General features: G+C 40.5%; 2 protein-coding genes across 2 annotated transcripts in view; both read left to right on the top strand.

Moving 5' to 3' along the window:
- The first annotated feature begins 918 nt into the window (after positions 1-918).
- LOC147442537 (protoporphyrinogen oxidase, chloroplastic-like) lies at positions 919-17,870 on the top strand. Its single transcript, XM_086528695.1, has 9 exons — positions 919-1,558; positions 12,202-12,387; positions 12,504-12,588; positions 12,801-12,948; positions 15,185-15,265; positions 15,936-16,107; positions 16,256-16,415; positions 17,083-17,186; positions 17,285-17,870. Exons 1-9 carry the CDS (start codon positions 1,103-1,105, stop codon positions 17,585-17,587), a joined length of 1,695 nt encoding a protein of 564 aa, XP_086384821.1. The 5' UTR covers positions 919-1,102; the 3' UTR covers positions 17,588-17,870.
- A 52,651-nt stretch (positions 17,871-70,521) lies between these two features.
- The window catches only part of LOC147442538 (uncharacterized), a 2,397-nt gene continuing 829 nt past the window's right edge, over positions 70,522-72,089 (top strand). The window contains exons 1-2 of the mRNA XM_086528696.1: positions 70,522-71,538; positions 71,682-72,089. The exon at positions 71,682-72,089 is cut by the window's right edge and continues 829 nt beyond it. Coding sequence (XP_086384822.1) covers positions 70,627-71,538; positions 71,682-72,089 — 1,320 coding nt within the window. The 5' untranslated portion in view covers positions 70,522-70,626. The remainder of the gene's footprint in view (positions 71,539-71,681) is intronic.

Raw genomic sequence — 72,089 nt, forward strand, 5'->3', positions numbered from 1 at the left:
TTGCCCAAAATATCCACAGATCCCTCCACTTCCTCCACATTATGAGGAGTACAACTGCGAGGCATGAGCAACTTTTGAACTCCTGTAGCCCTTATGTGAAAATTTAGTTACTGTGTTCTAGCCAACTTGCCCTTGAGCACTTCGTGATTGAAAGGTGTACTGCAACCTAAAAAACATCTTGTTTTTCCCCTACTATGACTCCCTTGTTGGCTTCCGTGTGTTGTGTCCTGCCCTGGCCATTTGCTTGCCTCGCCACTTGCCACCTTCCTCTCTGCTCATTGTCTTGTCCCCACCACTTGTGGTGTTCTCTATCTTTTGCTAATTTTTAATCAAGGGGCCCACTTAAGTTATGACGAGAGAATTTCTCTAGATTTTCTTCAATGATTTATTTTCAAGAATTGAAGGCACATATTGGGAGGATAGGAAAGTAGCGAGATACAAATTGTTGTGCTGGTTGAAGATGAATTGGGATCACATTATAGTAATTTACCTCTATAGTCTAGTAGACAATACATCCACAATCTAGTCTCCCTTCCCCAATCTACTTGTCTCGATAGCCACCTCTCTATTTTCTTCCATATGTTATTCATTCTTGACAATGTTTGACTATCTTCATTTCCCATGTGGGAGCTATATCCCTCTTTGGAGTTGGGAATGCTCCTACTATTATGAAAATTCTCTTCCTTGTCTTCTCCCCCCCCCCCCCCCCTCTCTCACTCACACACACACACACCCACCAATGTGTGCGTGTGTATGCATGCTAGAAATAATATTTTTCAGATTGTGATGGTTTTGGTTGAAATATTTCACCACACATGCTAGAAATAATATTTTTGAGATTGTGATGGTTTTGGTTGAAATATTTCACCACCAGCGTTAGCTGCTTTTGACATTATCAACTACCTTGCTAGGTGATAGGCCAGCAATGGGACAGTTCTATCCTTCACCGAATGCGAACTCATGGAGTCTTGAAGCACGTTCTCAAGGAAGCTCCAGTCACCAAAGGCCCGTAGGTCTACACAGGCTTCTATCGTCTGCAACTACTGCAACCCATTTGCCGTTGGTCCTCTCGTCCTTTTGACAATTCGAGCAGACGTCTGTCATGGAGGCGGGCGCTTTATCATCTCTTCTTGCTCGCCAGCACCAAACCTTTCAAGCTTCAAACAACTTTGCAGCTGTTAAATCTCCATGGTGGAGCTACAGAGTCCCCTACAATCAACATAGGAATGCTTGTCCTGCTGTGGGCTCACATAAACATAGCAGGAAAGCTCATTGTCTACATGTTTATAATAAGCAGGCTGTTGCTCCACCCCCTTCAACCGCCGAAGAGACACAGAAGAAAGAGAACTATGACTGTGTGATTGTGGGTGCTGGTATCTCTGGCTTGTGCACTGCTCAAGCGCTTGCGACGAAACATTCTGCAGATTTGAACAAGGTTTTGGTGACCGAAGCGAGGGATAGAGTTGGCGGTAACATCACCACTGTACAAAGGGGAGACTATCTTTGGGAGGAAGGACCCAACAGCTTCCAGCCTAGTGATCCTATGTTGACAATGGTGGTATGTGGCTCTCTCTATCTGCATCTTACGCTACCTTGATATAAATTTTTTTAAAGTATATACAACACTGACAGTATTGAGACAGGACATTGCTTCAGTTCCTGTCATATATGCATTGAGGGGGGAAGGAGGGAAAGAGAAAATCTGCACTGGCACCTATTCGTGTATTCCAGTCGAGCCACAAACACTTAAGGTCCAAAAAGTAAAGGCAGAGACAACATTAGAAAAGAACTTGCTGAGGATTTGGTGAGGTTGTGTATAGTCTTTGTCTGACCTGTTTTGCATAAGCATCATCATTTTGTCATCAATATATCATGACCTACGTTTTCATTTTATTAGAAAACAAACAACATTAATATCTTACGGAGCCATACTCGTGGTCGTGGTAGAAACTATGCCAGAGAAATGTAGAAGCATGAGAGGCACGGCCAGATGGCACCCTTGGTTCTTGGTGGGGATTAGGATGTCATATATTGGACGGTTTCAAGAACTATGCGAGGACATTGTGTGGTTTTCCCCGTAGCTCTTCAAGTCCAAGACTTCTCAAAGAGTGAACCTTTCAAACTGAGCTAGTTTGAAGGTGTGCACACTTGACCAAAGCCTTAGTAATGACATATCGGGATCTTTCAAAATCAAACAACACAACCATTCTTTGACCATTTACATGACTATAGCAATTGTGCTGGTAAAAATTTTCAGAAATGACGGTCTAGAACAAGTGGAAAAGGAAAAATCCCTTTCAGATTTGTAGGAAAATAGTGAAAAAAGAATGAAAATAATCTCAAATCTTCGAAATTGTCTCTTGGGAAAATCATAATTAGGATTGTGTATGGTTGCGAACTCGAAATTTTTGAAAACCATGTTGTATACGAAGCGTGTTCTTCTTTGATTAATTGGTCACCCAAAATTCCTTGAGACACTTTTTCACGAGGAGAGAGTTTATGTTTGCTAGAGTTACCCTTACTCTTTTTCTTTTCCTTCTCATTCTTTAAAAGAAGAATTTGGAGACGTCTTGGACTTATTGTTACCATTCCCATAAGAGTTCTTTTTCTTGTCTTTAGAAGAATTGAGAGAGAATCAGTTACCTCCAGCTTACCCCGATCATGTTTCATCTCTTGACATTGTGCCAATTGGATAGCTTTGGTCAGCAATTAGCCTCGGACATCAGCAGCTTGTACGATTCACTCTCTGGCTTGCAATCTTTCTTTCTTCTGGAGCTTCTCTTTGGAAGGCTCTGCCCCTTGCTGACTTCTTACGTCTTTGCTTCAACATTGACTGCTCCTTTTCGGTTGATCCCCATCCACCGCTTACTCTTCTATGCCCTTGTCATCGTCATCGGATACTCTGCGTTTGCTAATATACAACCCTTTCCATCTCTGTTCCATCCCTTCGGACTTGCATCCATTGCATCTCCTTTCAAACAAACAATTGGTATCTGTGTGGGCACCATTTTCTATCTTTTTACGTATGAGTTTGACTTTATGGAGTGTCTTGTCGTTGCTAAACTTGCCCAATATTTTTGCACAAGTTATGCAATGTAAGACGCTTTGTAGATGATCTTTTTGTTCCTGACGTTCCTTCTTTTCAAGATTTTATATACTTGGATTTGAGTTTTGTAGGTGGAGGAATTTATCGTAAGGAGTTTTGTGAACTTAATTGTATCACAAATAGTGATGGTTGTGCCTTTTCAGACCTTAACATATCTCAAACTCCCTTGGGATTGGTAATAGATATGTGTGATAGATGCCTTGAACCGGACTATGCCAATCTAAATATCATCCGTATGCCTCACATTTCTTCGAGCATTTCTCTTTTAGCTAAATATGGTGTCATTTGCTCTCAGCTATTTAGATTTTCTCGCCTTTGTGCTAATAAATCTACTTTTGTTCTTCAGTCATGCCATCTTGTTTCTTTATTTGTTGAGAAAGGATACTTATCCAAAAGAATCATGAAAGTTTTCGTTCATTTTTGCATCGTAGTAAGTTTATTTTCACCATTTCTTCCTTTGGAATGTTCAAGATAATCAGTAGTAAATTCAATAAAAGTGGGGAGCTTAAAAGCCCACTTATTGTTTGACTTAGTAACATAGTATTTTGCTGTTTAGATCTTTAGTGCTTCTAGTATTTTTGTTCTTGCTTGACAAATGCTAGCCTTATCATGGCTGGGTACTCAGTATGCCATGCCCATCACCTCTGTAGTGTGATAGAAACTTAGTTCGTTGGTTTTATAGACTCTAGAGTACGTTCAAAGCATGGATGACCTCTATATAAACTTGCACCTACTCTTGGGCACTGACCGTGAGTATATAGCTGTTGTCCAAGCTATGCATGATAAAGGTGATAATCAATTTCTTCTTGTTTGGACAAGCAGCGAAGTTGAGGTTGCATATTGTCAAGTTTTGAGCTTCTTACTTCTTTGGTTGTTTTCAACCTCTTCTTCGTAGGTTTTGTAGTAGTATTCATTTCGAGTGTTTAGCTTACATTAGGATTTAAGAATTTGTTCCTTTAGAAGTTGTTGTGTGGAGTGTGATTCCTAGGATCAAGTCTTTGAGATGTCTTATCCTTGTTAGTTTAAAATTGAGTACTTATTTCAAGTTTTAATCAAGTAAGTTGCTTCAAATTATTTTTCGTGTGCCTTTTCTTAAACATTTTAAAGTGAAAAATAGTTTGTTTTTTCTAGTTTTGTTAAGTAGAAGTAAAGTGATTTTCTTTTTTTTTTCCTTGTTTTATATATATATATATATATATATATATATATATATATATATATATATATATATAGATAGATAGATAGATAGATAGATAGATAGATAGAGAGAGAGAGAGAGAGAGAGAGAGAGAGAGAGAGAGAGAGAGAGAGAGAGAGAGAGAGAGAGAGCCCACAGAAGCAAAATCTGCTATCATCAGTGAGACTAGATAGCTCACAACTCTACATAGCTAGAATGAGCATCCCATCTCCCCGTCTTAGTTAAAGTCATTTAGGCTCCTTCGCGAGACTTCATAAGTTGGTGGGTACTAGGAATTCAAACCAAATGGGCAAACTGGACACTTTAGCGTGTGTGTGAGCAGTGGATGCATGTTCACCACTTTGATGGAAGCTTGCCTTCTCCTTTGTCTTATGTAGCAGGATTGCACCTCTCTCCCCTTTTGAATACAAAATCGTGATGCCTAGCTCAAGGGCTATTCATTTGTATGTACAATTGTGGGGAATCTATGCTCAATGCCAAGGCAAGAGCCTCTTGCACAGATTAGGACGTACATGTTGATTTAGAGAGATTTCTCGCGATAAACTTGTTTAAATCAAAGGGCAAGTACCTCTTCACATGTTGGGACTCAAGGGCTACCTACAATTGCGTTCGGCATGCTAAATGAAGAATTACAGCTTGCTGTAATTTTTTGCAGGCTTAGGGTTTGACCCTTTTGATGCCTAAGGGTATTAGGAGCTTCAGGGAAGCTAGGGAACTGTCAAACAGATGTTCTGGTACATTATACAGGCTAAAAACAGAGAATTCAGTGTGCTGTATTTTCGCGCCAGGTTTGTAAAAGTGCTCTAATGTGTGTGAAAAGTCACCTAATACATTGGAATTTTGTTTGTGAAATCTTCTATTGTCATTATGTTGCCGAAATTGGGCTTGAGTAGGGAATTTTCAACCGAGTACAAGTGGGACAGCTCGTAGAAGTTTATAGGTTTTCTCCGAGTTTATTTGGAATAAAGAAATACCGAAAGGGGTGCCAACCTTTGGGGCCAACAAGGTGTCACTATCTACCTGGGAGCACCCTAGCTACCAAGTTGTTAACTGTTGTGAAGTGGTGAATTCCAGTTACGGGTTTATTTGTGAAGTTACTTTGTATCATAAGGTACAGGTGAAGTTAAACACGTACAGGTCGGGTGAAAGCCAAAGTTTGCCGCCCTTTAGTAAGGCTATAGGCTGGTTTCATGGTTCTGTTGTTGAGACAACACCGCTTTTTCCTCAAGAAGTGAGCCTTGGTGTGTTTTGGGCGAAGACACAAAGCACAGGTACTGGAATTCCACTATGGCTGATAGGAAGAATGACACTAAAGAAGAGGGTTCCTCTTTACGGGACAGACATGCTATTCCTACAGCGTTTGAGGTTGGTGAAAGTTCGCGGCCACCATTGTTTGTGCCTTTTATTGATGTGAATGCGCCACAAGCTCAAGGGATAATGATTGGGCAACTAGATGAGGATGTGTTGAGAACACAATTGGTAGCTCCTGTGAATGTGTTTACCCGATTGGTGCAGAATCCCAAGTTAATGGAGTTTCTGCAAGCTCCAACATTGTGACAACAGACAAGGCAACATTCTCCTCCAATAGAGCTTGTTGAGGCTCAAGGGAAGGTCCCAAATGCGATCCAGCAGGACAAGGAGCATTTGTATGTTGCGGAGTCGGGTGAGGCTCCAAGGCAAACCTTTTCTGTCCATGAACAGGTGGCTAGGACGCAATTCCTCAAGCTATACCAATTCAGCCAGCCACCTTTGAGCGTCCAAATGTTGGTCTAAATGGAGAGGGAACTACCTTCTAGGCTATGGATCAGGTATTTCCACCACCCACAGTACATCCTGGGTATTTTGGAAGTGGACTTGTGTACCAAAGCTTGGCCGCTTATGCCCCTGAAAATCATCTGTATATGCCAGGAATAGTGTTTGGGGTTATGCAAGGCATGATGCCAAACCTCATGTATGGTAATAGCTTACAACTAGGGTTTTAGAGTACTCATGGCCAGTTGGGGATGCCATAGGACAATTCTGGTATGGCTGGCTTTTCCAATCAGCAAGCAAATATGGCATCAAGAAGCCAAAGTTCTAATGGCCAAGGAGCACAAATGATTCGAACTACTGTACCTATGTTGCAGACACTTTCTTATGATAATTTTAGAGTGCTTGACAAGCCGAAACCATACAAAGAAGGTGGTGCAGGTGTGAAGCTTGAACTTTCAGTGGTTTTGAAGACAAGACGAAGGCTCTTACTTTCCTTCAACTGTTTGATATCACTTATGCAGGGGAGAATTTCACCGAGGCTTTGAATGTCTGCAAAGCTGCCACTTTCCTTGAAAGGAAATGGGTGTTCATGGTGGACGACTTTATTGATGCAAGGACAAGCATCCACCACGTGGGTTTACTTCAAACAGATGTTTGCATCTGCATGGCTGTCAAGTGAGTTTGAAGATGATAAATTGGCACCAACTCAATGTGGCTAGTTGCAAAAACTTAGAGGAGTACTATCGAAAGTTTTGTAAACCGCTGCTTTCAGTATTTTCCTACAGATTTGTGCCATTGACAGAGCAGATAGAGAAGTATTGTTGTGGGTTGCCTAAAGGGCTCAAGAATTATTGTACAAAAAACAGAGTGGCCACCCTTACTCCGCTAATGGAGGTTGCCAACACTGGTCATGCCTTGTCGAAGGGAGAAGATAGTGGATTCCAAGGCAACATAAAAAGGGGTCCATCAAAGAAAAAATCAGCAAAGAAGTCTTTGGCAAAAGTGACTCTTGAAGCTGCCCAGGGGTCAAGAAAATCAGAGAAATCTAAAGACTCAGCCGAGACATCTGGTGGACATGCAAAGAAACAGAAAAAGCCTTTTGTCTTTCGAGGAAAAGAAAGCTTTAATGGCTGAGGGTAAATGCTTTATCTGCGAGAGCAGCCTGCTCACTTTGCTGTGGATTGTCCAAAGAAGAAGAGGTCAGTTGATTGAGAGGACAAAGAGGACAAGAAAGGAAAGAAGCCCAAACCGACGGCTAGTTTAGTGGCAGATATGGTGGGGGATAGGCCAAACTCTGATGCCATGCAGAGCATGGGGTAAAGTCAAGGATCAAATAATGCTTCTTTTCTTTGATCTAGGTGCAAAGGAAAACTTTATTTCACCAGAGGTGGCTATTAAGTTGGGCATTAAAGTTGAATAGATGGGGTACATAATTGAGGTAGGTTTGGCATGTCCTTGCCATTCAGACCAGTTTCATCACCCCTTCTCTTGATATAGGGAAGTAACAATTATACGCGACCCACATCTCAATGACCCATGTCAAATAAATGGATATAGGAAGGGTCAAAAACATAAAAATAGGCCGCCCGACAGAAAGACCACATGTGGCACATTGGAAAAATGTGGGAAAAATCCCTCATAATTCCTAGACTCTAGAAAATCCTCACAAGGTCGGGTGCAACCATAAAGAACTTAAGAAGCCCTCACTCACAAGATCTAGACAACACCTCCCTATAGAGTACTACAGGGCCCATGATAGACAGTCCTATCCTCGAATGGCAGCAAGTGCTAGCATTCACCATCAGATTTGTATCGGCCGTAGAGGCTAGAGCTCCTGCACCTGCACACATGCCGTGGGCATGCCATTGATAGCTATAGGTTATAGGAAAAGTTGGAGAACGGCGACGCGTCCTTCAAGAACTAGTCGAGCCATCTTGCCCAAAAGTCTGGCTCACAATGCGAGAAGCCGACATACACATCCCGTTCCTGCGTATCACAAAGATGTACAACTTGTGGCTCGTCCCGCACATGATGCTCTGCGCACTTATTACATAGTATCTTCTTCGATCTAGGTATTTATTTTTCTTATTTGACATTAGGCAATGCCACAATTCATGTGAGGGGTATTTAAGACCCTAGAGTAGTATATAAGTACATTCTATCCCCATTGTATCAGTTGTGTATATCACGTGCGCACTTCACTTGTGCTACGTAAAAATGTTTCTGCTACAGTCTAGCATGAGTCATTAGCTTAGGACTGAGCCTGGCACTTTTTGTTAGAGTTACACCACCGTTAGATCTATGTGGTCTTGCAACAATAGGTGGACTCCACTTCAGGATGATGAGGTTCTCAAATCATGAGTTGATTTGGACGCAAGTAATGCAAAGGTTATGTCAGCCATTGTTTAGGTACTGACAAAGGTAATCTCTCCCGTGATACGGACTTTGCAAACTGTTAGTGAAATGTGGTCAAAGTTTGGAATATGTTCAGCGATCACCCTTCTTGGATAGTTACAAGTTTGAAGTTTGGCCTTCCATGTAGTCATTTTTTATGAAGGCAAAAGTTGTCCATGATTAAGTCTCGGCTATGGAAAGTACATTGAATAGTACTCAATTAGCTGCCTTGCTACTTACAAAGTTGTGTGAGGAATATGGGATCGGTGCAAAGGCACTACGCTTGCAGATCACGATGGAAAGCTTGATTTTGATTCCCTCAGCTCTTTTCTCACGCAAGAGGAAGTTGTCTTGGTCTCCCAAGGCAAGATTCGAGTGTCAAAAAGTGATGAATTGGCACATGTTGTATCGAAAACCCAAAAGAAGCCGTGGGGCCGTTTTGACAAGTGTGGAATGTGTGTTCATGTGTCTCAGGATTTTACATCCAAAGGCAAAGCCATAAACTCACAATTGGACAAAGGCAAAGGCAACTTGCTGAGGACAAAAGAGAGAATGATTCTACCATGGACTCAACCGAGTTTGCTGTTGTGGTGCGAACTATAGTGGCAATAGCTCTAGCTTTCTAGTTTGTTGGTGGGTGCCCCAACATGCTTCAGCTAGAGAGCGTGAGCGGTAGGGAGAAGCAGCTGGAGCTCCCAATACTTGATTTGGACCCATGTGTCGAGGTTCAAAGCAAATTGCATTTGGCAAGCAACCGGCTTGACATATACATTATGCTATGGATGTCTTGCGGACAGTTCGTTATTGATGGCGGGATTATGGATAGGGTGTGTTTCAAAGCTCATTGTCTTGAAAATCTTGGACTGATGTGTTCACAATTCATGAATAGGGATTCTTGGGCACAATGTGGTCTGTAAGAGGAACTTTGATTTCCACTTGTCTCTTGCAGTTATTCTTTTGTTCTATGTTTCACAGTTTCAAGCTGTCTCTAGTTCTTTGCCACTATCAATGTAGTGCCAGCTGGTAACAATTCTATGGGCATTACTGTTGCTAAATTGGCTTTATCTGACAGAAAAATAATTCTAAATGAATTATTGGATTTATAAGTGAGAGGGTTTTCTTGCTTGGAACAAGGAAAAATAATTCTAAATGAATTATTGGAATATTAAGTGAGAGGGTTTTTCTCACTGGAGACATCCGAGTACAGAGTATTCCTAGTGCATCATTTAAAGTAATGACGGGAGCACTGTGAACGGGTATATCTGTAAGTCCATCAGGAACGGGTACTTCTGATGCGTCACATCGGATGGGTGACAGGGAGCATCGGGAAGAAGTATCCGACCATCCGGGAACGGACATCTCTGATGCGTCATAGGATGGGTGACATAGAGCATCGTGAAGGAGATTGTACCGTAAGTTCGGTAGGAAAGGACTAGGTGATGGGTATTCCTGATGCGTCACAAGGTGGGTGACGGGTGCATCGGAAAGGGGATATCCATAGGCGAGAGGAAATTCCGAACTGTGTTAGAAATGTGCACAAGGAAAAGCAAGCACTTGAAATGAAGATGTGTTCAGAGGAAACTTTGAGGAAAAACGGATGCTTTTTGAGAAAGTGGAATTGCCTTTCGGGAAAGCAGATGCTTTCCTGCGAGGAAGTCATGTCTGCATTGCAACTGTGCATGTGATTGCATCCAGGGATGCCTGGGTAGTGCTGTGAAAGGCATTGTTTTTAACTTATAAGATTTTATTGAGTTTTTAGGCAGGTTCAGACCAATTTTAAAATATGCCGGCCGCCGACTTAATAAGTGGGTAGCCACTTAGAAAATAAAGCAACAAAACCAACTAGCAAATGCTCTCTTCCTATTTTGGGTAGAACAACCGAATTTAAAAAAAAAATAAAAATAAAAATTCCGCCGCGATCTCTACGCGGCCGGCCTCTGCTCAGCTATTCCTGCTGTGGCCAGAGAGCTATAAAAGCACCACATGCCTTCACTTAGAGGAGGAGTTGCTAGCGCCAGCAAGAGAAGACTCTGTGAGACTACGAATCACGGAAGTCACTTTTCGCACGCAAGAGCGACAAGTATCTATTGTGGATTCGCCATACGAATTGTTGTCCGGTGTTTGTGTGTGTGTTTGCAGGTACTTCATCGCGAAGGAGAAACGTGAAGGCTTCGGCCTACGCTTTGGAATTTCGAGAACGGAATTCGGAAATTGTCTGCGGAGTCTCGACTCCGAGTATAGACGGAAAAAGGATTGACAGCTCATCTCTCGGATTTCCCTTACGGGAAGGAACGACCATCGAGTCAGAGAATTAGAACAGAGGGGTTTTCTCCGGTTCTTGTGCTTGTAAAAAGATTCTCCCTAATAAAGGATTCTCTTTAAGGGAGGGGCCGAGCCCATCTTTTGGTCCCAGTACTGCGTCGATCTTCTCACTCTCTATCTCTCTCTTTCTCTATTTATTTCTCTCTATATCTTTTGGCTTCGGTATTAAGTGATGAATTCTATTTATCCAAGTATATTTTATATTGTTATGTGCTCCCGTTTGTGACAATTACATTGCAAAAAGTTGGTTTTAGAGGAGTGTCGAGAAGTCGTCAAATGCTAAAATGCTTAAATGAAACTCTTAAATTTGCAGTGAGATTTTTGGATGAATCGCTTGTACCAAGGCTAAATTTTGAGATATGGACTGATGCTACAGGTCCCATGCAAAGTCTCTATCATGTTACAAGTCTACATCTATATATACATATACCTAGATGAATCCAGGATAAGCCCAGATTCACCCTTGAAGGAAAGTGCAAGGTATAGACCCATGGTAGTCACCCGCAAGACAATATAACCATCAGCTCCATAATGCATAGTATTGATGATATACCACGACATCCCCACTAACGTCGTCAGTGCCCAATAGTGGGTGTAGAACTGGGTACTAACATATGCTCCCCAACACAACACACACCACACGCTCACACACATACATCTATTCCAATTTCACATATCACACGTCTACACCAATTATATAGGTTCAAAGAGATGGTTCAGTGTATCTGGATATATTTTGTTGTGGCTAGACATTTCAGGCCTGAGATATCTCATGTGATGCTCGTGGTTGCAAGTAATGTATAGTAACAAGACGAAGAGTTTATCAAAACTCAAGATTAAATTATCTGACTACAAAAGAGGATAGCTCAAGTTTGAACCTGAAAGTGGGCTTAATGTTTTTTGGATTAGTTGTTGGAATCTGAATTTTTGATTCCATAGTTCAGTTTTTCTTGCTCAGTTGATGTTCATCTCCTGAGATGGATTGTGGTTCTCTTCTTTGCTGCTTCAGAAGCCATCTACATCCAGGTCACCATTTGTTAGCTGGTCAGAAAAGACACGAGTTTCAGTTTTAGACATGTGATGAGGATCTCAGGAATGTGTTTTATGCAACTGTTAACCTGGCTATGTTGTTTAAGTCCTGCTATATGCTGATTAGAAAACTGGGGAGAGTGATCTAGCAGCAAGTAATTTTCTTTATGCTATTGAAGTCTTAGATGAAGGTGCTTGCACTTCAGGAGGACTCTTGTGGGTGGTAATAGTGAAAATGTTGTTCCAAATGATTTGAAAGTCAGCGACATGAAGATCACTATTTAGGATCTAACTCGTCAGCTTGTTCATGTTCTTTCGTGTCTGAAATGTCAACTTCAGGCTTTAAGGGTTTCAGGCCCCATACCTAAAAGTATTGCTTCCACCATTTTCATTGTGACAGGTTGATAGTGGTTTGAAAGATGAACTAGTCCTTGGAGATCCTACTGCCCCACGGTTTGTCTTCTGGGAAGGCAAATTGAGGCCAGTGCCTGCAGGACCCACAGACTTACCTTTCTTTGATCTAATGAGTATTCAAGGAAAATTGCGAGCTGGTTTTGGTGCTCTTGGTCTACAGCCTGCTCCTCCTGTAAGTACCAACTTTCTTTCATTGGCCCTTTCAACTAATTTGCATTCGTATCTGTTGGCTTACTTGTTAGGTCAATTGTTCATTTGTTTTTGGTTGGTTCGAAATGGACGGTACAGAATTATGAAGAGTCTGTCGAGGAGTTTGTCCGGCGCAACCTTGGTGCTGAGGTTTTTGAAAGACTAATCGAACCTTTTTGCTCAGGTTAATTTTGTAAGGCTCTCTTGGTTGAATCTTCCTTTGTCGCATAATCATGCACAAGTAGCATAGCAAAATTGCTTTGTATCTAGTGTGAGTCAACCTTGCTTCAGATGGTTCTGATTTCTGCATGTATGGGTGTAACCACCTTGTAGCTGCATCTGAGATCTCATACTTGGGGGATGCTTTCCTAATGCCTCTTAACTAATTGTTTGCAGGTGTCTATGCCGGAAATCCTGCCAAGCTGAGCATGAAAGCAGCATTTGGAAAAGTCTGGAGGTTGGAAGAGTTAGGAGGGAGTATTATTGGTGGAACTTTCAAAATGATTCAAGAAAAAAAGAAAAACCCTGCACCACCGAGGGATCCGTAAGTTTTAATTTCTCTATTCATTCAGATTGAAATCATGCCCAAGAATTTGTAATATTGAGTTTGCAGCATATATTGCACTAAGGAGATGTGAGAATATACTAGGAGTACTTTTTTGACAGTTTTTTTGGGTAGAGTTTCTGTGGACATGTCTTCGTCTGAAGGCATGTTCTATCTGCATTATGAAGACTTACGCATCCAAGCTTGATGTTTCTAACAGGAATCAACTTCCTCAACTTCTTGCACTCAAAGCCTAGGAAACTTGGATATCAACATGATAGCATGATAGGAGCGGAAGTGCACACAAGAGGATAGAGAGAGAGAGAGTGAGGGACACATTGTGTAACCGGAGTTCCAATGGTGAGATCCCCTAGTCTTATTCCTTAGACTACCAAATAATGAATACAATGTATTTGTGATGGATATGTATGTGGGGCCACACTAGGCAACTGACCACTTGGCCTTCAACCCCAACAACCTCCCACCAAGAGCGACCATGAGAAAACCTAATCCTATGTCCATCACTAGAAGTAGACAACTTGATGTCTACAGTCGCATCTATATAACCATGTACAAATGACCCATTTACATTAGAAAATATGCGCAACGCATGAATATCACCCAAGTATATCTAGAGGTCAAGCACGACCTCTCATAGCCTCCTATCGTGGTCAGCCATGTGTTGATCCACTGCTTTCACTGCGGACTGAGTCGTATTTATGGCAACTCGCTTGATACCATGCAGCATAGCCTCATCACTAGAGGACAATCCACTACCTGTCAAACAGATATCTTGCATACTTGGACCATATCTAGCAACACGGTCTCCCAGAATGCCCCATGAACTACCTTTTTTTTGTTTAAATTTTTCCTATTTAATGACTCTTTTAATCCTCGGCTTCATTATGGCCGAGTCTCCCTGCATCGCTAGAGTTATGGCAGAAACTCAGTACGCAGATCTTTGTATTCATGTATGCTCCTGTGCGTGGGTGCATGGTGTGAGTGTGTGGGAGCATATATTGAGTTTTTGATGCTCTCGATTGTGGTTCCTAGATTGAGCATGTATGCACCTCGTGGCATGGTCATGCTGCCGTTTATGGTCATGTTATGACCATTGATAGGTGATCTATGGTTATACTCGTAGCTCATTGTGAGCTATTTTACGCACATATTTTGGTTTTGGCGGTAGCTATGGGCACTTGATTACCGTAGCAATTTGGTATCTATTTATGTACACTTGGATACTTGGATACTCTGTTTTGTACTTGTACCAGCTTTGGGTTTGATGTCAGTTTGGATTATTTGTGGTTGCATCGATTTGGTTGATTCTATTGCTCGCATCTGGTTGTCATTTGACTTATATCTGTTTCTATCTCTTGCTAATTTCTGTCTATTTATATATGTTTAATTTTATCGAATGACTTATAATTGCACCAGTACTTTTGCACAAACTATGAAATGTAAGGTGCTTCTTAGGTGACCTTTTCGCTCTCGTTGTTCCTTCTTTTCAAAATTTTATGCATGTGAATCAGACTCTTCAGGTGGAGGAATTTATCTAAGGAGTTTTGTGAACTCAATACACTACAGTTTTTTCCTTCTTTCAAGATTTTCTGTACTTCAATGCAAGGTCTCTAGATGGAGGAATTTATTTTTAGTAGCTTTGTGAACGTAATGCTATACAAATATTATTTCTGTTCTTTTTTTAGACTTTTATTTTGGAGGCAGATATTTATGGTTTATGCTTGCACTGGCATATGCCCTTCTGAATATTTTTATTATGCTTCATATTCCTTTCAACATTTCTTTGTATCTGTAAATTATCCAGTTTCAGCATACAAAGTGGCCAGGATTAGATGGGAATATGCATTTATGGCGGCACCTACCTAACATTCCGGCAGGATGCTGTACCTTATCATATTTGGGTGTTCCTTCAATATGACCATTTATTTTTTTCTCAAAGGAAGAGGACCAGCTGGGCAGTGAGTTCTTATCATCTCATATCAGAAGGGGTGTTTCTTGAACATTAGTGTGCCTTGATGGATTCAACGCATGCAAGAAATCATAAAATGAGTCTTGAGATATCAGCTCTGAGTTCATCTGAAGAAGTCGACCAGTGGGGTGCTCCTCACATGGATTTAGATTGCTGTTTTTTTTTTGGCTTTCTGAATTTGTTCACTTGAGAATTGTCCTTTTGTGCTTCATGTCATTTATTGACACTTGAAACCTCTAAATGCAGGAGGCTACCAACTCCAAAAGGACAAACAGTGGGATCCTTTCGCAAAGGACTTATGACACTACCAAAAGCAATTGCAGAAAAGTAAGATTCGAATAATAGAGAATCATTGTCTTCCTCAATATTTTCTCGGTTTGAATTAGTTGCTTTTCTTAACTAAAGAAGATTTTTAGAACTGTGGAAATTCATGTTTGTCTTGTTATGAACATTTTTGGCAGTTTTTTTTTTGGGGAAAATCACCAAATTACCCATGAAATTTGTGGAAATTCTCAAAATACCGATGTCAACATTTTGGATGGATTTCATCATTTTTTTGCATAGATTATTCTTTTTGACTACAGAGATCCATCTTACATTATCTTAGACAAAAATTTACCAAAATCAGCTGAGAAATAGAGACATTTTGTCTAAAATACAATGAAGCATTGCATCTCAAGGGCCCACAATACCATCTGAAATCCTAGTTCTATCATCTTCTATTGAGGGAGAACCGTTCTTCTTATGAAGAGTTGCGCCTCTGGAGATATTTGCAAGATTAACAAGGGGTCATTAGGGAATTCCAGAAAAGGTTAAGAGAATTTTGGGAGTTATTGGAAAAAAATGAAGGGTATTTTGGGAATTTTTGAAATTCTAGGGGTACTTTCAGAATTTTCACAAATTTCTGGGGTATTTTGGTAAGTTTCCCTTTTTTTGGGTAAAATTCTACATTTAAGTTATTGTTTTTTTGTGTAATGACTGCTGCGTTCTTCATTAGATTAGGCAGCAGCGTCAAACTCAATTGGAAGCTTGAGTCGATACAAAGAGCGTCAGGTGGTGGATATGAGCTGTTTTATGCGACTCCTGAGGGGATGAAGGCAGTGTTTACTAAGTCTGTTCTCCTGACCTTACCATCGTATGCCGCCAGTAACATCGTTCGTCAGCTATCGGTGCGTAATCATCGTTTCTCAAATGGAGATCTATTGATTCTGTTTGTCCTAGCTGCTAAAATGTCTTGCCCTTTTGCTGCAATAAAATTGTTGAACGCTTTTCAGAAACTGAGGTTTTATGGGTTTTGATTTGATTCGGATTGTGCAGCCAAGTGCTGCCGACTCTCTTGCAAAGTTTTATTATCCCCCAGTTGCAGCTGTGACAATTTCGTATCCTAAATCTGCAATAAGAGAGGGCCGTCTTGTCGATGGTGAGCTCAAAGGTTTTGGCCAGCTTCATCCTCGCAGTCAAGGGGTTCAAACCTTAGGTAGGCTGTATAATGAGTGCCAATGTTTGTGCTTCAACAAAGCTTAATGTTTAAGAGATACCAAATCCAACAAGAACATTGTAAACTTGTGAATGCTAAGTATCTTGTGATGCCCCACTTTTTGGCATTCTAAAACATGCCATAGAGAACGAGGAGAAAGACGCACAAATTTTTGAATCCAATTTCTTAGTTTTATATGGGTCCCTTCATTGAAAAGCCTCGTGACTTACTTTTTGTTTCAAAAGGTTATTTTAGTTTGTAAATAGTCTCTTCATTTAGGGCACGAATTGGTTTTCAGCAGTCTTCACCTTGTTCTCTTCAAAACGCCGAGGTTCTATGTGTATTCACATATGTATTGAAATGCTAAACTTCAATATTAAAAGGATTTGCATAAAGAACAAGGTGAAAATTCACAATGAGTGTGCATGACTCACAATTCATTCCCCCTCTTTATACAAATAAGAAAAGAAAACCAATGGTAGTCATAAGAGTGATCCGTAAGTTTTCCAGCATTAACTTTCCATGTGGCACCAGTCGGCAGGCTTTATCCATCTGTCTGCCCCAAGAGCTAAATGCTTTACTAAGTCCTTATGTAGGCCAAAAATGTGTATGCCAACAACTACATACACAGTGTGTTGTGGACTCAGTTCTTGTTGTTGTCCGGCAGGAACCATCTATTCTTCTTCTTTATTTCCTGGCCGAGCCCCTGCGGATCGAGTACTATTGCTTAACTACATTGGTGGTGCCAACAATCCAGCGATCACTAGCAAGGTATGCTGCTCACTGAAAGCTTGTTTGTCGAAATAGTTTTATTGAGATGCAACATGACATGCCTCGTTGAAACACACCATCAATCGATATCACTGTAGGATGAAGCAGAGCTTGTTGATCAAGTTGACAAGGATGTGAGGAAGATGTTGATAAAGCCAGATGGACCAAAGCCAGAGGTCTTGGGAGTCCGGGTGTGGCCAAGAGCTATTCCACAATTTGAAGTAGGCCATCTAGATATCTTGGAGGATGCACAGAAAGCGTTGGATAGCGCAGGTCTAGAGGGACTATTCTTAGGTGGCAACTATGTTGTAGGTGTTGCCCTCGGCCGCTGCGTCGAAGGAGCCTATGAAAGTGCTGCTTCGATCTCGCAGTACTTCCAGAAGGTGGTTGCAGATGTATAATTTTTTTTTTTGTGTAGATGCGGTTCTCATTCAGGTTATCTGGCATGGTTTTCGTCACTGCGGACTGAAATGGGATGCTGATTTTAGAGATGAGCGTTTTCTACCGTGCTACAGTGATGTATAGAAAATCAAGCTGGTAGCATTTGGCGCTGGGCAGAACTTCTCACTTGTAATGAAGCAGTCTGCCTTCCTACTTGTCAAGGCCCAAGGGCATATTGTATGGTATGTCAGGGCTCAGACTTATGCTGTATAATCTTGTATTGCAAGTTCTATATTCTTGCCATTGCCGCCTCTTAGTGTATGGAATTTGTCTTGGTGCATTAATTGGTGGCAGGTTCGTCATTATATGGTTGCATGATAGTACAGTATGGTTTCGTACGGGAAAATAGAGTGTATTACAATTTGTATGGCACGGTTTAGATTCATATGGTTTGACTTTTCAGAACCATTTAATGTCATAAAGTTTCTTGTATTGTACATTCATACAGTACGGTCGAAGAGCACGCTGTAGTTGTGCGATGTGGGCATTCATGCACCGTATGGCAGCTTCCATTATTGGTGGCAGAGTGCAGGTTACTTTTGCTCTGTGGACATAGGTCACTATGTTTCTGAACTAAACAAAAAATCATCCTGAAGTAAACAATGTGTGAATGAAATGTAGAAGGGTGGAAAGGGCACACGCACCCGCCCCCACAACCCTGAAACCCATGGGGTCTGTAATGACCCAGTGCGGTGGATCAACGGTAGGCAGAGAGGCCTGCATGAATATCAAGGTGATCAGACAGCCCTCAAAGAGTCACCAATGTTTGAGCCCGCTACTTCCATGTAGGAATGTTGAAGTTCTCTCTCTCTCTCTCTCCATCCATTTGTTAAAGGCTTACTTCAAGTGAGATGAAACCCACAACAGAAACTCTATACCCCTTGATGAGATATCATTGACTAACAAACTTTATGGGAATTGACTACATTGGCTTTTTGTCTATTTCGACTCTAACTTTGGTACTTACGCTTATTTTTGATGGGCACCATTGCCCTTCAAATTTCCCACATTTTATGATCTTTTTTAATTTTTAGACTCTTTGTGTGTGGGGGTAGCTCACATTTTTCACCCGTGACAAACCATCAAAATACCCTAAATCGGGTAAAATGCCTGGCAAAAAGCAACCTTTTTTGGTACAGCAAGAGTATCGAACAAGAAATACATCACCATCTGTGAATATGTACATTAGCAAGCAAAGAAGGAGTCTCTCCTCAAACTAATACTTTTCCTTTGCCCTTTTTGATATAGGTTCGTACAGTAGGAGCTAAAGAAATCTTGCCTCACACAATTTGCCAAGCCATTTTTTAGCTCGAAGGATGAGATGACAAATCAATGAAAGTTGCAAAAGCAGAGGACTAGTTTTGAGTAGATAGGATTCTCATGCAATGCATTAGTGTTCTTAAACTAGTCTTTGAGTTGGATGAGAGAGAGATTGTCAAGGAGTTAAAAATTGAGTGCATAATAGCCACCCTTTTAAGCAAAGCACTTGATCCAACCAGACCAAGCCAAATTGTTTAGCATGTAGATAAATAACATCATTTCTCGGGGGTTTCATCTATACAAAATCATCCATATTACATGCGTTCAAAGGCTATTTTCTTCTACCGCAAGCTCTTCAGGTTTTGCAGTACTTTCAAGCTTGGGCTTTTGTTTTTCTAGCATTTCTTGCGTGATTCTAAATATCTTTTACTTGCATGCTAATATGAGGTAACTTATGACCTTTTTTGAAAAATTGGAATAAAAACCTCTATATAAGTGCAGTTCTATTTATTTCGAACTCACGTGCTACACTTACATTTTTTGAGGTGCATCCTCCCATCATCATTTTCTTGCTCGCCACATTCATTGTAAAGCAAAGTTTGAATTGTATGTTTCAAGCAATTAATTAATACTTCTTGACAAAGGCTTAATGCGGCTATTGCTTCTTGTATGTAGATATCACTTGAGAACGATTTTTTTGCATTTGGCTTTTCATCATATTAGTATTTCAAAGATTATTGAGGACTAGAGAAACAACAAGAATTTGGACGTGGAGGGCATGAAGTTATGCACAATAGACTGGCACATGGTCCAAGATTTGAGGACTCTGAAGTGTATGTTCAATGTGTATAAACGTTTGATAAGTAAGAGCCCATACTTATATTGCACAAGCAACCTAATAGCATGTATCAGAGGAGAGCACTTAACAGACATTGAGATGACCCAAAGTTTTGACAAATGCTAAATATTTTGCTAACAAATAACAAATAAGACAATTCCTAGGATAATTGAAAACTTGATGCTCCTACATCTGTGTGTGGACCCTTTGGTACCCATGTCTAAAAACACGACCTCCAATACAACATAGTAAAGATTATGTACAGTAGTCAATGTGAAACCACTAACAAGTGAGTTGGCAAGGTAAGGGCCATCACTCTCGTTACACCCGTGCAGGCAAATTCCAACCATTGTACCACTGACACGTATGGTACCTTGTGCCAATGATAAATGTCAATGAGAAGTCATCTAGGTTAACCATGTGTACAAAATTTTGAATGCCTCAACATTCCCACTCAATCTCAATTGCAATCACTCGTGCTCTAAGCATCACTCAAAATTGCCTTCGGCTCTATGCTACTGTGAGATCAGGGAGTCTATAGATGTCTCACCTCCCAGCCTCGTGCCTTTACATAGGCAACTCCCGAGCTCAGTTGAGATTGGCCCGTGGCCTCTAGGCCCTAGGATTGACATTACTCCACCCTTGGAGAAGAGTTTTCAGTTTCGGAAACAAAATTGAAAAATTTCTTCTTTAGAACACTAATGTTTTTCCAAGTGGCATCTCCCTCATGTTTGTCTTTCCACTTGACTAATGCTTGTCAAAACACATACTGACGCTTATGTAAATCATGATAGTGGAGATTGCTCTAAGCTGGGCTCGAGGGTCAATGAAATCAATCAAAATTTGATGGTCAATGACATTGTCATCCTTATGCTAGTGTTTACATAAACAACTTACATAAGATACCGGATGAATACGAGAATACGCAGGTAATGAGAGTTTGTAAGCCATATCTTGAACTCGCTTGAGTGTTTTAAAAGACCCACACTATCTTGGAGAAAATTAAGTGTTGGCCTAGTCTTCAACCTTTGTGAATGCTCTGGTACATGTGAAAATACCTCTTCTCCTTCTGTGAAGGTTACTTGCCGATGTTTGACATCATCATACTTTTTGTATATATCGTGTGCTTTTCAAACATTTTGACAAGCAAGTTTCAACATATCCACGGATCTTGGAGAAAATCCTTGACTTGCTGAAGTTTCTCAATTGCCAACCCCACCATAATTGGTGATTTAGGTTGAAAACCATTAATAAGCATGAAAGGACTAAAACCAATCGTCACATGCGTGGCACTATTGTAAGAAAACTCTAAAATAGGGAGATAATATTTCGAATCTAATTGCTTTTTCTAACATATGCTCTTAGCATATCCTCTAGCACTTGATTCACACATTCAATTTGACTATCCGTTTTTGGATGATTTATAGTATTGATGTTGACTTACGTATTCAATTGTTTAAACATAACCCTCGAGAAATGACTGTCAAACTTGAGATCACGATTACTCACAATATTGCTGGAGGAAAATCCATACAACCTATAAAGATTGTCAAAAAATTAATTAGCTAACTTTGGAGTTTAAATTGTGGACTTGGTTGGAATAAATTTACAAAGTTTAGTCAATTGATCTACTATTACCCATACCAAGTCATGACCTCGTATAGTGGTTGGTAAACCCATAATGAAATCCATAGAGTTACTTTTCCATTTACCATTGAAAATCTCCAAATGGATGCAAGAGACCTCCTTCTTTTAGGCGCTCCACTTTATTTACTTGACATTTTGGCAATGCATAGTCTTGAATATACCCGTATAAATTTGGCAGTTTAACTATTTTCATATGAGTGTATAAGATTTATTTATGCTTGGGTGCCCTACATTGGGACTGTCATGACATTTATATATAATTTGATACCAAATGTCTGCATCCATTGATACACAAACTCTCCCCTTGTGGAGTAGGTATCCATCACCTATGGAAAAATTCTTCCATCGCTGCAGCTAATCACTCGAAAGAGAAAAATTGGGAGTCCGAGGAAAAAGATACACTGCCAGTATTTCACATGGCTCCACACTTTGGAGTATGTTTCGCACACTTATATTTTTCCTTTAGAGATTCCAAAACTCACTTTGAAGCTCTATGAAGAGAAGAGAGTTGATCTTAGCCATATGGCTAAGAGCATCGACTACCACATTGTATCGTCCTTTATGATATTGAAACTTTGCATCATACTCCTAAAGAATCTCAACCCACATGGACTTTTGACCCTTCAAATCTGTTTGTTGTGTAAACTATTTTACACTTTCATGGTCAAATAAAATCTCAAATTGAGCCCCATACAAAATAATGCCACCAGACTATGTTACATAGAGTTCTCATTCGTAAGTAGAATAATTTTGCCATCCACAATCAAGATTTTTGCTTTCAAATGCAATTGGCCATTCCTCCTATAGAAGGACTGCTCCAATAGCGTGATTACTAGCATTTGTTTCTAACGCAAATGGTTTCATATGTTCTACAATATCTAAAATAAGGGTTGTATCTAATGCGACCTTGAGAGCATCAAAACTTTTTTGTTCACCTTCTCCCCATTGAAAGGATTTCCCCTTGACTTAAAGTTCTTTCGTCATTTGAACAATCATACGAGCATACCTATTAATGAATCGTTGGTAAAAACATGCAAATCCCAATAAAATCTATAGCTCTTTCATATTTATGGGAGAAAGCCATCTTCTAATGGCATCCACTTTGTATTTTATCCATATTGAGCTCGATAGCTGAAATTACATGCCCCAAATAGTGAATTTTCTCCTTGAGAAAATCATACTTGGATTCCTTAGCATATAACTTGTTTTGCCAAAACAACTCAAACATCAACTTTAGATGTTGCAAGTGCCCTTTCTTAGAGGCACTATACAATAGAATGTCATTGAGGAAAACGATAACAAACTTGCCTAGATATGGTTTCAAGACACTGTCCATAAGCATCATGAAAGTACCTGGCACATTTCTTAACCCAAAGGGTATAACCAAAAACCCATAGTGTCCAAACCGTGTTTGGAAAGTAGTTTTTGGTATATCAGCAAGCCTAATGCTTACTTGATGATACTCTAATACAAACCTATCTTCGTATAGATATGAACATGACTCAGTTTATTAAATAACTCATCCACCCTTTACAACGGATACTTGTTCTTAACAATAATCGTATGTTCAGGCAACCATAATCTACGCACATGCATATACTATCATCCTTTTTTTCACCAACAAAATGGCCGAGGCCCATAATGAAGAATTGGGTTGAAAACCCTCTATTGAGGTAGTGAGCAAGCTGATGTTCCACCTCAATAGTCTCAAAAAGACTCAAGAACTATCATTTCTACCAAAATTATCACCTCAAATTCATGCATGCACACCAGCTTGTATGGACCAAAGGTTGACTACCACTTTGAGGCTGTAATACAACACTCGTGCACTACTTCAGTGTGTATCACTTCCACATTGGAAAAGTCAGAGGAGGACTCGAGAGGCAGTGCTTGCACCACACGTGCACCACGTTTTGCTTACCTTGGGTAGCAGATTTCCCTTGGGACAATCCTTTTTGCCATGTCCCCACTACCTAAACAATGTAAAACATAGCTTTTCCTTCTTAGATTTCTCAAACACTTACACTACATAGATGGACCATAGGCCCATTGAGCTTCTTGGATGCATCAGATGAAGCTACTATAAATTTTCTGTTATTCCAATCCATCTCCTCCAATAAACTTGCTCTAGAAGTGTTGAAGAATATCATACTATTGTCCAAACACCCCTCTCTGAAGAATAAAGCTAGAAATGAATTGGTTTCCCCTTTGGATCCAAAGGCTGTATGCATGCTCACCATGTGAAAAGGCGAACAACATAACTCCATCTCAAAAAAATGAAACAATCTAGTAATGCTACACATCTTGAAAGCTCAATTGAGTTTCTCTTGGTGAAGAAAAGTTGGTGTAATTAAGGATAAACGATGGGGAACTTGTAAATGAGGGTCCATACCCTCCACATACCCAAATCAACCCCAAACAAGAGAAAAAACATGAAAAACTAGCAATATCCTTCTCTCTCAATCAAGTTCAAAATGGCACTAGATTAGCAAAATCCAAGCATCCAAGGTGGTTGTGTCACCTAGGGCTCTCCTGCCATGTCAAAGGTGGCAATGGAAGATGCAATGAAAACAAGAACATGCTTGCAATCTACTGGCCACCTTGAAGTTGAGCTAGACCACCTACAATTCCATGAGCAAGGCACCTGTGGAGAAGAGAGATCACTAAGACAAAAAGAGACAAGACATTTGTCATAAAATCTAATATCTAACCAACCCAAATGATTTTGTCATATTAAATTGACCACTTAATGTGGGAAAATAATCAGGAACAACTGTTAAGGTATAAATATAGCTTATAGATCTATCTCAACACGGGGCCAATGGTAAAGGGGCCCAAATGAGAGATGGTCTATCAAAGAGCAATGCTAACCAATGGAGCATAAGACCCTAGGGTTAGCTTATTTGAAGACCTCCAATAATGTGTGTAAAAGTCCTTTGACCTTAGGTAAGCTAGGGCTGAGCTTGAGGTGGGAACCCGGCCCAAGCTCGAGGTGCTTGTCCTGCTTGAGGTGCTTGTCGTGCTTGAGGTGCTTGTCATGCTTGAGGTGCTTGATTAAGATGCTTGAGGTGCTTGACTGGCTCCATGCTTGAGGTGCTTGACTTGCCGCTTGATTAAGGTGCTTGAGGTGCCTTGACATGCTTGCCTGAGATGCTTGTGGGAACACCCCCTAGTCCAAGTGCTTGGTCATGCTTGGTGACTAAGGTGCTTGCTCATCCAAAGTCAAAAGCATCCCTACAAGGAGGGGGGCGAGCCCTACATGGGGGGGAATGAGAGAGAAGACCCACACAAGGGATGCATGGTTCAAAGATAGCAAAAGGGACACTTGTCAAGTTCCTCCTCATGTTGCCCTCATGGTGTGCCTGAAGCCTATTGGTTGGCCACCCAAGGGGTCCAATGATAAATTAGGATATTTAATTAATTGATTTTGCATTTATCAAGTCCTCTCTCTCAAAGGGGAAAGGGGGACACTTTCCCAAGGCTACCCTTGTTGCTTGTAATGGCTCCTGCTTGTGATTGGCTAGGCCTGGAGGGGTCCAATGAGATTCCATCATGAGCTACAAGGGGGGGTCGACCATGCAAGCTAGGGGGTTGCTTAGGGGGTATACTCACCCACACACACACACAAAAACACTCTCATTGTGTGCTATGCAAAGTGCAAGAGCTCCCTCTCCAAGCAAGTAGAGGTTGAGAGCCTACACCAACACTCTTGGCTATGGAGTGCAAATCCAACCAAGAGCCATGCTTCAATGCTTGAGCTTGCCATCTCCTTCTTCTTCATTACTATGCTATTATGTATGCTAGCTCAAGAGTTATGATAAGTGAGGAACTAGTTCTTTCTCGTATGAAATGTTTCTTCTTCCTCTTCCCTACCCTCATTCCTTGCTAGCTCTCTCCACCTTCGAAGGTGTTTGAGGTCTTGGGATAGTTAAAGCTTTCTTCAAGTTTATGTTATGTTTGTGATGCATGAAGATTTCCATCTTCATTGCATCACCTAGGTCACAAGGAATACAAAGAATGTATTGTAACAAGTCTCTCTTAATGGGAGAAATCATAATACAATTGCCTATTGGAGGGGGGACCAGCTCCGCATAAATCCGGTCCTCAACTGTTGTCATGTTCTCTAAATTCTCTCTCTTGCAAAAAGTATTGTTCATGCCAAGTTAACTAATTGCTATGATTATGTTGCTATCTTCAATTATGTCTACCCGCTATGCTCACAAAGTTATTTCTCGAAAGTATTCTCATTAATTTCCGCTACTCTCAAGTTGAATAGGCTAATTCCATTACATTGGTATCAGAGCATTTGGTTTCTCTCTTCTTGCTTAAGAAGAGAGGTCCTTAAGTAGCCTATAAATGGTTGATGTTGTTAATTATAATAGGGTAAGTGGAACTGGGATCTAATATCGGTTTTGTTAAGCCCACTATGTGGGGGATGGTGCACACCTCGGAGCTTTGGACTTAATAATGGAGTCTTTTTAGACTTGCCTACGGCTTTACCATTATTGAGCCATAAGAAGTCCGAAAGGAGCTAGCCCTTGGCAACTCTGCTATGTTAGAACTACTCCTCTACTCTCTATAATTAACCACTTTGAGCTGTGGGTGTAGATACTTAAGAGCCAATTTTCAAAAGCTAAGAGGAGTGGCAACTAAGGTTTTGAATTGCCAAAGCATACACTAAGTATATACATAAATTTTGTTAACATGGTTGACAATAATCAAGAGAGTAGAATGAACATTGATAGGTTTGATTTTGCACATGAAGGTGCTAATGATGATGCTCCTATGTTTGTGAATTATCTCGTGACTAGGTTGCAACAAGCTATGGGCAACCCTACTTTGCAAGCCGAAGTTAGTCAACAACTTCGTGCCTATGGAATTTCCTTTCCTCTCCAAGAGGAGAGAGAGCTTAGGAGGCCTCTTGAAGAGACCCCCAAAAGAAGACTTTCTCCCATTCGAGAGGAGGAATCCAAAGAGAAAGAAAGCAATGAAAATCTAAGTTCTTCTGAAGATGTGGCTCCATGAAGACGGCGGTTTAGACGATCGCCTACTCCTCCCAAGAGGAAAAGAGCAACCCATAGTCCTTCTCCTCATCACTCTGAAAGGCAAGAGAGGAAACAAAGGAAGAAAAGGGCTAGGAAGTGGTCACCCTCTTCTCCTTCTTCTTCACCTTCCTCCTCTTCCGATGAAAGTTATTGCTATTCTCCTAGAGAATACAAGAGGGGAGGACATCGCAAATCATTTCCTGCATGGCGAAGGTCACAAAAGCTAAAGAAGTTCAAGGAGGGAGGAAAGAGTATCTCTTTTCTCACCTACGATGGCACCTTTGGTGCTACCGACAAAGTGTTGGCCTTCATCCAGCAATTTGATGCGGCCTTTGGGGACGAGGGCTTCACAGAGTCCTCCAAGCTACGCCATGTAGCTATGCACTTCCAAAAATCAGCTCGTCAATGGTGGGCTAGCCTTCGTGGCAATGGAGAAGCCCCAAAGACATGGAAAACTCTACGAGTTTCCATCATGAAGCAATTTCTTCCAACCGATACTAAAGATAAAGTTCTTACCGAATGGCGCGGCTTGAAGCTTCTCTCTCATGAGTCTATCAACAAGTATGTAGACAAGTTTTGGGATTTACATCTCAAAGCTACTGTCTTTCAAAAGATAGACTTTGCCGAGCAAAGACAACAATTCTGTGTGGGATTACCTGAAGAGATGGCCGAATACATCAACTCTCAACGGCCCGATACTATTACCGAAGTAATCCACCACACCATAGTTGCTTCACACATCAATTTCCATCAAGGGGCTAGACATAATGTCAAGCCCATGGAAAACAAAGATAAAAATGATGCAAAGGGGAAAACCAATGCTCAAAACAATTCCCAAGTCACTTCCAACAACAACAACAACAACAACAACAACAACAACAACAACAACAACAACAACAACAAGGAGAAGGGAGTTTACAAAGGTAAAAACAAACTCTCTCCTGAAGAGCTTGAAGCTTTTCGCAAGGACCATAAGTGTTTCAAGTGTGGGGAGCAAGGACATGGCTATCGTTCTTGCCCCAAGAAGAATACTCGCAATGAGACTCCTAGGGCTTCCACCATCGAAGCTCCAAAAGAGGATGCTCATTGCAAAGGATCATCACTCTCCTATGCTTGGGGAAAGGTAAGAGAGCATGATGCCTTCATCTTGTTTGACCGTGGCTCTACTCTCAACTTCATATCAATAGAGTTGGCCACCAAGTTGGGCATTCAAGCTTTTGAGATGGGAGATATAGTAGTGGCTGATGCAGCTTTCAAGGGACAACAAGCCTCCGTTACTCCCTTGATTGGGAAGTTGAGGCTTCATGTCCAAAACTATGTTGACAAAGAAGACTTCTTCATCTCTCCTCTCCAACATGAGGATGTTATCCTAGGGGCACCATGGTTTGATCGCATGGCTGCCAACATGAAGTTCCCAGAAAGAAAAATCTACTTCACCTACAAGGGAAATAACATGTATATAGATGCTAGTGAGCGTGGTCGCACTATTCCACTTGTAAATCCTCTTGCTTTTGATAAGTCAATAAAGAGCTCAGTTTCTGCGTACATGATTTTTGTCAAAGAGTCTCTAAAAGATACTAATGTTTCATCAAATGTAAATAATGGGAATCAAGAAGAGTTAGACTTGTCTAATTTTCTAAAAGGATTCCAAGATGTGTTCATCGATGATATCCCTATGGACTTACCTCCAAAACGAGAGGATGATGAGCATCGTATTGAGCTCCTTCTTGGAAGCTCACCACCTAACAAGCCTCCTTATCGAGTCTCACAAGCTCAACAAGAGGAGATCATGAGGCAAGTACAAGAGCTGGTAGACAAAGGGATGGTGAGGCCTAGTTCCTCTCCCTTTTGTTCCCCAGTGCTTTTAGTGCAAAAGAAAGATGGTACATATCGTATGTGTGTAGACTATCGAGCACTAAACCATATCACTATCAAAAACAGATTTCCTGTCCCTCGGGTAGAAGATCTGTTTGATAAGCTACAAGGCTCTACCTACTTCAGTAGGATTGACCTTAAGCGTGGCTATCATCAAATAAGGATAGAGGATGAAGATATCTCAAAGACCGCGTTTCGCACAACGTTTGGTCTTTATGAATATCTAGTCATGCCTTTTGGCTTGACTAATGTACCAGCTACGTTCAATCGTTTGATGGAGAAAATTTTTAGACCATATCGCAAATTCACTGGAGTGTTCTTTGATGATATCATCATCTACTCCAAGTCTTTCGAGGAACATAAGCAACATCTCCAAGTGATTTTTCAAGCATTGAGGGAGAACAAGCTTTATCTCAACCAAAAGAAAAACGAATTCTCCCTTCAAGAGATTCAATACCTAGGTCATATTATCTCTAAAAATGGTATCCAAATGGATCCATCAAAGTTAGAGGTAATAAAAGCATGGCCTACCCCAAGAAATCTACATGAGCTAAGAAGCTTTATTGGTATGTGCGCATACTATAGACGCTTCATAGCAAAATTTTCTCAAGTAGCAGGACCACTACACGACTTAACTAAGAAGAAAGTTAAGTATGTATGGACTGCTAAGGAGCAAAATACTTTTGAAAAGCTCAAAGAGAAGCTTACTTCCCAACCAGTCCTAGTGCTTCCGGATCTCTCAAGGCCATTTGAGGTCCAATGTGATGCTTGTGGTGATTGCCTTGGAGCAGTTTTGCTTCAAGAAGGGCATGCCATAGCATATGAGAGCCGACGGCTCAATACTGATGAACGAGTCTTGGGCATTTATGAGAAAGAGCTTTTAGCTGTTCTACATGCCCTAGACACATGGAAGCACTACCTATTGGGGACTCCATTTATTCTACGAACTGACCATCAAAGTCTCAAGTATTTCATGACGCAAACCAAGCTTTCCGACAAACAAATGAGGTGGGCAAATTTTCTTTTCGCAATTTAATTTTCATATTGCTCACATAGCTGGTAAACATAATCAAGTAGCCGATGCACTTTCACGATGACCAAAAGTTAATGCGGTGTCTATAGCTACTCACAATGATCTATCCTCTATGATAGATGAGTATGCTACTGACCTTGACTTTAGAGACATAATGTCAGCCCTTGCTTTGGGGAAGAAAGAGGAACCATTCACCTTGCAGGATGGTTATCTTCTCCACGGCAATAGGCTATGTGTTACCCATTCCCTTCGTGAGAAAGTTATGTATGAATCCCATGCTCCTCCATATGCGGGGCATAGAGGTATTCAACCTACTCTCTGAGGAGTAGAGATGTACTTCTATTGGCCTACCATGAAAGTGGACATACAAGAGTATGTATCAAAATGTGTAGTATGCCAAAAGACCAAGTATGATAGAGGGAAGCAACCTGGATTACTCCAGCCATTGCCTATTCCAAATTCACAATGGGAGAGTATATCCATGGATTTCATCTTTGGATTACCCAAGTCTATCCATGGGAATACAGGAATATGGACAATAGTCGACAGGTTTAGCAAGCAAGCACATTTTATTCCTGTCAAAAAGACTATTAAGGCACATCAAATGGCAACTCTCTTCATATCTCAGATTTTCAAGCACCATGGATTACCCACATCCATCGTGTCAGATAGAGATCCTAGAATGACCAGTAATTTCTAGAAAGGTCTCTTTGAAAATCTAGGAACAAGATTGAATTTCTCTTCGGCCTATCACCCACAAACGGATGGCCAAAGTGAGATAGCCAATCTTACGATACTCGATCTACTCAAGACGTATGTTACCGAAGTAGATCAACGCTCACAATGGGAAAAGTACTTACCTCTTGTAGAGTATGCTTACAATAATACTGTACATACTTCTACGGGAAAAGCACCTTTTGAGATCATTGAGGGAAGACCTAAAAGTCCCTTGCTACTCAAAGTACATGGAAAGATCTTCGCCGCCGATGAGTATAGCCGTGACCTACAAGAATCTTTTCAAAAGATTAGGGAGGCTATATCCATCTCTCAACAAAGGCAAAAAGATGCTGCTGATAAGCACAGAAGAGCCTTAATGTTCAAAGAAAATGATTGGGTCTTACTCAAGTTTCCTAAGGCTCGATTAAGGCAAACAACGGGCAAAAATCCTACGGGCCATCAATAGTATTATGCTAAACTAGCAAAAAGATACTATGGTCCTTTCCAAATCTTGAAGCCCATCAATGAGACGGCTTATCAACTCAAGTTGCCCAACCATTGGCTTATACACAATGCCTTTCATGTAAGCCTACTTAAGCCCTACAAAGGAGAGCCACCAACTGAACCAATTATTGAAGACCCTCCCGAAGTTGAAGACCAAGAAGAGGTGCTACAACCCGAAGCTGTCCTTCGACATGAAGACAAGGTACTACGACAAAATAAGATTATCCGACGGTATCTTATTAAGTTCAAAAATTATCCTTTTGAAGATGCTAGATCGATGCAAGGAGTACAACTTAAGGATAGTATGAACCTTGTCAATGCTTACAATGCTACATTAGAGTAAGCAAATGTACAAATTTCTTTTAAATGACTCATGTTTTGTCTTATAAGGCTAGTTATCTTTTTAATTGTGAACAAATTTAACTAATATGCATGCTTGAAATCATGTTTGTGATGACGACGTCTCTCAAACACCAAGTAGAATTTTTCACTCTACTTTGGGAGAATGCAATGGACTACAGAGCAGACATGCTTGCGGCAGCTATGTCTCCCAAGCACCAAATGGATTAGTCATCCATCTTGGAAAGATGTCGTAGGGTAACAAGGGATCCTCTACCCGCTAAGTAAAATTGACTAATGACTAAGACTTTATCTCTACTACCTCATAGTCGAGGACGCCTATGATTTCAAGAGAGAGGTAATGTCATAAAATATAATATCTAACCAACCCAAATGATTTTCTCATATTAAATTGATCACTTAATGTGGGAAAATAATCAGGAACAAGTGTTAAGGTATAAATATAACTTATAGATCTATCTCAACACGGGGCCAATGGTAAAGGGGCCCAAATGAGAGATGGTCTATCAAAGAGCAATGCTAACCAATGGAGCATAAGACCCTAGGGTTAGCTTCATTGAAGACCTCCAATAATGTGTGTAAAAGTCCTTTGACCTTAGGTAAGCTAGGGCTGAGCTTGAGGTGGGAACCCGGCCCAAGCTCGAGGTGCTTGTCCTGCTTGAGGTGCTTGTCATGCTTGAGGTGCTTGATTAAGATGCTTGAGGTGCTTGACTTGCCGCTTGATTAAGGTGCTTGAGGTGCCTTGACATGCTTGCCTGAGATACTTGTGGGAACACCCCCTAGTCCAAGTGCTTGGTCATGCTTGGTGACTAAGGTGCTTGCTCATCCAAAGTCAAAAGCATCCCCACAAGGAGGGGGGCGAGCCCTACATGGGGGGGAATGAGAGAGAAGACCCACACAAGGGATGCATGGTTCAAAGATAGCAAAAGGGACACTTGTCAAGTTCCTCCTCATGTTGCCCTCATGGTGTGCTTGAAGCCTATTGGTTGGCCACCCAAGGGGTCCAATGATAATTTAGGATATTTAATTAATTGATTTTGCATTTATCAAGTCCTCTCTCTCAAAGGGGAAAGGGGGACACTTTCCCAAGGCTACCCTTGTTGCTTGTAATGGATCCTGCTTGTGATTGGCTAGGCCTGGAGGGGTCCAATGAGCTTCCATCATGAGCTACAAGGGGGGGTCGACCATGCAAGCTAGGGGGTTGCTTAGGGGGTATACTCACCCACACACACACACAAAAACACTCTCATTGTGTGCTATGCAAAGTGCAAGAGCTCCCTCTCCAAGCAAGTAGAGGTTGAGAGCCTACACCAACACTCTTGGCTATGGAGTGCAAATCCAACCAAGAGCCATGCTTCAATGCTTGAGCTTGCCATCTCCTTCTTCTTCATTACTATGCTATTATGTATGCTAGCTCAAGAGTTATGATAAGTGAGGAACTAGTTCTTTCTCGTATGAAATGTTTCTTCTTCCTCTTCCCTACCCTCATTCCTTGCTAGCTCTCTCCACCTTCGAAGGTGTTTGAGGTCTTGGGACTGAGGCTTGGGATAGTTAAAGCTTTCTTCAAGTTTATGTTATGTTTGTGATGCATGAAGCTTTCCATCTTCATTGCATCACCTAGGTCACAAGGAACACAAAAAATGTATTGTAACAAGTCTCTCTTAATGGGAGAAATCATAATACAATTGCCTATTGGAGGGGGGACCAGCTCCACATAAATCCGGTCCTCAACTGTTGTCATGTTCTCTAAATTCTCTCTCTTGCAAGAAGTATTGTTCATGCCAAGTTAACTAATTGCTCTGATTATGTTGCTATCTTCAATCTTGTCTACCCGCTATGCTCACAAAGTTATTTCTCGAAAGTATTCTCATTAATTTCCGCTACTCTCAAGTTGAATAGGCTAATTCCATTACAACATTAGAGAGAGAGAGAGAGAGAGAGAGAGAGAGAGAGAGAGAGAGAGAGAGAGAGAGAGAGAGAGAGAGAGAGAGAGAGAGAGAGAGAGAGAGAGAGAGAGAGAGAGGAAAGGCTCTCCATGCTAATAAAAAGCTACTTATACAAGAACAAGGGTGGTGTGACATGCCCAATGGATAGACCCGAGGTACACACAACTGTGACTGCCACTACCACTGCCAACTGCTCTTGCACACGAGACTTGTGGCACCCTAGCCTCTTGAGAAAGTGAGGCTCTAGAGAGATGTCTCTTGGCAAGAAGGCTGATCTAGATGGAGAGAGGAAATGGGATCAGGTATGTCCATGGTCTGGCTCCCACTTGGAGAACATGAATGTGCTCCTCCCATATTCCTACACTAAGATGTAGGTTCTCTACATCTGTAAGACCATGGCACCTCCTCACATCAACCCTCAGATAAAAAATCAAGAAAGACATCCTTGCTGTCCATTAGCTTCCATTTGTGCTCTCCCTCTGATGGGGATGAAAAACACTAGGGTTGAATGTGAGAAACAATGACCTCACTAATTTGTAGAAACAATGTGAGTCTGATCTCCTCCGTGCCCACCACCCAACCTAGGGCTCAATAAGAGAAACAATGACCTGACTAATTTGTAGAAACAATGTGAGGCTGATCTCCTCCGTGCCCAACACCCAACCTAGGGCTGCCCCCCCCCTAGGGGTGCCCTACACCCCTAGGGCCTATGCCCCACTAGCTCTCGTAGTGCCCCTACCCTCTCATATATACTCCCAAGAATGTGGGTTACTGGGTAGCTGTCCAACCATAACCTCACAAAAAGGGGGAGAAAGAGGAGAATAGGCACTAGTGGCCCAGTAGGACCATGGAAAAAATTATGGCAAGGTTGAAAAAAAATATTCCTAGCTTGTAGGAGCATGTTGGCCATGGAGAAAAGCCAAAATCCTAAGCTAAGCACGACAAAACCCATGCCGACATGAGAAATCAATATCACACTAGCCAAGCACAGTCACAAATTAGCCCTAACTCCCCTAATACCTATCCTTGGGAGAAACTGAGACTGATCCAAAGAGATGCATGAACTCTAGGAAGAATAGATAGTGGAACTAATTTCTTTTGGGTTTTGTGAATATTTATCTTCTTTCAATGGGGAGATATGGTTGTTTAAATGGTCCAATTGTGAATACGATTTTAGCTTGAGAGGATATCTTTCTTACTGATTAGAATGGGTTGTGTTTATAGGAGCACCATTTTTCATCTTGATCTATATTTACATACCCTCAATAAAAGCCCATATCTAAAAACGCGACCTCCAATACAGCATAGTAAAGAGTATGTACATTAGTCAATGTGAAACCACTAGAGAGTGAGTTGGCAAGATAATGGCCATCACTCTCGATAGACCCGTGTCACCAAATTCCAACCGTCGTACCACTGACACGTATGGTACCTTGTGCCAATAATAAAGGTCAATGAGAAGTCATCTAGATTAACCATGTGTACAAAATTTTGAATACCTTAACATTCCCCCTCAAGCTCAATGCAATCACTCATGCTCTAAGCATCACTCAAAATTGCCTTCGGTTCTATGCTACTGTGTGCGATCAGGGAGTCTATAACCTGTCTCACCTCCAAGCCTTGTGCCCTTATATAGGCAACCCCCGAGCTCACTTGAGATTGGACCCTGGCTTCTAGGCCGTGGGATTGACATGCTCCACACTTGGAGAAGCGTTTTCGTCTTCAAAAACAAAAGTGAAAAATTTCTTCTTTAGAACATTTATGATTTTCCAAGTGGCACCTTCCTCATGTTTGTCTTTCCACTTGACTAATGCTTGTCAAAACACATGATGATGCATGCGTAGATCATGATAGTAGAGAATGCTCTAAGCTGGGTTGGAGGGTCAATGAAATCAATCAAAATTTGCTGGTCAATGAAATTGTCATCCTTATGCTAGAGTTTACATAAACAACTTATATGAGATATCGGACGAATACAAGAATGCGCAGATAACGAGAGTTTGTAAGCCATATCTTAAACTCGCTTGAGTATTTTAAAAGACCCACACTATCTCGGAGATAATTTAAGTGTTGGCCTAGTCTTCAACCTTTGTGAATGCTCTAGTACATGTGAAAATACCTCTTCTCCTTCCATGAAGGTTACTTGCCGATGTTTGGCATCATTATACTTTTTGTATGTATCCTGTGATTTTGAAACATTTTGACGAGCAAGTTTAAACATATCCACGTGATCTTGGAGAAAATCCTTGACTTGCTGAAGTTTCTCAATTGCCAACCCCACCATAATTGGTGATTTAGGTTGAAAACCATTTATAAGCATGAAAGGACTAAAACCAATTGTCACATGCTTGGCACTACTGTAAGTATACTTTAGAATAGGGAGATAATCTTTCCAATCTAATTGCTTTTTCTAAAATATTCTCTTAGCATATCCTCTAGCACTTGATTCACACATTCAATTTGACTATCCGTTTTTGGACGACTTGTAGTATTGACGTTGACTTATGTATTCAATTGTTTAAACATAACCCTCGAGAAATATATTGCAGGTGGAAAATCCATACGACCTATAGAGATTGTCAAAAAATAAATTAGCTAGCTTTGGAGTTTTAATTGTGGACTTGGTTGGAATAAATTTACAAAGTTTAGTCAATTGATCTATTATTACCCATACCAAGTCATGACGTTGTATAGTGGTTGGTGAACCCACAATGAAATTTATAGAGATACTTTTCCATTTACCATTAAAAGTCTCCAAATGGATACGAGAGACCTCTTGCTTCCAGGAGCTCCACTTTATTTACTTGACATTTTGGAAATGCGCGACATAGTTTTGAATATACCCGTATAAATTTGGCCAGTTTAACTATTTTCATACGAGTGTATAAGTTTTCTTTATGCTTGGGTTCCCTACACTGGGACTGTCATGACATTTATAAATAATTTGACACCAAATGTTTGCATCCATCGATACACAAACTCTCCCCTTGTGGAGTAGGTATCCATCATCTATGGAAAAATTCTTCCATCGCTGCAGCTAATCACTCGAAAGAGAAAAATTGGGTGTCCGAGGAAAAAGATACACTGCCAGTATTGGAGTGACAAGGATCCCTCATTTTCACATGGCTCCACACTTTGGAGTATGTTTTGTCACACTCATATTTTTCATTTAGAGATTCCAAAAACTCACTTTGCGGCTCTATGAAGAGGAAAGTTGATCATAGGCATATGGCTTAGAGCTTCAACTACCACATTGTATCGTCCTTTATGATATCAAAACTTTGCATCATACTCCTAAAGAATCTCAACCCATATGGACTTTTGACCCTTCGAATCTGTTTGTTGTGTAAACTATTTTAGACTTTCATGGTCAAACAAAATCTCAAATTGAATCAAGATTTTTTCTTTCAAATGCAATTGGCCTTTCCTCTTGCAGAAGGACTGCTCCAATAGCGTGATTACTAGCATCCATTTCTAATGCAAATGGTTTCATATATTCTACAATATCTAAAATAGGGGTTGTATCTAATGCGAACTTGAGAGCATAAATTTTTTTTTTGTTGACCTTATCCCCATTGAAAGGATTTCCCCTTGACTTAAGGTTGTTTTGTCATCTGTACAATAATATGAGCATAGCTTTTAATGAATTGTTGGTAAAAACCTGCAAATCCCAATAAAATCTATAGCTCTTTTAGATTTGTGGGAGAAAGCCATCTTCTAATGGCATCCACTTTGGATTTTATCCATATGTAGCTCGATAGCTGAAATTACGTGCCCCAAATAGTGAATTTTCTCCTTGAGAAAATCACACTTGGATTCCTTAGCATATAACTTGTTTTGCCAAAACAACTCAAAAATCTGCTTTAGATGTTGCAAGTGCTCTTTCTTAGAGGCACTATACAATGGAATGTCATCGAGGAAAACGATAACAAACTTGCCTAGATATGGTTTCAAGACACTGTCCATAAGCATCATGAAAGTCCCTGGCACATTTCTTAACCCAAAGAGTATAACAAAAAATTCATAGTGTCCAAACCGTGTTTGGAAAGTAGTTTTTGGTATATTAGCAAGCCTAATGCTTACTTGATGATACTCTAATACAGATCTATCTTCGTATAGATATGAACATGACTCAATTTATTAAATAACTCATCCACCCTCGACAATGGATACTTGTTCTTAATAGTAATCGTGTGTTCAGGCCACCATAATCTACGCACATGCCTATAGTATCATCCTTTTTTTCACGAACAAAATGGGAGAGGCCATAATGAAGAATTGGGTTGAAAACCCTCTATTGAGGTAGTGAGCAAGCTGACATTCCACCTCAATAGCCTGAAAATGATTCAGGAATTGTCATTTCTACCAAAATTATCACCTCAAATCCATGCATGCACACCAGCTCATATGGACCAAAGGTTGACTGCCACTTTGAGGCTGTAATATAACACTCGTGCACTACTTCAGTGTGTATCACTTCCACATTGGAAAAGTCAGAGGAGAACTCGAGAGGCAACGCTTGCACCACACGTGCACCACGTTCTGCTTACCTTGGGTAGCATATTTTCCCTGGGGACAATCCTTTTTGCGTGTCCCCATTACCTAAACAATGTAAAACATAGCTTTTCCTTCTTAGCTTTCTCAAACACTTCACTAAATAGATGGACCATAGGCCCATTGAGCTTCTTGGATGCATCAGATGAAGCTACTATAAATTTTCTCTTATTCCAATCCATCTCCTCCAATAAACTTGCTCTAGAAGAGTTGAAGATGATCATACTATTGTCCAAACACCCCTCTCTGAAGAAGAAAGCTAAAAATGAAGTGGTTTCCGCTTTGGATCCAAAGGCCATATGCATGCTCACCATGTGAAGAGGCCCAACAACATAACTCCATCTCAAAAAAATGAAACAATCTAGTAATGCTACACATCTTGAAAGCTCCATTGAGTTTCTCTTGGTGAAGAGAGGTTGGTGTAATTAAGTATAAATAATGGGGAACTTGTAGATGAGGATCCATACCCTCCACATACCCAAATCAACCCCAAACAAGAGAAAAAACATGAAAAAACTTAGCAATATTCTTCTCTCTCAATCAAGTTCAAAATGGCAGCGGATTAGCAAAATCCAAGCATCCAAGGTGGTTGTGTCACCTAGGGCTCTCCTGCCATGTCAAAGGTGGCAATGTGAGATGCAATGAAGACAAGAACATGCTTGCAATTTTCTGGCCACCTTGACTTTGATCTAGAGCACCTACAATTTCATGAGCAAGGCACATGTGGAGAAGAGAGATCACTGAGGCAAAAAGAGACAAGACATTTGAGAGAGAGAGAGAGAGAGAGAGAGAGAGAGAGAGAGAGAGAGAGAGAGAGAGAGAGAGAGAGAGAGAGAGAGAGAGAGAGAGAGAGAGAGAGAGATGGGAAAGGCTCTCCATGCTAATAACAAGCTACTTATACAAGTGACCAATGGTGGTGTGACATGCCCAATGGATAGACCCGAGGTACACACAACTGTGACTGCCACTACCACTGCCAATTGCTCTTGCACACGAGACTTGTGGCACAATCTGATGATGGGCTACCCTAGCCTCTTAAGAAAGTGAGGCTCTAGAGAGATCTCTCTTGGCAAGAAGGTTGATCTGGATGGAGAGAGGAAACGGGATCAGGTATGCCCATGGTGTGGCTCCCCCTTGGAGAACATGAATCTCCTCCTCCCATATTCCTATACTAAGATGTAGGTTTTCTACATCTGCATGACCATGGCACCTCCTCACATCATCCCTCAGAGAAAAAATCAAGAAAGACATCCTTGCTGTCCATCGGTTTTCATGTGGTGCTCTCCCTTTGCTGGGGATGAAAAACACTAGTGTTGAATGGGAGAAACAATGACCTGACTAATTTGTAGAAACAATGTGAGGCTGGTCTCCTCCGTGCCCACCAACCAACCTAGGGTTGCCCCCCTTAGCGGTGCCCTACACCCCTAGAGCCTATGCCCCACTATGCTCTCCTAGTGCCCCTGCCCTCTCATATATACTCCCAAGAATGTCGGTTACTGGGTAGCTGTCCAACCATAACCTCACAAAAGGGGGAGAAAGAGGAGAATAGGCACCAGTGGCCCATCAGGGCCATTGAAAAAATTATGGCAAGGTTGGAAAAATATTCCTAGCTTGTAGGAGCATGTTGGCCATGGAGAAAAGCCAAAATCCTAAGCTAAGCACCACAAAACCCATGCCAACATGAGAAATCAATATCACACTAGCCAAGCATAGTCACAAATTAGCCCTCACTCCCTAACACCTATCCTCGGGAGAAACTGAGACCGATCCAAAGAGATGCATGAACTCTAGCAAGAATACCTAGTAGGACTAATACTTTTGGGTTTTGTGAATATTTATGTTCTTTCAATGGGGAGATATGATTGTTTAAATGGTCCAATTGTGAATACTATTTCAGATTGAGAGGATCTCTTGCTTACTCTATAGAATGGGTTGTGTTTATAGGAGCACCATTTGTTTTTGGGTACGACGCAACTTGTTATGACATATCACTCAATGAGAGTTATGTCTTGGATGTTGTTCAACAACTATGAGTCTACTTGAATAAAGTTGTTCCAAAACTAGTATGTACTTGTCTTGTATTTTATTGTAAGTGAATCCAACATTGAAAAACAAAGATTCAATAACTATGAATTCTCATTGGATGCAATAGCAGTGACATCACTGCCATTGGGATGTTCTACCAAGCTTTTTTCTTGACTTTTTTTAATCAATATTTGATTACATCCATTTGTATTTTGTGAAGTTTATCTTCTAAAGATGGGATTCTTTTCAAACGCACAAAGTAATACTACTACTGTTGAGTGCCGTGAGCTTCCTTCGTCTTCTCCAAGTTGTGTGCGTTTCCCCTGCAACCCTATTTCAACAATCGGTATCAGAGTAGGTTGCATCCTCCTGGGCTTAGTCGCCATCATTGCCAACACACGCCAACTCACTTTCTCAGATTTCTATGAGATTTGGTGAGTGTCAGCAAGTCGACAAATACTTTGGGAAAGCTTAAAGAGTGATGTCTAGTCATAATTTCCATTCGGGCTAGTTTTGGCCTCCGTTTCCACTACAGACAGTGTTGCACATTCAATTTTGTCATTTTGTGCATAATTTTTGTCAGTGCCATTTTGGATAACAAGTCGCTTACAATCTTCTACGGATTGTGCTATATAGCATACGTTAGTTGTGCTCCGTTTCTCCTCTTTTCGAGCAGTTTTCACATCAAGTGCAGGCATTCGCTATGGCTGACAACAACACAAATGTGTTCACGATGTTTGCTGCTAAGGATAGATTGGATGGGGATAGCTAACCTATGTGGGCTTACATGATGCAACATGTCCTTTTGTCAAAGGGCGTTTGGAATATTGTGCAAGGCATTGATGTATGTCTTGGTTCTGTGGATACAAGCGATGTTGAGGATGTCGCAGGCTTTGGTGGCATGATTGCTATTGCTAGAGCTATTTTGCCCGACTAAGCAGGCTCGTTGGGATGTAAGAGATGCACATGCCCATGGATTGATTGCATTATCAATGAAGCACACTATTACTCCTCACATTCGTTCAACTTAATCTACAAAACAGGCTTGGGATATTTTGGCTAGCCTTTATGCAAGTCACAATGATGCTAAAATTGCATTGCTACATAAAGAGATGGAGTCAAAGATTATGCATGAGAAAAATGAAATGGATACTTTTCTTGCTGATATCAAGGGTATTATTGAGCAACTTATTTGTGCAGGTGAAGTCATTTATGATAGTTCCCTTGTGCAAACTATTCTTGATGCTTTGCCAGATTCTTACCAGACTTTTGCTAGTACTTGGAGACTTATGACCCAAGGAAATCCTGAAGTTGTCAAGTTCGATGCATTATGCACATTGCTGTTGCAAGAATCACTTTCTAGGAAAAACAGGGCTAAACAACATGCAATTGAATAGGCCTTTATTGCTGCTCAAAGAAAAAGTGGGAGCAGTAATGCAGCCACTTCTCATGGTTCTTCTACAAGTGCAAAGGCACCTGTTCCTAATGCTTATGGCGGAAGCACTTCGTTTGAAAATTCTAGTGAAGAAGGCAAAAAGAAGATGAGTTGCCATTATTGTAAAGCTAATGATCATATGATCAAGCAGTGTCCGAAATTAAAGGCAAAAGAGGCTAAGAAGAAAGAGACTGGTTCCACTACAAGTGTAGTAATTGTAGAGTCTTCTGTGAAAGGAGATTGTGATGCTGATGTAGATGCACAATGGGCTTTTAGTGCAGAGTGCACTTATGATCATCCTATCCATGATCCATGTATGTCAATTGATGCAGATGCTCATGTGTGGTACTTTGATAGTGGTGCTACAAAGCACATTACATCTCATCGTGACTTGTTTACCTCTTTCAAGGATGTCCCTCACGGGAATACAATCACTTGTGCAAAGAATGCCTCTTATCCAATCAAGGGAGTTGGAAAGATTGTGCTAACAATTGCAAAGGGCAGTTCTTTCACACTTGTTGATGCACTTTATGTACCTCAGATCAAGAAGAATCTCTTATCTGTATCTGCACTTGCTAGACTTGGCCTTGTAGTGAAATTTGTGGATGACAAATGTACAATACATGATCTCAATTTTGGTGATGAAATTGTTGTATCTAGGATTTTCACACTTGTTGATGCACTTTATGTACCTCGAATCAAGTTCTGTATCTGCACTTACTAGACTTGGCCTCGTAGTCAAATTTGTGGATGACAGATGTACAATACCTGATCTCAATTTTGGTGATGAAATTATTGCATCTAGGATTTTATGTAGTGGGATGTATAAGCTCACTTTGTATGACAAGTGCGGGCAAAATTTTGCAAATGCAGGTGCGGATTCAAAGGCTGTGTCAAATGCAAAACTTTGGCATGCACGTTTTGGACATCTGAATTTTGCCAGTTTGTTGTGTTTGCAAAAAATTGATATAGTTGCTTCTTTTCCACCTCTTGAAGCACCCGTCAAACATGTTTATGAAGGTTTTATTTTGGGTAGAAATGCAAAGGTCAAAGTTTTTAAAGGATGGTTCAATCATGGCTACATGCAGGTTGCAGCTTGTGCATAGTGATGTTTGTGGACCCAAGCAAACTCCATCTTTGGGAAATTACCTATAATTTGTGACTTTCATTGATGATTACTCCAGACATACATGGGTGTATCTACTTAAATCTCAGTCCAAAGTATTTATGTGCTTCAAGCAATTTCTAGCTATGGCTAAAAAGTCTCTAAATGTACTATGGGCACCCTCCGTTTCGATCGATGCGGGGAGTATATGCCTCATGAATTTAATGCATTTATGGCTAGTCGTGGGATAAAAAACCAATGTACAGTGCCATATATACCTCAACAAAATGGTGTGCTGAAAGAAAAAATAGGTCGCTTACAAAAATGGCACGATGTGTGGTCAAAAGTCAAGCTTTGCCACATTCATTTTGGCTTGAAGCCATCATGTGTGCCACTTATGTACTTAAGAGGTGTCCTACGAAAGCTTTGCAGTCTATGAATACCTATAAATCATAGCATGATAGAAAACCATCTATTGAGCACATGCGCATTTTTGGCTATTGGCTTATGATTTGGTGCTACAAATGTAGCGCAGAAAATTGGATGATAAGGTTGTCAAGTGCATTTTTTTGGTTATATTGTTGTGAAAGCAAAGGTTATAGGTTGTACCATCCATCAACAAGTGTATCTTGGTTTCACGGGATGTTGTGTTTGTGGAAGATTCTGTTTAGCCCTTCTTGTCATGTACTAGAGATAGTAATGTAAGCTCACATGACATTTATGACAGTTTGTTGCCTCTTTTTTGTGGTGAAAACCTGAATGTAAATTCAAATGAGGAAAATATACAGCCTATGGGGGTTTTTGAAAATGTTATAGATTAGCCTATCACTAATGCAGACATACATGATGTGGAAAGGGCTAAGAATGAGTAAGCTAGAGGTATGCGAAAATGGTTAGTGCATACTTTGCGTGATAGTAAATTGGATGCACGTTTGTCTAGTCATACTTGTTCAAGTTCTAACCATGCATCTTATGCATCAGATTGTTATGCTTTGGATGTGTCTAGCTTATGTGATGTTGAGGAACCTTTGTCTTTAGCACAAAATTCAAAGAATTGGATGGTTGTCATGCAATCAAAATATGATGCACTTATAGAAAATGACACATGGAATTTATGTGATTTTCCTCTTGGTAAAAAGGCCATTGGTATAAAGTGGGTTCACAAGTTGAAACACAAACTGGATGGTGATATTTATTGCTATAAGGCTCAACTTGTTTCAAAGGGGTATGCACAACAAAAAGGCATAGATTATGAAGAGACTTTTTTTCCCACTTATTGTATGACTATTGTGCATTTTCTATGTGCATTGGCCGGTTCATTTTGGATGGGATGTACATCAATCAAATAATGTTACTACTTTCTTGAATGGTGACATATTTGAGGAAGTTTATGTAACACAGCCTCGCGGTTTTGACATTAAAGGACAGGAAGATAAAGTGTGCAATTGTAACAAAGCATTGTGGGTTGAAGCAGCCTCCTTGTGCTTGGTATGAGAAAGTTGACACTCATTTTGTCAAACGAGGATTTCATAATAGTCCAATAGAAAGCACTTTGTATGTGAAGCGTGAGGGTGATGCACTTCTCATTGTGGTTCTTTATATTGAGGGTTTCCTGATCATTAGACCTAATGATACCCATATTTCTGAATTTAAGTTGATTTGAATCCTACTTTCAAGACAAAAGATTTGGAATGTCGCATTATTACTTGGGCACACAGTTTAAGCAATGTGAGGGTGGTATATCCTTGTGTCAAACAAGTTACATAGAGACATTGCTATGTAATTTTGGACTTGAGGATTGTAAACCTATTGCCACTCCCATGGAAACATGTTTGAAATTGAGTCTTTATGATGCTAGCCATCTTGTCGATGTCACTCTTTACCAAACTACTATTGGGTGCCTTATTTATGAATGCAACACGAGGTGGAATATTCAGTTTGCGATCTCACAGGTGAGGAGATTTATGCATAGCCCACGATCTAAGCATTAGCATGTTGTCAAGAGGAATTTTCACTACTTGAGTGACACTCTACATCTTTGCTTGTCTTATCTCAAGGGGGGGATCATTGCCACTAGATTTACATGTCTTTTCAAACTCAAATTAGGCTGGTTGTTTTGACACGCTAGTGTCCACAAGTGGTTTTTGTTTCATGCTCAACAATTCATGTATCTTATGGTTGAGTAAGAAAAAACCTAATGTGGCCACTTCTAGTTGTGACGCTGAGTACAGGGTAGTCTTCATAGCTACAGTCGAGTGTGTATGGCTCAGATGCCTTATGTATGATTTGGGTGTTGGACAAGACACTGTCAACACCATCAACACTAACAGTCAGAGCGCATTGACAAGTGTGAGGAACCTTGTTTTTCATGCTCGCACAAAGCACATGAGGTGTATTCCCACTCTGTCAGGGAGATGCTATTAGCAAGAGAGATCAGCTTGGCTTATGTGCTAACACAGGACACCCTTGCAGATCTTTTCACAAAGGCATTATCTTGTGATAATTTTGAAGCTTTTCATAAAGCTTTGGTCTTACTCCCCTTTGTGGAATGATCCTGTCCTCAGGGCGTGGCACTTCCCTATACTCTATGTGCCAGCTCTCATTCACCGCATCACTCCTAGGGGGGATTTGTTACCATATACGTGTGGTAGTGATGTGTATGAACACACTTAGGACCACTGGGGCATTTTCTCCCTCACTAGAAGGTTTTTCCCCTCGTGCATTGTATATATGCCCATCACTCTAGGGCTAACTTATCTTTTCATTGCACACTAAGTAATACTACTCTATGTTGTGTGCCTTGAGCTTCCTTTGTCTTCTCCAACTATGTGTGTTTCCCTACAACCCAATTTCCAACACTATATGTAGTATAAGTCCAAAAAGTAGACAAAATCCTTCATTTCAAGCTTAGAGAATAAGACTGCTTATTATCTCTTGCCTTGAAAATTCAACTTTTTGAAATTTTCTGGAAGGGGATTTGATCTATGGTAGTATTAGAGTGCATGTGTAAAATTCCAATTGATTTGGAAAAGTTTCAATTCAGTTAGCCACTTGAGTAGCATCAGAATCTACCAAACATTGAAACTCCTTGAGAAATTGTGCAAAACTTTCCCAAATCTATTAAAAATTGATTCAGATCTTTTTAGTGGACATCATAAAAAATGTGCAAAATTATTTGTCTTTGAGCTAGTAGATACTCCTATCGGCAAGAGAGTTCATTTTTGAATTTTTTTGGTTACCAAGGGTAGAATACTTGTCACACACATAGACTAAAAAGTTGGAGTCATTTGGACACTATTTGCTACTAGAATTTGAGTTTTTAGAAATTGAAGATTATAGACTAGCTAATAAACTAACTTGGAAACTACTAGATTGTGGAGGACTGCTGGTCAAGATCAAGCTTGAGCTAAGAGCAGGTTTGGAATTGCGATAACTAAATTGGGTTGGTATTGGTTCTAAAGGCTAGTTATTCACTTTCATTGATCCTTATTATTCTTTATGTACCAAGAGTATATGGTTAGGGTCAATGACCATACTGTTGAATTTGAGGAGGAGGTTAGGGCTAACAAGCAAGAAACCTTCTACATGGACCAATATAGACTACAATACTTAAAGATTGTAAATCCTAACACTATGTAACAATGGAGATTGGAAGTCGATGACTAATTCTAGAAATGACCACCAAAGAGGGACCACCTGCATTAGAATTGGAAGGTTATGGTCATATTGATGTCAAACCTCTAAAATGTATACCAATTGATAACCCAAGACTAGGAGTCCATTGTTGGGAGGATAATAATGTGACAAATTTGCTATGGATAGCTCATGTAAACCAAAGGCATTTAATAGCCTTTAAGATCATAAATATTTTCAAAATCGTGGATAAAGGTGCAACAAAACTTCTCATGCACCTCTTTACATATTTTTTTTACAATAACTTTGGATGACCATGAGAGATGTGGACCATGTTAGGATCAATGGTGGGTGAAAGAGCTCAAGGAGGCTTGAAGAAGAAGGCAGCCATAGCTAGAGAGAGAGAGAGAGAGAGAGAGAGAGAGAGAGAGAGAGAGAGAGAGAGAGAGAGAGAGAAGTACACACCTGCAATAAAATAGAATTAATTTAAAAAAAAACTTAGCATGATATTATGTACAATGTAGCCTTTATTTATAAGGCTTGGGATAGCCGGGGTCTTTGACTTATGCATAGTTATATAAAAACAAATAGCATAATATCTAGGATAAATGCCACACAAGCAATTATCTTTCACATAGGATACTACAACTAAGAGTTATTGCACACTAATGACTTAGAACGAGTTGAGGATGTGCCCATTCACAAAAATCCTCCCCTTGGGCATGGACTACACTAGAGTAATCTGGATAGAGACTTAATGCCACACATGCTAGTCACATAGACTATAGTCTCAATTGAAATGGTGTCACACAAACTAAAGAATTCTCCCCTAAAAAAAAAAGGGTAGAAAGTCATTCATATCTATAGTACATTAGTGTATTCACAAAAGTGAGCAAGGGTGACAGTGTCATGTAGACAATTGTTCTCCTCTTGATACAAGTCTTTGTCTTTGTCTTTGTCCTTTGCAAGGCTTAATTTGGTTTTTCCTCTATTGCTGCTACTCCTACTTGGACATTTTGATGGTGAATGCCCTTTGATGCCATAGTTACTACAAAACTTTTTCTTGTAGCAATCTTTAGAGAATGCCCTGATTTTCCGCATTTATAGCACATATTATTATTGGTCCTAGTTGATGAAGATGAAATCTTAGACGATGATGCAATGTAAGATCTTCCATTCACGACTGCCTTCTGCTTCTTTTTCACCCATGCTTCCATTGATATGCCACACTTAATGAAAGAGACTATATGCCCAATTAGGGAGCTTATTGATAGCTATTTGTACAGACACAAACACTAACGGTGCAGAAACCCTAATCACAATTAAATAAACCAAAATGTTAATTAAGATCTAATCTATAGTAAGCAGTGAGCACCCTACTAACGTGCTCTAATACCAATTGTTAGGATCAATGGTAGTCTTGGAGGAGAAGGCATGCATATTTACACACACACACACACACACACACACACACACAGAGAGAGAGAGAGAGAGAGAGAGAGAGAGAGAGAGAGAGAGAGAGAGAGAGAGAGAAAGAGAGAGAGAAAGAGAGAAGAACACACCTTCAATAGAATATGTACAACATAGCCTTTATTTATAAGGCTTGAAATAGATATCCAGCTGTGGTCTTTGACTTACACATAGCCATATAAAACATATAGCATAATATCTACGATAAGTGACACACAAGCACTTATCTTCCACATATGATATACAACTAAGAATTTTTGCACAATAACGACTTGGACAAAGTATAGGATGTGACCACCTAATAGAACAAACCAAATAGTAGGGTTATACAATCAGGGAAATGATCATGGAAATGGGACCTAAAACGGATCAAAATTTCGGACCAACGAATAGATCTTTTGGGTAGTATGCCCAATCAAGGGGTAGTGTTGTCAAAGTCATGATGATGCAAAAGTGTAGAGAAATGGGGAAAATACGAGAGCGCGCATGCGAGAGAGAGAGAGAGAGAGAGAGAGAGAGAGAGAGAGAGAGAGAGAGAGAGAGAGAGAGAGAGAGAGAGAGAGAGAGAGCTAGATAGTTCTATTATCGTCCTCGAAGGTCAAATATGACCTATGGGACCAAATGAACATGTCACATGGTGTGAGTGGAGGTCATAAGTGATTCTCGATGCTCAAAAATGGTTGAAATGAGCGTCACAATAGAGAGTCCACATCGTGATTGGGAGAGGAAGGTATGTAGGGAGAGCTCATGGCTGAATATATGGGGAAAAGAGGACCTAATGTGGTCAAAAGCTGAGCACCCAAGTAGTGTGTGGTAGTCACTCTCTCGCACTTGACGAGGGCATAAGGTGCAAAGTGGATGAGACTCCTCGCCAGTGCCCCAACGTCCTGTCTTGCAGCGTAGAGAATGCGAGCTAAGACGAATGGAGGCAATGGTACGGAATGTACTCAACGGGATGGGCTCAAGGATGTAGGGATGGGTTCGGTTACCTCATTCAGAGAAGAAGAGAGATTTGTAGTTTGGGGCAACGTGTGTGGTGTAATGGCTGAAGCGAGAACCTCCGAATTTCTCCCAAGCCGTGATACATTGGCGTTGTAAGAAGGCCTCATTAACTTGGGAGTTGATCAACGCATCCTTGACCAAGTGACATGCATCCCATCTTCCAAACCATTTCTTGATGTCAAGCATCCACCCGGAACTTAGTATTTATCTCTTGCATGTCTTTTGGACCTTTTGACTTGCTTCATATGCAATTCTAGGAAGTTGATGCAAAGGGCTATGTTGTGTCTTAAGCATGTACTCCACAATCCTTTGCATGCCCAAGACTTCAATGGGAAGCGATCCGAACTCAAGAAGTAAGAGCATGTAGGTGTTTGTGTCTTGACTTGGAGAAAGATGGTGAGAAAATGCTTTTGGACATTCTCAAACTCTTTCCAAGTAGACTTCCCGATGCTTCCACCCCACACCTCCACTCCATAAAGAAGCACCAGTGTCACCAATGTGTCAAAGAGGTACTTTTTGAGAGCCCAACACTTGATCTCTCCAGCATTGCACATGTTCTCAAATGCATAATAAGCCCTCTTTCCGGCTTCCAAGCGACACATTGGACAATCCTTCCATTTATGATTGGATGGAACCTCAAGGCCACGGTACTTGAAGTGATTTACCACTTCAAGTTGCTCATTATTGTGTACAATGCATGTATTTTTGTCATTGAGGGTATTTACAAGCATAAACTTGGTTTTGGATTCGTTCACAATCAGCCCGCTATGTAGGCAAAAGCGTTCCAAGACACTCATAAGCTTTTTTGCATCTTCTAAGGTATGTGCCAAAAGCACTACATCATCGGCATAAAGCAAAAGCATGATCACCGCATTTCCGATCTTAACCTCTGAAGGAGTACGAGCGGAAGTGCGACGTGAGAGAGAGTGCGAGAAGAAGAGCACGACGATATGGTGAACTCGCTCTACTGTAATGTGTAGAGCATAGTGAGTTCTTATTAGGTTTTAACAAAAGAATATGTGTACATACCTGGCGGCCCGCCCACTTACTTGGGCGACCACATTGGGCTTTATACCCCAACAACCTCCCACTTAAAGTCCAATGTGGTACTTTAAATGTGAGAGAAGCTACTATACAAGCTAATATACAAGAGATGTAGAGAAGTGATGTACTGCCCTCTACCTAACTTCTTGTGAAAATGCGCAAAGCTCTCTGAGGGAAGTCCTTTTGTAATTAGATCATCAGGATTTTCTGTGGTGTGAACTTTGACAAGCTGAAGTTTCTTATCCTCGAGCATTTCCCTGATGAAATGATACTTCACATCCACATGCTTTGTCTTTGAGTGATAAACTGGATTGCGAGACAATTGTATAGCACTTTGACTATCACAATATAACACAGGCATCTCTTCTTTGATTCCCAAATCTGTTACTAATCGATTAAGCCAAATTGATTCTTTGCATGCCTCTGATGCTGCAACATATTCAGCCTCTGTAGTAGACTGAGTAACACAATCTTGTAATCTAGAACGCCATGATACTGCTCCACCAGCCAATGTAAAGACATACCCTGATGTAGACCTTCGGTTGTCTAAGTCACCTGCATAATCTGAGTCTCTAAAACACTTTACACTTAGCTCCTGACTCCCATAGCATATAAGCATACTCTTTGTAGCTTTCAGGTATCTCAATATTCCTTTCACTGCCTCCCAATGCTTCTTTCCTGAGTTTGACATGTATCGACTTACTACTCCCACTGCAAATGCAATGTCTGGGCGAGTAGAAATCATTGCATACATCAAACTACCCACTGCAGACGCATATGGAATCTTATCCATTTCAGCCTGTTCTTCCTCAGACACAGGACAATCTTGTTTGCTAAGTTTCACATATGGTGGCAATGGAACACTCAGTGCCTTTCCCTTCTCCATATTGAAACGTTGCAAAACCTTGTCAATATACTCTGTTTGAGATAACCAAATCAACTTTTCTGATCTGTCTCTCTCAATGCGCATACCAAGTATATGACTTGCCTCACCCATGTCTTTCATGTCAAACGATTTTGCCATCTTTGACTTCAAAGCTGAAATTTCTTCCAAGTGCTTGCCAGCAATCAACATGTCATCCACATACAAAATAAGGATCAGCCAACTGCCATCCTTAGCCTTCTTTGTATATAGACAATGATCGAACTCACTACGTTTGTAGCCTTGAGAAAGCATAAACTTGTGGAATTTATGGTACCATGCCCTCGGTGATTGTTTTAAGCCATAAACACTCTTTAACAGCTGGCATACCCAATCTTCCTTGCCTTTCTCAACAAACCCTTCTGGCTGCTGCATGTAAATTTCCACATCTAAATCACCATGCAAGAACGCTGTCTTGACATCCATTTGGTGCAACACCAAATCTAATATGGCAACCAATGCAAGAAAGCATCTCAATGTAGTCATCTTGACCACCGGAGAGAAGACTTCATCAAAGTCAATGCCTTGTTCTTGCTTAAAGCCCTTGGCAACAAGCCTTGATTTGTACTTTGGCTGACTATCATGAGCGGTGATCTTATACCTGTAAACCCATTTACAGGGTAGAGCCTTTTTGCCCCGTGGTAATTTAACTAGCTTCCATGTCTGGTTTTTATGCAGAGCTGTCATCATTGCAGGTCCATCTTCTTGGAAGACAACTCTTCTAATCTCCTAAACCCTCTCTGGTTTAGAATGATATTTGGATTCATTAAAGTGAACATCATTGCTGCGGACAACATTTTTGGATTCGGGATCCCAAAGTCTGTACCCCATCTCACCAGAATTACCATAGCCTAGAAAGATGCACTTTCTACTCTTTGGCTCAAGTTTGTTCCTAAATTCCTTTGGAACGTAAGTATATGCCTCACAGCCAAAGACTCTGAGATGCTTGTATGAGGGCATTTTGCCTGACCATACCATCTCTGGCACTGAATCCTTCTGCAAAACCTTGCTAGGAGATCTATTTACAAGATGAACAGCTGTTGATACAGCTTCAACCCAAAACCCATTTGGCAGCAGTGCATTAGACAACATACTTCTGACCTTCTCTTGTATGGTCCTATTCATCCTCTCAGCAACACCATTTTGAGGAGGATTGTAAGGAGCAGTAAGTTCACGTTTTATACCTTTTGACTCGCAAAAGTCCTGAAAGGCCTTTGAAACATACTCTCCACCATTGTCAGTGCAGAAGCATTTAAGCTTCTTGCCACTCTGATTCTCCACAAGTGTCACAAACGTTTTGAAAACACTAAACGCTTCATCCTTGTGCTTGAGAAAGTAAACCCATACTTTCCTCGAGTAATCATCTATAAATGTCATAAAGTAAGAAGCTCCCCCTAGAGATAGGTTAGGCATAGGTCCACACAAATCACTATGAACAAGTGCCAACTATGTATCTCTTCTACTGCTTCTATGCTTATGTGGCTGCTCTGTTTGCTTACCATACAGACAATGTTCACAAAATTCAAAATCATAAAATGAAAATCTAGGCAAATAACTAGAACGAGACAAGATTTCCATTCCCTTCTTGGACATATGTCCTAACCGGCTATGCCACAAAGAAACGTTCGGCTGCTAGGTTACATTGATTACATTTTTAGAGACATTTGATACATAAATCATGTAAAGTCCTCCAGACTTTACTCCATGTGCTACTGTCATAGAACCCTTGGATATCTTCCACATGTTCTGTCCAAAAGTGGTGACGTAGCCAACATCATCAAGTAAACCTGTGCTGATCAAGCTCTTTGTAATTGCGGGAACATGTCTCACATTCTTCAGCGTGAAAGAAGAGCCATTCTGAAACTTCAATTGAACATCTCGAACACCTAAGATCTCACATGTCTGCCCATTGCCTAGCTGAACATGATCTTTAGTGGTCACATAAGAAGTAAACCAGTCCTTGTTTGGAGACACATGAAGTGATGCCCCTGAGTCTATAATCCAGTCACTCAGTGCATTTCCATCAGATGCTGTAACAAGAGCTGAGTCCATTGTATTCTTCAAGAAGTAGATGTCTCCCGACGCTAAACTGTCATCCTCTGCAACAATGTTTGTCACATTTATTTCTTGAATCTTCACTGAGGACTTGTTCTTCTCACCATGGTCTTCAGCTTTCTCTTTGCCTTTTTCTGCTTTCCATTCTCTGCAGTCTCTTTTCATGTGACCCTTCTTGCCACAATGGTAGCATTCTATGTCACTCTTGCCTTTAGCACTGCGGGACTTGCTATGCGACTGATTCCTCTTTCCACCTTTGTACTTTTCTTTGGTCCTTCCCCTAACAACTAAGGCTGTTCCTTTGCCTTTGTCCATTGTCTTTCGATTGGTTTCTTCAGTAAGCAGACTTCCTTCTACACCTACTATGTTCAAACCATCTGGAGGTGCAGAATTACTCAAAGCTGTGCGAAAAGTGTCCCAACTTTCCGGCAATGTGATCAAAAGGAACATAGCTCTAACAGGTTCATCAAACTTGACACCTTGAGCTGACAACTAACTGTAGATGTTGTTGAATTCATTCAGATGATTGGACATAGGTGTCCCTTCTTTCATCTTCAAGTCAACAAGCTTCTTAAGCCAGTATACCTGTGAAGCTGCACTCTGCTTCTCATAAAGATCACTCAGCTTTAACCATGTTTGATAAGCCGACATCTCGTCTGCTACATTGAAGTAAACGATTTCTGCCAAAGTCAGCATAATGATAGAAAGTGCCAATTCATCCATTTCGCTCCATTCATCTTCGTCCATATCTTCTGGTTTTATCCCCTTGAGCTTTATAGGATTTATCTGCTTCTTTTGTACCAACACGTGCCAAATCTGCTTCTTCCACAATGGGAAATTGGTTCCATCCAGCTTCTCGATATTGTAAAGAGCAGTGTCCTGTGATCCAGCCATAGCTACGCTTCACAGTAGTTTACTTTCCTGGGAAAAATTCGGCAGAGCTTCCCCTGTAAACTGACCTCTGAACCAATATCAACCTGTCAAATGAACCAAGAAAGCTTCAGATTCTACATAAATTTTGGCAGAGTCTCCTTTGTAAAATGGCTCTGGTGTACTCAAAAAGAAACCAAAAAACAGCTCAAAAAACAATGTCTCTCTGACACTGTAAGCTATGGGTAAACCTGTCCTGCACATGTACTGTCTCTGACTGTCCTGTCACTGTCCTGTAAGCATAAACTACGACAATGCCTCAATGGCAGTAAAGCAAAGATGCAATCCCAACTGTCTAACTCACAATCAAGACATCCTAGCTGCCTATCTAAGGGTGCTCGAGGGATCGCTCCAAGTCCTGTATCACCGAAAGGATCTCAACATTCGAGAATCCCCCAGCTCAATAAAACCTCACTTGACCCTCAACAAAGGCTGCAGTAAATCTGACAGTACATAGACTTCCCACCAAAGTCATACATCCACAAATTTCCCACTATATGCTGTAACCGCTACGGCGGTTGTTTGCTGCGTGACTCACAGCCAGCAAACCCTCAACAGACATACATCATCTCTGACAATACATCCCATGTGGAAGTACCTGCAATGTCAGGATGAAATCTGGAATATCAAGCAGGAAACACAAGCTACCTGATGAACTAGTGGATGTCGCCTACAGTCTATGTTTGCATCAGATGCGCCCGTTTCGTATGTGACACGCCTCCAAGAACTGTGAGCCGTTCTTCGATGTGTAGACAGCCACAAATCAACACTCTGGGAGTGTCGATATCCTCAGCACCTGCAGTCGTAGGCCGAAAACCCCAAATTTGCAGAGTCGGATCTGCACCCGCTGAGACCACGTAGTCAAAAATGGCGTGCGCAGAACTTTGTCGAAGCCGAACGGTGGCCGAGATGACCTCAGAATGAAATTCTGACAACACCGAGCCCTTCGACCTCGCCCACGAGATTTGGGGCCGTGTCTTCGCCTGTCGAATTTCACTCCAATCTGAGTTGGTGACTCTAGCCTCCTGCAGTGCTGCCCCGAGCCTCGATCTGAGCTCTGATACCAGTTGAAGGAGTATGAGCGGAAGTGCGACGCGAGAGAGAGTGCGAGAAGAAGAGCACGGCGATATGGTGAACTCGCTCTACTGTAATGTGTAGAGCATAGTGAGTTTTTATTAGGTTTTAACAAAAGAATATGTGTCCATACCTAGCGGCCCGCCCACTTACCTGGGCGACCACATTGGGCTTTATACCCCAACAACCTCTTCTATGTTTTCTCGCGGCATAAAATCAAGAACCATGCATTCCAATTCATCACTAAGTAGCCCAAAGAGGGTTGGGGAAAGTGGGCATTCTTGTTTGACACCAATGGTGCTTGCAAAGATTCGTAAATTCCATCTCCCATACGTAATCGACATATCACTTTTTGGTAGATGCGAAAGACTACATGCATAAATTCTCTCGGCACTTGAAGGCTTTGCATACGTCTCCAAAGATTTCCTCGCGGTACCATGTCAGAAGATTTCTTGAAATCCACAAAGCAACAATACAACTTTTTTCCTTTCAATCGAAACGCTTCCATAAGAACTCGAGACGCTTCCATAAGAACTCGAAGAGTGACAAGGTGATCAATAGTGCTATGATGCTTTCGAAACCTGCTTGGCTAAGCGCACGTTTGCCATTGTGTGTGTGTGTGTGTGTGTGAGAGAGAGAGAGAGAGAGAGAGAGAGAGAGAGAGAGAGAGACGATTGAACCAACCAACCTTGGCAATGAATTGATGATAATACAATGAGGGCAAGGTACTGCTTATATACTCACCTTAGCAAATTTCTCTACTCAACTTAAACAAATAAGTAAAATAAATACCTAAATCCAAGATAAATATTGGGTTTACATTGGGCTATTCACTTGAGATGCTATAACTTTGACACATGTACACTCCAGTAGATACGCCTCGGTTATGCTTTCACCAATGTTTTTACCTTAGAAGAAGGCCATCTTCTTGCTCATATCTCAAGCCTCAATCCAATTTCTCCCTAAAATAGAAAACCAAGCAAGAAGAAGGATTAAAAATAGAAAATCAAGGAAGATGAAGGATTGAAAACAACAACACAAGCCCCTAGACAAAAAATATTAAAAATCTCATAAGTAGAATTTCATACTTATTGATCGAATCAATAACTCCCTCTTGCTCATATCTCAAGCCTCTATCCAATTTCTCGATGGATCTTTCTTGATTCTCCTTGAGAGTGTTTCTCTCATCTATGAAAACCACAAACCAACAATAAAACCACGTACATTTGAAAGAACAAAGAGAGAGGAAATAGATGTCTACAACCAACAAAACTTTTCTTCGCACACCAAATGTTCAAAACCAAATGGAGTTGTGTGTTTACATTGGATTTTCTCTTTTCCCTTGTCTCTAAGAGCAATGTTTTGCTTCTCCACTTTCCCCTTTTCTTCTCCTTTTCCTTTATTACCTCCATGTGTTCTATGAATCTCTCTTTCTTTCTCTATGAAGCTCTTTTTCTTTCTTGAGAATATGACCTTTCTCCAAATGAATCCACCATGGACATGTTCGTACCTCCCAAGGAGTCAATCCTTGAAGCTCCACTGATACATGATGTATCATTCAAACACACCCACCTATGAGCAAACATGAAAATGGAATGTATGTATTCCTTACTCTTCAATTCAATGAAATACCTAAATCCAAGAAGCACACATACATTTGAGTTCCTAGTTATTTCAAACACGATTCAACTTGTATTCTATAATGATAGCCACAATGGAGTGGTCTTATACATTTTATTTAGAAAGCCACCTATTCCAACAAAGGGAAATTGGGGGGCACTCATGAAAAGTGAACATCCTTGTCCTATTTCGAATGTCTTCTCCTTTGTTCAAGTAGACTTCAAACTCTTTTTTCCCATCAACTCCCACCTTTGGTCACAACACATATGGAACTATGGCCAAGGATTTTTTAAAGGAAAAAGATCCCCAAGAATATTATCTCCACATTGTGTAACTATTTCTACATTCGATTGACTATCAACCTCACTAGCAATATCACATAACATATTATCCAAAACAAGGCACATCAATGTGCCTCGTTTTAAACATCATTCACAAAAATTACAAAAGGACCTTCTATAATACGAGCACACACTATATTGAGTCATTAATAGAGTAGAAAATTGTATTAATCATGTTGTGAAATCTCTATTTTGGTTGATGAAACACGGCACATTGATGTGCCCTATCTCATGAATTAAATGCAATGTCAATTTTGGTTCCTCCGAATTTGTAATTATCTTGCAAACTTGCCACCACCTACACCTTAAGCTCTTGGCATTCACAACGTCAATTTTATATCTATGGTTCCTCCGAATTTGTAATCTTTTGCGAACTTTCCACGACCTACAACTTAAGCTCTTGGCATTCACAATATGTTTACTTCTTTAGAATGCAACCCCAAGATCATATCCAACTCAAACCCCCTCTATCACAGTCTCACACACTCAACTTTTCCTTCCAACTCTCTTGGAAGTTTGCTTTCGTGTTGGAGGCATCCTCAAAGCTATACTTGCATAAAAGATTCTTTCAAAGCATAGAAGGCTTCATATCATTTTTGTGAAGGATTTAAATGATTGACAAGACTTCACAGTGTTTTTGCCGAGGCATTCAAATCAATGAAATTAACTCTGCTTAGCTATTGAACACCTAGTTGAACATCATTAAATTCAAACAACTCGCAAGAGGGTACTCAAAGAAGCTACCTTCAATAGTATGTAGAAAAAGCACGCATGCATGCCCTCTTCAGAGAGCTTACCTTTAGCAAACTAATTGCGAAGGGGAATTATTTGTATATCTTCTTGATTGTAAAAAAATTGGAAGAGGGCTTATGTGTAAAAACCTTCCGCATTTCTAAACCTTTTTCATTTCCTACGGAGCATCTTGTTTAACCAAAGGGAACTTAAAGGAGCTACCTTAAATAGTATGTAGAAGAGGGAACATTGGCATTGCCCTCTTTCATAGAGCATGTGCATACAATCTTGCAACATATACACTCAGATAAAATCATCTAGCTACATGGACAGAAGCCACAACTATGACATCCTTGCAACTAACACATAGATTTGGAATCCTTATTGCAAATAATGCCACATCAAGGGAGGATGCGACTTTGTGTTTGGATGCACTGTCAACAATATTGGCATGGAAACAATGCATCACGTTTGATGGGCCTTGAGCAAGGCCCTAAATCTATCATTTATAAACGTTCTTTTTCCTTGGTTTGGTTGGTTTTTTGAGCTTTTTGTTTTGTTTCAACTATCATTCCACGTTTCTCAAATTTTTTGATACCGGATATCTATCGTTGATTTTTTGTTCGATGCAATCTTTTGTATCAAACATCATTAGAAACTATGTTTTGCTCTTGATTTCTTGCAAAACTTTGTTTCTTCTCAATTTACTCTCTTATCTTTTCCTGTACCTCTCTTATCATCTTTGATGTTGATTGGAAAACTCAAATATTTTTTCCCTTCTCCCCACAACAATAGTTTTGTTCTTATGTGCTCCTTGTTTTAGCGTGAATCCTCGTATTTATTTTACTTATTTGTCAAAGTTTGGGTAGGGCAATTCACTAAGGTGAGTATATAAGCACCACCCTGCCCCCATTGTCTTATCATCAATTCATTATGAAGGTTGGTTGGTTCAATAGTATCTTTCTTTCTCTCGTGTATTCTCCCCATTTGTCTATGCTTCCACATCATTGACTTTGACATGTTATTAGAGCTTCAAGATTATTCATCACGAAGGAGACTGCACTCATTTTGAGGATTAGCATGCATTGAAGGAATAGGAATCGGAAGTTCTTTCCTTGCTATTGGCGTTTTTGGGCAGCATTGGTGCTTTTGATGGAGTTTTGATTGGTAGCATTTTACTTGGGCTCCACTGGCACCGGCATTTTGATATGCTATCAACATCAACACCATTAAGTTCTTAAGGGTCAAAGTAGCATCTTGAAAATTCTTCAAAAAAGGGGCTTTGTTGATACGCTCTTGCAATGTGGCATCGATGGCGAACAGGCAAGGAGGAGGCTAGGAAGACTCCATATGCAATAAAACACTTATGGTAATGCAACTAGTAGACTCTCCTCCATTTGCCAAAGTTTCAAAACATAGGGCAAGGAAGAGATAGGATTTTGTGGCAAATTTTGTAAGCATTTTGAAATGTTTCTTGTTGAGGACACCTTTGATATAAGCGTTCTAATATGTTGTAGGGGCACAGGGCCTTGGGCGCCTCTAAAATCCAAGCTTGTGCTAAATTGTGATGGTCGTTTCTATGTTGTCTTGCCATCAATGAAGAACCATGACCAATACCAACGCATGAATTTTGAATGTATATCGACTAACGCTCAATTAGTGGCTTATGCTCAACTTAAGTTCTCAAGGAAACTACCTTGGAAATTGTTTGGCTGGGGATTGTGAAGCCAAAAGCAAATACACAAGTTTGCTAGAGGATAGATGCAAAGGCAAGCTTGACAAGGATGGTAGAACCAATGCTCACTTAGCTACCTCGGTACCCACTAGGTCTAAGAATCGTTATTATAAATGGAAGAACAAGAATGTGAAGCCAAGTCAAAAGTAGGAACTCACAAGAGGACAAAAGCAAAGGCGAGCTAGACAGAAATAACATTGATAAAGGTTTGATAGAGGAGATTGGCATGGCACACGTGGTGGCAACCATCGTGGTCATGATGCCATATTTTTAGTCAATTGGTATTTGTTGCCACTACATGCTTGAGGTAGAGAGAGGCTTGTGAGTGGCAAAGAGGGGGCAAAGTATCTCCCTACAAATAATTTGGACCCATGTGTTGGAATTCAAGTTATCAGTGTCTAAACCTATGGGTCTGAGTTCAATGCACATGCATCTGGAAAGGAACTAATTAAACGATCAAAACACTATGGATGTGTGCACCAATTCATTTTTGGTGGCTAGATTATGGACATGATGTGTTTCAAAGTTCATTGTCTAGGAAAGTTTGGACGTGATGTGTTCATAGTTCAGGAATGGGGATTCTTGGATGTAGTATGGTCTACAATTCAATTTTCCATGAGGCAAACGATGATGAGGATGGCCTTCTTATAAGATTAAAATATTGGTGAAAGCATAACCAGAGGTGTGTCCAATGAAGTGTATAGTTGCTAGGCTGTCCATGGTAGCTTCTTCATTAACTTGGTCTTTCTACATATGTCGACTATGAGCTACAGAGAGGGTGTTAAAGTTGTGACAGCTCAAGTCAATAGCCCAAGTGAACACAATATTTATTTTGCATTTATTTAGGTATTTATTTTACTTATTTGTCAAAGTTTGTGTAGGGAAGTTTGCTAAGGTGAGTATATAAGCACCATCTTGCCCCCATTGTATTATCATCAATTCATTGCCAAGGTCGGTTGGTTCAATAGTATATTCTCCCCATTGCTCTATGCATCCATGTCGTTGACTTTGACATGGTATCAAATCTTCAATCTCACTGATTGCTAAGGAGACTACACCTTTGAAGATGATTAGCATGCATTGAAGGAAGAGGAATCGGCATTTATTCCTTTGCTATTGGCATTTTTGAGCTTCACTAGCACTGAAGCATTTGTTTGTGTTTTGATCGGCAACATTTTCTTGGGCTCCACCGGCACCAACATTTTGATATGGTGTCAACCTTGACACTGTTTTCTTAACCTCGCTCAAGCAACATCTTGAAATGCCTTCAAAAAAGGGGCTCTATTGATATGCTTCTTTAATGTGGCATTGACAACAGACAAGCAAGGAGGAGCTAGGAAGACTCCACATGTAGCATTTTTTGGAACACGTTAGCAAGGCAACTATTGGAGTCTCCTCTATCTACTAGCGTTTTGAAACACAGAGCCAGGAAGGGACAAACTTTTGTGACAAGTTTTGATAGCATTTTGAAATATTGCTTGTTGAGGACACTGTTGATATGAGCTTTTTGATATGCTACAAGGGCATAGGGCCTTTGAGACTTTTAAAATCCAATCTTGCGCTAAATTGTGAAGGCCATTCCTTTGTTGTCTTGCCATCAATGAAGAACCATGACCAATACCAACCCATGGCTTTGGAATGTGTATTGACCAAATTGTTTGGCTTAAGATTGTGAATCCAAAAGAAACTACATGAGTTTGCTAGAGGATAGAGGCCAAAACAAGCTTGACAAAGATGGCAGAACCAGTGCTCACTTTGCTACTAGGTCCAAAACTTGTTGTTTTAAATGTGAGAAGAGTGAAGCCAAAGGTAAAAGTAGGAACTCAAAAGAGGAAAAAAGCAACGGCAAGCTAGACATGGATAACGATAATAAAGATTTGATAGAGGAGATCGGCATGGCACACATGGTGGTGACCACCATGGTCACGGTGCCAGATTTCTAGTCAATTGGCATTTGTTGCAACATGCTTCAGCTAGAGAGAGGCTTGTGAGTGACAAAGAGGGGCAAGAGAAGCTCCCTACAAATAATTTGGATCCATGAGTTGGAGTTCAACTTATCAGTGTCTGAACGTGTGGGTTGGAGTTCATGCACATGCATCTAGCAAGGAACCTATCAGACATATCTAAAACAGTATGGATGCATGCACCAATTCATTGTTGTTGACCAGATTATGGACATGATGTGTTTCAAAGTTCATTTTCTAGTAAAGTTTGGATGTGATGTGCTCATAGTTCACGAATAAGGATTCTTGGACGTAATGTGATCTATAGTTGAATTTTCCATGAGGCAAACAATGCTCAAGATGGCCTTCTTATGAGGTGGAAAGGTTGTGAAAGCATAATCAGAGGTGTACCCGTGGAGATTATAACTACTAGGGTGTCCATGGTTGCTTCTTCATGGACTTGGTCTTTCAACATATGTCCACTATGAGCTGTAGAAAGAATACTAAATTTATTGCATCTCAAGTGAATAGTCCAATGTGAGCCCAATATTTGTTTTGATTTTAGGTATTTATTTTACTTATTTGCCAAAGTTTGGGTAGGGAAACTTGCTAAGGTGAGTATATAAGCACCACCTTGCCCCCATTGTATTATCATCAATTCAGTGCCAAGGTTGGTTAGTTCTACAATCTCTCTCTCTCTCTCTCTCTCTCACACTCACACACACACACACACACACACACACACACACACACACACACACACACACACACACACACACACACACACACACACACACACACACACACACACAAAATCAAATGTCCTGTCTATTGTGAGCACTAAACTGAGATTGTATATGCTCACCATCACCTCCTTATGCATACTTGTGGTCAATACCATACTGCACAATTTGGTAGCCTTCTCTTTTCTCTCCGACGTTAAAATCCTCTTTTTCTTCTTCTTCTCCTCTAGCTCACTGTATGCCCATCACAAAGCCTGCATCATCATATGTGCCATGTCATACACCTCTTACATTCATGACCTTAAACTTAACTATTCTAGACAGAACTAGATGTCAAAAGCACCAAAGTTTTACTTACTTCTTGATGCACTTTGCTAGTTTATCCCCAACAACATGACCTTGCCATTGGTCAGACATCAAAAGTGGCCTCATCTCTTTGGCTGCCTTCCTGTAAGAAGCAAAAAATGAGCAACTTAGGCTATGGTACGTGAGGCATAGTTATCTGTAATTCTGAAAGATAACTATGCCTCTTTCATCGTCACATGAAGCCTAGTAGGGTGCATAGTAAAACTAAGCCCATGCTTTTGCAACTATGCCGATTTTGGCATAGTTGCTCAACTATGCAAAAAAGTATTTTAATTCACCTGCTTGCTCACCTGCTTGTTACGCAGCTTTTGCAGGTTAAATATATTAATTTAACATTTTTGAGCAACGTGGAGGCAGCCCAATGGCCATGCAATCAGGAGGCAGGCAACGCTAGGGTGTTCTCTCTCTTTCTCTCTCTCTCTCTCTCTCTCTCTCTCTCTCTCTCTCTCTCTCTCTCTCTCTCTCTCTACTCGACACCTATTGGCGTGAGTGGCATCCTGATGCTTTATCTGCAGGTGGTGGTCATCACAGATTTCTTCACATCGTGTGACCACGAGGCAGTTTGCTACCGCTTTCTCTGTTCTTGCAGGTGCATGGTCGCCCTTAGTTATCCATTACAGATAACTAAGCCCGCGTGATCACGCCCTTAGCTTGCTTTTGCATAGAAAATAGCATTCAAACATACGAGTCTCAAACTTGCAAGCCTGGAAAGTCAGCTACGGCCATAACGCTACTGAAAATGTCCCTATGAATCTGCAAACAGATAAGGTAACAAGCCAAGGGTAAGGTTTTGCATGTAGCAGGCAACAAACGGCCAAGGTCTTGTGCACCATGGCAGATTCTCCAGCAGTAAACCACATCACACCTCCTAGTCTATTTCGTTTCAGCTTCAGTTTTCCTAGCTCTTTGTATTTTCTGTACCCAAACATTGTGTCAGATTCACCAATTGTAACTTTTTGGTCTCATAGGTCACTTTGGACTCTTGAAGACGTTACTATAGCATTTCATCTCTCTCTCTCTCTCTCACACACACACACACACGCACACACAATTCAACTGAGTCCAGGTTGTGCTAGCTGTGTCAGATAGAGTCAAAGACAAAGCTTCACTATATATGCCATTGTACAACATATAATGAGATATGTGGCCACTTTCACTACCTCTTTAGAGACGAATTTGGGCCTCTATCTAGAGTTATGTGATAACAGGGTCAGAGATGTCTTTGCCTTATCAATTGGAGATTCAACGATATCGAGCAGGATTACTGAAAGAGAGAGAGAGAGAGAGAGAGAGAGAGAGAGAGAGAGAGAGAGAGAGAGAGAGAGAGAGAGAGAGAGAGAGAGAGAGAGAGAGAGAGAGAGAGAGAGAGAGAGAGAGAGAGAGAGAGAGAGAGGCTCACACAGCGGGAGACACACCCAGAGATAGATCATAATGTTCTTCCATCCAGAGATTGAGCAAAGACAAGAGCATCTAGAGAGGAGGGATACATAACACATCACTAGCCGAGGTATACTGAGTGATTGAGCAGTAGAGCTTGGGAGATCCAAGAAGAAAAGGATTAGGGGATGCTCCCATCAATAGAGGAGGTTGGGAGACTCCCTATGCAGACTCTCCTAGGTCAATATGGCCTTTAGAAGAAGTTAATATAACATTTCATTCGATTTCATCTCTCTCTCTCTCTCTCTCTCTCTCTCTCTCACACACACACACACACACACACACACACACACACACACACACACACACACACACACACACACACACACACACACACACACACACACACACACACACACACACACACACACACACACACACACACACACACACACACACACACATGTATTCTCCCCATTGCTCTATGCTTCCGCATCGAAAACTTTGAAAATTCTATCATAGATTCAAGCTCATTGATTACTAAGGAGACCGCACCCTTGGAGAGGATTAGCACGCATTAAAGGAAGAGGAACCGACATTTCTTCCCTTGCTATCGGTGTTTCTGGGATCCACTGGCACGGATGCTTTTGTTGGTGCTTTATCAACAACGTTTTTCTTGGGCTCCAATGGCACTAGCATTCTTATATGTTGTCAACCTCAACACCATTTGTTAATCTTGCCAACGCAACATCTTGAAACTCCTTCAAAAAGGGGGGCTTTGTTGATATGCTCCAGCAAGTGGCACCGATGGCAAATAGGCAAGAAGGAGGCTATAACTCCATATGCAGCATTCTTTGAAAAAGTTTAGTAAGGAAGCTAGTGGATTATCCTCCATCTACCAATGTTTCAAAACGGGGGGCAAGGAAGGGACAAGATTTTGTGGAAAATTTTGTAAGCATTTTGAAACGGTGCTTGTTGAGAACACCTTTGATATGAGCGTTTTGATATGCTATAGGGGCACATGGCCTTGGACACTTTTAAATTCTAGTCGTGTGTTAAGTTGTGAAGGTCGTTGCCGTGTTGTATCACTATCAATGAAGAACCATGACCAATACCAACTCATGGCTTTGGAGTGTGTAACCAACACTTGTTAGCAGTCTATGCTTGACCAAAGTTCTCAAGGAAACCACCGAATTTTTTGTCTCGGAATAGTGAAGCCAAAAGCAAATACACAAGCTTGTTAGAGAAGAGAGGCAAAGGCAAGCTTGACAAGGATGGCAGCCACTACATCCAAGACCCGTTGTTATAAATGCGAGAAGACACTTTGTTTGGCTTGGGAATGCGAAGCCAAAGGCAAAAGCAAAAACTCACAAGAGGACAAAGGAAAAGGCAAGCTAGATAGAGATAATGATGATAAAGATTTGATAGAGGAGATTGATATGGCACACGTGGTGGTGACCACCATGGCCACGATGCCAAATTTTAGTCAATTGGTGGTTGCCGCAACATGCTTCATCCAGAGAGAGGCTTGTGAGTGGCAGAGAGAGGCTTGTGAGTGGCAGAGAGGGGTAGACATGTGAAGTGGGTTGCAGAATTTGTTTTCCTTGATTTTCCTTTTAGTCAAGATTTTCATGGATTTCCTCCCATCCCTCATGGGATTAACTCAGTGATGATCATGTGCAATATGGGTTATCCTTGTTTGCTATTACACTCTTTGATTTTGGGTTGTTATTAATAATGGGATCACTTTCAGGTCATTTTCTTTGTCTAAATATCAAAATGTTTAATTTGTTTTCAACTTTAGCTCATAGTGATCGTCTTGCAGTGACACTATAGGATTGGTTGAACGCTATTGTTGAGTGTCACGCTTAGATATCTCTACGTGCATTGTCGTCATACACCATACTCCCTATAAAATTATTGTGCGTCTACCACAGAGGTTGCAAAACTTTAGTTTTGTAGATTTCAAGTGTTTTTATTTTGAGATTTTACTTATTATTTATTACATGTGCGGTACATGACTTCCATATTTGGTTGGCACATAGACATTGGACAATTCCTTCTCTATTCATCTACAAGTTTGCTTCACATTTTGAGGCTATAGGGGTGAAGCCTAAAGATTGGGTTATGTATAACTACTTGCCCACAAAGGAATGAATGGAATACAATGTGTGTGTACCACAAATCCTCCCTATTTTCTCTTATGCATGTCATGTATCAAACGCTACTAAGAATTTAAATAAGGTTATCCACATGTTTGTATTAAATGGATTCACTCGGGAACAAATCGTTACATGCATAACCAAATTCATTGAAAGTATTTGGTTCCCTGACATTAAGTATAACACTAAGCACTTCATGCTATGGAATAAGTGGGGGATAGGTCCACTTGGTGTCCTATCCTCCACCAAGTGCACCTTTCCTTAGGGATGGGGGAGGGCGACAACACACACACAACAACAACAACAACAACAACAACAACAACACTATGCTACTAGTAATTCTCATAGACACCCCCCCCTACATAGCCCCACACCCACATACATACACGCACACTCTTTACTTTCACTTACATAAACGATTTTTTTAAAGATTTGAACATATTAACCATCAGCAAGTTTGGTAATTGGAATACACAAAAAATAGCTGTCCAAGGATGTTGATGCATTGGATACACACACACACACACACACACACACATGCTGCTGTTAATACAAGGATTAAACTCCTTCTGGATATAGGAGTGGCTTGTTGCCACGGATTCAATGGAATTAACCGGGGATTAGCCTCAATATTGTATGGACCTAGGAAATCTCTTGTAAAAAAAGGTGGTTTGTATTTACGAGGCGAAATTTGTAATAGGAAATTTGTGGGTGGTTGCGTAATATAATGTACCTAACACCTAGTGAGTTAAGGAAGTTAATGGGTTTTTGAAGAGCTGGCCTGACTTTGTACAATGTGTTCTCATATGCTTGATGACGCGATGGCTCCCTCTTGCGGCATCTTCTCTACAGTGCATCTCTAGCTCTGTGTGTGTGTGTGTGTGTGTGTGTGTGTGTGTGTGTGTGTGTGTGTGTGTGTGTGTACGAGGCGGCGCTGGTGGTTCTTCCCCCTCTTGAAGACGGACCCGTCTTGCCCTCTTGAAGACGGACCCGCCTTGCTGCTATGAATGGAATGTGGCTACTGGCAACGAAGCCTATAAAAGGTGAGCTTCCATGCTCAATTAGCATTGGTACAGGTGTGCGTCTGTGGTGTGTGTGTGTGTGAGTGTACTAGTGAAAGGTTGTCTGTACCTTGAGATGGTGAGGATTTAATATGGTACTAGAACTCATGCACATTCTTGACTATACTAAGTCGACATATGATTGTTATGGGAATAGTTGGCTACTTCTTCTGACCCTTAGGTGAGGGTTACCTTTTCAACTATGGTTTTCAATGTTCCTTGGCTTGAAGATGGCGGACTTTTATAGCTTCAGGCTCTTGATTTTAATACTTGTGTATAAAGACTATTCTATACTATGAATGGGAATTGTACCACCTTTTCATTGACATAGTTTCTAGTGTCTTTTGTAATTTGAAAGGATTCTTTGGTGTACCAGTACCACTATACCAATACCAGTATACCAATCTACTAGTACCGGTACTAGCACTGAAAATCTAGATCCAGTACTAGTATATCAGTATAAAAATACCAATATTGCAGTATAACGATACTAGTACACAATATCGGTATAATAGTATAGCAATATAGAACTAATTGCTGTTAATTCCTATTTTTGAGAATCACCTCCATCTAAATTTTGTCTAGAACTATCTCCTACACACACACACACACACACACACACACACACACACACACACCTCGGCCATCACATACACACAAAAAACATGCATGCATCTACTTTGAAGTGGTAAAATGATGTTTGATTGATGAAAACATCAAGCATTGTACATACACACAAGACTTTAACTCTCAAGAAGTACACGCATACAAAACATTTTAATGATGGCATCATCAAGCATGTACTAGAAATATTGTGACATGAGCTTGGATAATCTATGATAGTTGCATGGTTTCTCAATATCATCATGATGATAGATAACGCATACATAAGATGATATGCAATGTTATATAGTAATCAAATCACTTGTAGTGTTTGAATGAATTAGGTGCAACCTCAAGTAGGCTAACAAAAAATTGGTACAAGCACCCTTCACTGGCACAACCACAATGACAATGATAATCACTACCCAGGTAAAGGTCTTACACTACTAAGAAGAAAGTTAAGTTGTTGGTTTTTAACACCATATGAGAGGTAAAATTTTTGTAACTTGTTATGGTTTACAAATCATAAAAAGAGGCATCTACAAGAAGTATTATCATTTTTTATACAGTTCAAATACCATAGAAATGTTGGTATTTTTAAAAAGTAATGAAAATAGGAGGCAATAAAGGATGCAGTTTAATATGTGCTACACACATAAAAACTCTTGGTTTTGAGATACTAAATCCTCTAATGAGGTCTCCCAAGGGAGGCTATATATTTTCAAAAAACATGCAGTCACTTTTTTTCAAATTTAGAAAATAAAAAAGTTGACTTAGTACAAAGAATAACCTATGGTTGGATAGGCAATACAATCAGTACAAAACATAACATGTTTTGTATGACAGACAAAGCTAAAGAGACCTTCATAGATATATAGAAATACCGAGACCATATCTACTTAAACACTATAGTCATAAACATTAGATTTAACATATATGAATCTCTCAACAAAGGTATTCCCTAAATACATCATGAAGTGTCTAGGTAGTTAACTACTCATATCTGCCTTTCATGATGATAACAAGAATACCAAACTATTCGAATGAGTATCATCAGGGACCCAAATAAACTACATATAATTTGTGACAAGCTTTTAGCTGTTCATACTAATCAAATGAAACTCAAACCGGTAGTCATCGAGGACTCGATTGTCAAACTCCACAGACCTCTCAAAAACTTAAAGATCGTCTCAAACTTGATTTACATAGAAGGGCAAAAGAAAACGATGTCTATTACAATTTGGGAGGATGATGGTTTTTTGGGATGTGACAACAAGAACAAGCATTGAGTATTGCTTGGATGCTTGCCGCCCGTTATGCACAACTTAGTTCTAATTAATTGTATTGATGGTTTGTTGGTAGGTAAAGGTCCCTGCTTTCATATGGTAGGAGATTTTGCTTGTCCTCTATCTCTTTCATGTACCGTTTTATGATGCATAAGCACGTTAAAATAAAGTGATAATTGATTTTGCCTTCACAATGATTTGAAGTATCATGATCTGATAAAACATAGATTTTTGTCAAAATTCATTTTCAATAGTTATAAGTTTCTCAGTATATGATTTTAAATGATGGGATTTTTAACTTCAAATGCGTACACGCGCGCACACACACACACACACGCATAGATTCTTACCTACACTAAGATTCTCATACACACGTATAGATCTGCATTTTACAATACACAAACACATTGTACAATGCATGCATGACACTTACATGAAAATATTTTTCATGGATTGTTTTACTTTGTTGATTAGGCTTAGTTTTTCCATTGCGTTAATTTTTTTAATTAATTGAATTTCATTGTTTAAGTTGTTTATCAAGCTTTTGTATTGAGCAGTTATACTTGTTAATTAATTTATCGATTAAGATTTTGTTGATTATATCTTTAATAATTTGAATTTTTCATGTTTATTTGTTGCTTAGTCATTATTTCAAGTTTTTTGGATGGTTTTGAATAAAACTAACATAGAGTTAAATTAAACAAATAAAGATAACAATAAATATAAACATATACGTGATGTTTATATACGTGTGTGTGTGCATGTGGCTATAGTCTAGATATGCCTAAAGATGGAATCTCCACATGGATGAGTATTAGGAGCAAAAAGATAGTAGGGATAGAGGTAAAGAGGAGAAAAAATGTAGACAAATTGGAGCGGTGAGATAGAGAGGTAATAGAGAAGGAGGAGAGAGGTATATATCTATATATATATATATATATATATATATATATATATATATATATATATATATATATATATATATATATATATATATATATAGAGAGAGAGAGAGAGAGAGAGAGAGAGAGAGAGAGAGAGAGAGAGGTATAGATAGAGTTAGATAGCTGAAATCATAGGTAGAGAGATATCGAGATAGTGGTAGATTAAAGTTTTAGATTTAATGGCAGAGAAATAGAGACAGGAAGATGGATAGAGGTGGATGTAGGTAGATAGAGATATGAAACGTTGAGATGGAAAGAAATTGATCAAGATAGGGATATTGAGACAAAGGTAGATAGAGATCATTAGAGATGTATATAGACAAATGTGGAAAAAATAGACATCTAAAGAGATAGAGTTATAGATAGAGAAAACAGACGTCAGATAGAGATAGAGAACAATAGATGTAGAGATTTAATGGCAGAGAAATATAGATAGGAAGATGGATAGAGGTGGATGTAGGTAGGTAGAGATATGAATCGGTGAGATGGAGAGAAACTGATCAAGATAGGGGGATTGAGACAGAGGTAGATAGAGATCAGTAGAGATGTATAGAGACAAAGGTGAAAAAAATAGACATATAAAGAGGTAGAGATACAGATAGAGAAAAACATACATCGGATAGAGATAGAAAACAAAAGATGTAGAGATGTAAATAGAGAATGATAGAGATATAGATAGGTATAGAGATAGAGAACAATAGATGTAGATAGAGATATAGATAGGTATAGAGCACCTCATTGTTGACTTTCCATTCTTAACTTTAGAAGTGGGTTGGATGCACTACATTAGGCTTCCATTCATCCATGGCTAAAGGAAGAGCGGGTGGGGGAGGAGTAGGGACCTCAAATGCTATGGAGGAACAGAAAATCTCAAAGTGATTATAAGAATAATCACAATAGATTTGTCATCAATGTAGAGTGTGTGAATGTGGAGAGAGAGAGAGAGAGAGAGAGAGAGAGAGAGAGAGAGAGAGAGAGAGAGAACACAAGTACAATGTGGGTGGAGCTCTCAGTGAGAATTCGAATTTCTCATTACTCCTTATTGTTCTATATGATCAAAAGAATAGATGAGATTAGTACGGTCAGTGTGATGGGTGTCCGGTCAATTGGGTTGAACCCTAACATGTACTACGAACAATGCACACACATGCACACAACCACACACATTATTCCCCTCATCCAGTCATGCTTCTTGTTGACTGAATAATATATGGGACACATGGCACCCTAATCTATAGAGTCCATATACAAAGAAGTACATCTTTCACATTTCTTCTCTAAGGCCATGTCAAGCCACAAAGGAGGAGAAGCCACACATTTCCTAATGGAGAGTGGCAAAATAGATCAAGGGTGAGATTGTTTTTGGGGAGTATTTGGAATAGTTGAAAGTTCAAGTGCTCTAGCCAAAGAGGGAGATTGTTTCGATGAGTGGCCTTGCCAACTTGCTTTATAGATTGTTTCGATGAGTGGCCTTGCCAACTTGCTTTATAGATGGAAACCAATCACCGAACAAAGAGAATCTGGCCATTGGACAGAGGCCTAGCCTTTACGCCTTGGGCGTTCTTCTGTGGGCAGTCGTGATTTTTTTTTCAGGAACCTTCAGACTCCGGATATGATCCATTCCCAGAGTGAGGATAGCAAGTTGCATTCATCACCAAGCAGCGCACATGGAAGCGACTGCATGGTCTGCTCCAGCAGACGAAGGTGCCATGTCGTCTCCTCCAGAACGAAACTCATGCAAGTCCTCAGCGAAGAAGGTAAAATTTCCGAGCTCGAGTCCGTTTTCGACACCATTATCCGTGATGGGCATCGTCCTTCTCTGTCTTCTTGCACCCATTTGCTCACCGGCCTCTGCAGTCGGAAGCTTTGTCAAAAGGCAGAGTCCCGCCTCCTCTCCATGATCCAAGACGGCCTTCCTCTTGATGCCGTTTGTTACAATGCCTTGATTAACGCCTTTTGTGAAGGCGGCTCCATGCCTGCAGCAATGCGCATCTTTCAGGCTATGCAGAATAATGGCTGCGAGCCAAAAGCGAGCACATTCAACACCTTGATCAAAGGCTATGGCCTCTCTGGCCAGCCCCTTGCTGCCAAAGAACTCTTTAAGGAGATGGAGAATCGCAATAGCTCAAAGGCAAAACCCAATGTTCGAACGTATAACATGCTGCTCAATGTTTTGTGCAGAAATGGTATGCTTGATGATGCATGGAACCTTCTGCTGTTGATGAGGGAAAAGGGTGTGCGCCCCGATGTGGTAACGTACAATACCATGGCCAATGCTTTGGCAGACAAAGGCCTAACTTCAGAAGCAGAGAATGTGATAAGAGAAATGCAGTCTTTGCAAATTCAACCAACGGACCGGACGTATGGTATTGTGATCAGTTCACTTTGTGCAGAGGGTGACATTGATAGAGCCCTAGCATTGGTCAAGAAGATGAGCTCTCAAGGCTTATCTCCAAATCTTGTAATTCTCAATACATTGGTCAAGGGCTATTCTAAAGCTTTGCAATTCAAAGAGGTTGAACAGGTGAACCTCCATCTTCTAGGCTTGTCTTATTACACTATTGTGGCAGTAAAAACAGCTGGTAATTCTTGGCATTCGTTTTCAAGGCATTAAATTTCTGCTATGTGGTAGGTTAACCATGTAAATTAACAAGGAAATTGACACAGGTACTTGCATTGATAAGGTCTTTTGGTCTCGAGCCAAACTTGCAGACGTATAGCACAATCATGGATGCATGGTGTTCAGCAGGTCTTGTTGAGAAAGCTAAGTGTGTGATGGAGAGAATGCTTAATGAAGGCATTTCACCAGATGTTACTGCTTATGGAATCCTTGTGAAAGGCTTTGTAAGAAAACAGGAGCCACAGATGGCGGAGTCTGTGGTGCAAAATATGCGGCAGCGAGGGTTGTCTCCCAATGTTGTAATATACACCACTATAATTAGTGGGTGGTGCAACGCTGGGAAAATGGACGATGCACTGCGGGTTTACCATGAAATGGGGGAGCATCACATTACACCTAATTTGAGAACCTACCAAACACTCATATGGGGCTTCAAGGAAGCAAGACTGCCCAAC

This window comes from Adiantum capillus-veneris, chromosome 14 (assembly GCF_014529385.1).
Source record: "Adiantum capillus-veneris isolate H3 chromosome 14, ASM1452938v2, whole genome shotgun sequence".
Lineage (NCBI taxonomy): Eukaryota > Viridiplantae > Streptophyta > Polypodiopsida > Polypodiales > Pteridaceae > Adiantum > Adiantum capillus-veneris.

Coding starts and splice junctions, on each gene's coding strand:
- LOC147442537 (XM_086528695.1), top strand. CDS start 1,103: ATGGAGGCGGGCGCTTTATCATCTCTTCTTGCTCGCCAGCACCAAACC. Junction 16,416..17,082: donor TCAAGGGGTTCAAACCTTAG/GTAGGCTGTATA, acceptor GTTGTCCGGCAG/GAACCATCTATTCTTCTTCT. Junction 17,187..17,284: donor ATCCAGCGATCACTAGCAAG/GTATGCTGCTCA, acceptor ATATCACTGTAG/GATGAAGCAGAGCTTGTTGA.